Source organism: Ailuropoda melanoleuca, chromosome 18 (assembly GCF_002007445.2).
Source record: "Ailuropoda melanoleuca isolate Jingjing chromosome 18, ASM200744v2, whole genome shotgun sequence".
Lineage (NCBI taxonomy): Eukaryota > Metazoa > Chordata > Mammalia > Carnivora > Ursidae > Ailuropoda > Ailuropoda melanoleuca.
In genome coordinates this window covers 33688696-33759883 of record NC_048235.1, presented here as the reverse complement: position 1 = coordinate 33759883, position 71188 = coordinate 33688696, and the positions used below count along the sequence as shown (strand labels likewise).

The following is a 71188-nucleotide window of genomic DNA, read 5'->3' as shown; positions in this document are numbered from 1 at the left end:
AAATTTTTTTATTTTTTTTTATTTTTTTATTTATTTTTTATTTTTTATTTTTTTTAAAGATTTTTATTTTTTTTTTTATTATTTATTCAACAGAGATAGAGACAGCCAGCGAGAGAGGGAATACAAGCAGGGGGAGAGAGAGAGGAAGAAGCAGNTGTTGAGAATTCGTTCTTTCTGATAGCTGAGTAATATTCCATTGTATATATGGACCACAGCTTCTTAATCCAGTCATCTGTTGAAGGGCATCTCGGCTCCTTCCATGATTTGGCTATTGTGGACAATGCAGCTATGAATTGGGGTGCATATGGCCCTTCTCTTCACTACATCTGTATCTTTGGGGTAAACACCCAGCAGTGCAATGGCTGGATCATAGGGTAGCCCAATTTTCAACTTTTTAAGGGACCTCCACACTGTTTTCCAGAGTGGCTGTACCAACTTGCATTCCCACCAACAATGTAGGAGGGATCCCCTTTCTCCACATCCTCTCCAACAATTGTTGTTTCTTGCCTTGTCTATTTTTGCCATTCTAACTGGCGTAAGGTGGTATCTCAGTGTGGTTTTGATTTGAATTTCCCTCATGGCTAATGATTTTGAACATTTTTTCATGTGTCTGTTAGCCATTTGTATGTCTTCACTGGAAAAGTATCTGTTAATATCTTCTGCCCATTTTATGATTTGTTTGTTTCTCGTGTATTGAGTTTGAGAAGTTCTTTGTAGATCTTGGATACCAGTCCTTTATCTGTAGAGTCCTTTGCAAATATATTCTCCCATTCCGTGGGCTGTCTCTTAGTTTTTTTGACTGTTTCCTTGGCTGTGCAGAAGCTTTTTATCTCTTTCAGATTTTTAATAGATAATCATGTTATCTGTGAACAAAGGCCTTTTTATTTCTTCCTTCCCATGTCTATACCTTTTGTTTCCTTTTCTTATCTTATTGCATTAGCTAGAACTTCCATTACAATGTTGAAAAGGAGTGGTGACAAGAGGCATCCATACCTTTGTACCTGATCTGAGAGGGAAAGTTTAGAATTTCTCACCATTAAGGATTATTCTTTTGGAATTTAAAAAAAATGTGTGCATGTATCATCAATTAAAAAATAAATCTTTGACTTCTTTCAAAAATGAAAAGCCATTAAATGAGAAGCCAGAGGCAACATGATTTATGGGAATGGAAAGATCATTGTTTCAAACATCTCAAAATAGACTACTCTTTACAAGAGCAAGGGTCATGTTTTATTTTTGAATGCCCAATGCCTAGCTCAGCATCTGCTAACAGTAGGCACTCAATAAATGTGTCTTGAATGAAAAAAAAAATCTTGTTATCCATCGTCCAAATATTATCTCCTCCCTTAAGCATTTCCTGATTCTCCCAAGTGGATTTCTCCTTCCCTTGAAAATCCCATGACATTAATTTTCATCTTTTAGACATATATTATTGCCTGCCTTGTTTTTTAGTTACTTACAGACTTTTTCTAGGTTCTTCTTCTGGATTTCAAGCTTGAGAGCAGAGACCCTACCCTATTCATCTTTGTATTCCCAACTGTGCCAAACACTGGGTTCTTGATAAATATTTGATGAATTGATTCTAATTGAATCATTTGACCACACACTCCTGCAATTTTATTTTGCTGTTGCTCGCTGTTAGCAGTAGGCAAGCTCCTCCTATTCCTTCTCCCAACACATTTCCTTAGTGCAGCATCTATCAGAATACCTTCTTCGCACCTGCCCTGGAGGAGTAACAAGCTCGAGAAGAAGGCATTTTTCCATAGCACTTTTTTCCCTCCCTGGTATATGTCATTCTAAAAAGCTTGGCTCTGGGGGTGCCTGGCTGGCTCAGTCAGTGGAGCGTGTGACTCTTGATCTCAAGGTCCTGAGTTCGAGCCCCACATGGGGCATGGAGCCTATTCTAAAACAAAACAGAAAAAAATATAAATCTTCGTTCTGTGAAATACATGGTGGAGCTGGCTTCTTGGTAGCCCAGCAGCCCTTACTTAGCCATGCCTCCTTGGATAAAGGTTCTTGATTTCTGACACTTGGCGATCCGAGGAGAGAAGTATTGAGATCCTCTGAGGATGGATGCTGACAAAGACCTCCTGGTGCTGCTCCGGGGTCAGCTGGTGTCTGGCTTTGGAGTGATGAGGGCTGGGACCTGCTCTCATTTTGGCACATCTCTGTTGTAGGAAGACAGCTGTCTGAACTCAGGTCCCAAGCGCATGATGAAGGGCACAGTCTACCTGGTGGGGGCAGCAGACTGTATGTGACACTTTTACAAATCAGGTTCAGAGAAACTCACTGTAGCTGGTAGATGGAGGAATCTCTTTTGAAATGTCATCTTGAAAAGGCATGATTTTTACCCCATCACTGCTCTTATTTATACAGTGTAGACCTTACGTCCTGCTGGTTAGCACATCCTTTAATGACTCCTTGGGTGGGTGCTGTCTTTCCTGTCATTTGGAGTCATTTGCACATTCTCATTCCAGCATTTAAGACTCAATCCTGTTTCCTTTTCAAAACTTCAATCTTAAGCACAATGCAATACTTACATCCTCCCTGCTGCTGGGCTGGCAAGAGTGTTGGCTCCCAGCTGCTTAGAGAGCAGGGGGAGGGGGTGTAGTCTGTTTCTGAGACCCTTCCTTCTTTTCTTTCTCCTTGAAGGGGTTGGGGGGCTGGAAGGAGGGGTAGAGGAGGTGGAGATTTCCTTACCTTAGCAGCCCTGTGTCAATGTGGGGAGGTGTTCCAGGCCTGTGGCCTCCTTTGAGGTGAGGAATATTTTTCAGAAGGGCAGCAGAGTTTCCCTTTGGGCAGTCCAGTGGAACATACCCCACTTCTGGTTTCGATGTCCTATTATTCAGCTCTGTGGCTGCCCTGGAGCCCCTGGTTCCTGTCTCTCCGCTAACCACACGTTCCTTCATGCACAACCACAGGAATCCCTGGGTTTCCTTCATATCCTCCGGAAGCCATATAGCACTAGAATAGATAGATGGGAGTTACCCACCTTCCTTTTAGACACCCTAGGCTACAGTCCCTTCAAGTCCAGCTGACATTGCCCAGCCCAGTGAGCCTCCCACTCTCCCACTTTCAGAAATATCTGGTCCAAAAACAGTACATAACAGTACCTGTTATGGGTTGAATTGTGCCCCCCCCAACATATGTCAAACCCTAACCTCTGGTACCTCAGAATGCCATTATATTTGGAAATAGGGTCATTGCAGATGTAGTTAGTTAAGACAAAGTCATACTGCAGTAGCGTGGACCCCTAATCTAATCTGACTGATGTCCTTACAAGAAGATAAGCATGTGAAGGCACACAGACACAGGGAGAGTGCCATTTGGTGACAGAGGAAGAGACTGAGTGCTATAGCTACAAGCCAAGGAAGACTGAGGAATGCTGACAGACCACCAGAAGCTAGGGAGAGCCAAGGGACGATTCTCCCCTATAGGTTTCAGAGACAGCATGGACTGGTCAACACCTTGATTTTGGGCTTCTGATCTCCAGAACCGTGAGACAACAAATACCCACTGTTTTCAGCCGCTCTGTCTGTGGTTCTCTGTTACGGCAGCCCTTGGGAACTAGTAGAGTGTCTGCTCACAACTGTTTCCAAATATAAAGGAACACCAAGCACCTTCTTTTGGTCTCTGTAGGTGGAGGGGAACCAAAATGCCATTGCACCCTGCTGCTAGGCTCCCAGAATGTTCTCTGCAGAGTTTCTTATCACCCTGCAATCCAACGGGTTCTGTAGCTCAGCCATTATCTAGTAGGGGGGATGAGATGACAGTCTTCCCTCCTTTCAGACATCTCTAACCTTTATGAGTAGTTCTCTTGGAGTCCCTCTCACTCCTCTTTAGGGCACAGGCAGCCCCTACATGATTACTTTAGGATTCTGAAGTCCAGAGACCTGCTTCTTGTCCTTGGACTAGGTTGGTGGTAGGCGGGCTGGTTTTGGCTCCTCTCAGCCTGTCCTATGTGACCTGATTGGTAACCTTGAACATAGAATGTGAGGTCCTAACTGTAGTTTGCCTTTCCTGCCTTCATGTTAGGTCCTGGCTATAATCCTGGAAAACTGGAAGAGCCCCATTCAACATCTTGTTCCCTCATATAGTGCAGACACTTCACTTTACCAAAGGAGTCCGAGTGGGCTAGGACATGAGACTGACTGCTTCTGGTTTTCTAGGGTGAGAGAGCAGATGTCTTTCTAAGAAGAACGCATGTGAAGACAGAGACAAGTTCCCAAGATCTAGGGTACCTCAGAATGACACTCACCTAGGCGACCTCCAGGGATGGCTGGGTCTCAGACCATCTCTGAAGGGAAGCTGGAATACCTCAGTCAATATTTTTTAGTGACAAATCCCACTACCATGAATATCTAGGGCAGAACTGAAGTAGAAAGGGTCACAATCCAGAGTGAAGCCCAAGATGGATGTGGAAATGGGGAGAGCCAGGCTTCAAGCCTTGCCTTGGTTCTAGCAGATAAGGAAAGGAAATGTTGCCAGTGGAATCAGTTTTCCACCCTTGCCTTCCCCACATTTGTCTCTGAGGGGCTGCCTACTTTTCATAGAGTGGGGCTAATGGTTTGCTGAACCCCAGATCTCTCTCTTGTCCGGGTTACCCTGAAGACCCTGGAGACAGATGCTGATGCCCTGTGGGGGCCAGAGTAGGCCAAGTTGGCTACTCTGAGGCAATGGGATGTGGGGTGGCCTTGTCCATATATCTGCCCCCCATTCCATATCTGGAGGAACCATCTGGAAAGAAGTCAATTAAGCTAAGGTCTGGCTTTGCTTGGCTCTATGGTTTGCAAGGAACCACCTGGAGAGCCGCCTGGCTCATGCTGCCTCAGAACTAGAACCAGAGAGCTGTAGTGGAAGTGGCTCCCCACAGTGCTCCCTCAGGTGTGTGGTCTCCCTGTGGTGGTGCGCTCCCTTCTCTCCGTGGGTCTCATTTCTGACTAGCTTCCCAACCTTCCCTTTTTGTCTACATCGCACACAAAGAAAGCTGGTCGGATGGGCTGGATTCTTTACTTCAGGCTACCTTGAGCGTAGCCAGCCAGCCTGTGGGTGGGGTGCCCAACTTTGGTGCTGTTATAGGCCAGCCCTGGACAAAGAGCAGCTTAGCTTCGCTCCCTGAAAGAGGCAGGCAGACCAAGCTGACAGGCCAGGGCGGGCTTGGCAGTTCATAGCTGACACATTTAGCTTAAGTGTTTATTTCACAACCATCTATCTGTCCCTCCCTAACTTCTCTTTCCCGTCCTAAATCAGCCCTCTGGTTAGGCTAAGGCTGTAATTTCTCTTAGTGTTAAGTTCCTTGGGGGACAAGAGAGGCAACGGGAGAACAGTGGGTGCTGGTGGGAGAAGGGGCTGCTGAATGGGGTGAGAGAGGTCTACAGAAAGGGTGGTGAGGCCCCTGTGGTGACCAACCTAGCTCTTTTTGTCCTGCCTGGAAGGATGAGACCACAGGTTCTTTCAAGGTAACAAAGTCCCAGGAATTCCCCTTCCACCCACGCTTGTGAGATGAATAATTAAGGCGGTCTACCAGAAGTACTATGTGGAGGCCAACACTCCCATCTTCTCCTTGCCCCAGCTCCGGTGCCCCCAGCCCCTCATCCCACCCTTCTGAAAAGAGGCAGCAGGAGGAAAAAGACAGCAGTGGCAAGTGTGACACCAAGCCTATGCTTAGACCTGGAGACCCCAGGACGTGGCAGTGTAGACTGGGGAAGGGGGTTAAGGAGAGCTTGCTGGAAGAAGTCAGAGAATGGGCCCTTCTCATCTGGGACTCAGAGTGGGGGTAGGATTGGTACCAGAAATCCCTGGAGGGGGGTGCCTGGGTGGCTCAGTTGTTAAGCATCTGCCTTCACTCAGTTCATGATCCCAGGGTCCTGGGATCCAGCCCCGCATCGGGCTCCCTGCTCAGTGAGGAGCCTGCTTCTCACTCTCCCACTCCCACTGCTTGTGTTCCCTCTCTCGCTGTCTGTCTCTGTCAAATAAATAAATAAAATCTTAAAAAAAAAAAAAAAAGAAATCCCTGGAGGTTTAAAAAAATAACAGGTTTCCAGCTTGTCTTCCCCTGAACTTGTGATGGTTTTGGACAGGAGGATAGACAAATGTATTTTCTCTCTAGGGCATTCTGATTCTCTTCCCCACTTCCCATGGATCTTTTCGAGAACCACTGTGCTATACCTGTCATCTCTATACTTTTTTGATCAGGCATCCCATGGCTAAAAATTTTAAGTAGTATCCTTGATGTTTGGGTATTTATTTTAAAATCACACACATATACTTCTGTTATTAGATAGTCATCATAAAGACTTTCATTAACAGAAAGCAAGCTTAAAATTAAATACCAACAGAACTTGCAATATCCTCTTACTGACCCCTAACTCACCTGGTGCCCCTCTCCAGGTGTGTGTGCCCTTTTTGGAGACCTCTGCTCACGGTTCATATTTGTACCCTCCATGCCTTGCACAGGGCCTAGCATGCAGGAGGTGTTCAATAAACAATTTTGTGAAAAAGGTGAATAGCCAATGGATGAGTTAGGGCTAGATCTTAAAGAATATGAATATTTTGAAAATCTGTAAGTGAGGAGTGGGAGCAAGCTGAGAGCCTCCCTCATAGATTAACATTATGATTTATTGAGCTTTCTTAACAGAAACATTAAAATCAGACCTCACCGGAGGACATTATGTTTGAATAATGATTGATCGTTTATTTAATTAAATTAAATTAATTTATCCCTCATCTCCTAGCATGGTGGCCCCATATTCCCACATTCTAGGTGCTTGACCCTCTCCCGGCTGGGCCAATCCACCTTGTGAGACAGGTTCCATATGCAAGACAACCAAGGGCTCCCCCAGAGGAAGGCTACTTTGGGGGAAGGGATTCAGGGAAGAGTCTCCCAGGAGAAAGAAGCCCCAAATCCCGGCTATTAGTTAATTAGGCACCGAGTAAAACAGGCTTGAAGGGCGGAGTGGAAAGGGTTACTACAGGCTTTTAATGGTTGGGAATTGACTTATTAGCGGCAGCCGCACATTTGCATGCAAGACAGAAAGTTGGTAATAACCCAAAGCGGAGTTTTGTAGGCAGAGGGATGGAGAGTTCAGGACCAAGGGGATCGCCTCTCTGGGGGTTTCTATGAACTTTAACCTGCTCACCCACTCCCAGAGCCTCTGTTGGGGAACACGAAGATGTACTCTCTTTCCAAGACCATTCCCTAAGCCCGTCTTCAGGAGGGCCACACACTTTACCAACAGCATGGCAAGACCGCCCTTCTTCCTCCATTTTGTAGATAATAATCGCAACACGTATATGCTGCTTACTTACAGCTTCTGTGTTGGACTCGGTTATCAAAATGCTTTACACGTGCATTGACTCGCTTCCTCCTTGCCACTACATGGGAGGATGGTGCCAAGAGTTTTCTTCTGTTAAAGTTGAGGCAACTGAGGCACACCGTGGGGAAGTAACTTGCCCAAGCTCGTTAGGGCTAGGGAAGCTCGTTAGTGGCTGGTACATGGCAGCTTTAGGAGTCAAACCTCAGCAATCCGGCCTCAATGATTTGCCCTCAACCACGGTGCCATCAATGAGGGCGTAGAACTTCCCCCGACTTAAAATTACTTTGTTTTGGGCTCAGTTCACGACTTTCCTCCCTCTTGGAACCCTGATACCCTAGGCTCCTGCCTCCTAATTTTCTAAATTAATCTGGTCCCAGATTGCTCGTTCATACTAAAGTGTAAATGATGGAGAATCTGTTGAAGGACTACCCCACTCTGGAACACTCTTAAGCAGTATCCAAAATGTTGAACTGAAAGGACGAAGCTTTAAAGGTGGAATCCGAAGCAACTCGTGGAACGTTTGTTGCGGGTATTTGATTGCTTCAGGGTCACACTCTGCAGACTGGAAGGCAGGCACATGCTTTCTCTTTGGGGGCACCACTGCCCAGAGGCTGGAGCTTCATGGAGCCTCAGCCTCACCCCGTCCTGGCTGCGGGCTCGTGTTCACGTCTCCACGGGAGCCACTGGGGAGCCTTGCAGAGCAGAGCATCTGCCAGCCACCACCAACTCCATCGTTAGAAAATCTGGTATGAAGTTTATAGCCTATTTCACAGTTTTAAAAGTGTGTGTCTGATGTCAGTCTTCTCAAACTACCCACCCTCATGGAGCAGGTTGGCTTGGTCCTCGTGCCAACTGTGCAGCCGTCCTGGACGCATGGGACTTCGAATGGCAGTCCCTGCAACTGGGATCAAAGACAGGGGTGGGGGTATGCTGGCAACAGGAATGGCCTCTTGGAAGATGTGGGGAGAGAGCAGAGACCCCACTGAGTGGACGAGACAGGTCCAGGTCCTCATCAGGTATCATTACACATGTGGTCTGCAGAGAAGAGCCTTTTGAGGGAATCCCGGGGAGCCCGAGTTGCAGGCGGGGATCACAGAGACTTCTAAAGCTCCCCCTACAAGGGAAGCAGGCCCCGCCCTGGCTCTATGACTCGTGTGTGGCCTTTATGGGCCGTGACCAATGGCTCAAGGCCTGGGCTGGCAGCCGTCAGCCTTCATCCTAGGCAGGAATTCTAATTAAACTGGGACTCCTGGGTCTCACTTACAAAGAGCTCAGCACCAGGCTCTGCCTTTCAGGCACCACCCATTGGTCACACTCTTGAATGCCACCTGCAGGGACACCCAGCTCAGGGATGCCTGGCTTGCCTTCACAGTCGGCTGCAGAGGACCCGAGCCAGGCTAATCCTTGGGGCAGGACCTGAGCTTTGATTCTAACAGACCTTTAGAGAAAAACATCAGATGGCCTCTTGGGTCATCTGGTCCTTCTCTTGCCCCTCTCCTTGCTATTTGTACCACTCTTTCGTGTTTGTTATGGGCATCTCTTTTCTTCACAATGAATTGGATTGGTTGAGGTATTCAGGGATCCAGGGAAGTTCAGCATGGTAGAATCCCCCCATCTGGGCTTCTTCAAGGGACCCAAGGGTGGGGGTTCATGTAGAGAGACCCTGCTGAGTACCAGGCCCACCATGAATTAGCATCAAGTCCCCTGGCTCATGAGAGTTGGATGCCAGAGAAGCTGGACCCCGAGCTGCATCCCGAGGGATCAGTTGGGTTTGTGGAGGCAGAAAGGAAGCCCAGGGCACCAGGAAATAGCTGCCTTGCACATTTCAAATAAAGCGGGCGGTTTATCAGCACAGTAGAAATCCTCGATTCCCAAACTTATCTAGTACCGCGAATTCCTAACGGGAACAGCCGGAGCAACCCTGCTCCTTTCCATATTCAGCAATCCGATTGTCCTGTCCTGACATGTTTCTGCCTTTTAGTGATGTCCATTTTCGTCTGACTTCAGCAGCATAAAATGAGAATGTGTGCGTGCAGCTGACGACGGCCATGGTGGGGGGTGGGGAGGCAACATCCGCCCGGAGCTTTGACTGAAGTTTCGTCATCCAATGTATCACTGCCCTCAGTCTGCCTCACGGGGCCTTCTGTCCTCTTCATAATGCCCCCCACCCTCACTGAGCCCAGGCCTGGGTCCCCATGTCCATGCCTTCCCCCGAGTCCCGTTCACTGGTGAACAAAATGCTTCGTGAAAAGAGGGTGGAAGGTCAGGGGTGAAAGAAGAGATCCAAGGGGTGCCTGGTCCTGCCTTTGGGGAACAGAAGCTCCCCAGCCTCTGTGGGTCTGCACGAGCTAAGGCCTGGGCTCTTGGCTGCCTTTCCTGTTGGTCCAGAAGACACCCACACACCCAAACCGCGGGGATTGCGGCTTGCTGACCTTGGCAGGAAGGAGGGCTGACTCGGCCTTTTGCGTAACATAAATACTCAGCACAGCTGCCTATGACCTGCCCATTTCTTGTCAAATCCAAGAGGGAAAGACCTACTGGCCAAACCCTTTACCCCACTGCACCTCAAACCCCAAGAACTTGGGCCCGGCTCAAGTTAGTAAGCTGGAACTCCCCACCCCCTCCCCCCAAACTGGCTGCTGGTGGAGGGAAAACCTTGGGTAGGAAGGACAGTGAGGAAATGTGAGGAGCTGCCTGGGCTAATGGAAAAATAAAAGGTCTGCTGTTGATAAATGTGTTTGGGAAGCCTCCGCTGGGGAAGCTCTGGGCATTTCTGCCCTGGCTGATGGGGGGCTGGGGGTCTAGAGGGAGGAAAGAACAAAAGAATTTAACTTGGCAAAATAGATTGTCTCTCCCAGTGCTTTTCTTGCCCATCCTCAGCACCAAAGCTGGACCCCTCATCACCCTCCCAGCCTCATTCCTGGGGTTGACCTGGATTCAGTCCTTTGTTCACAGCACACTGTCACCCCCCTACCCTTACCGCCACTGGCAGTGCCTCCTTCCTCCCCTCTGCTTGTCTAGGTCCCATGAATCCTTCTAGACCTGACTGGAGTCCCACGACTTCCATGAAACCTTCTCCCACTCCCTGATTCCTCACTTCTTGGAACTCTTGACATCCTGGACTTAGTCCCACACACGCTGTTAGCACTTAATTTTTCTCTAATAGTTTCACGAAAATTAGCTCTGTCTTACCAGCTTATTGTCATCACTTAGAGAGCACAGCCTGGTTGCATCCTGGGATGGGCTCAGTAAGTACAGAATTGATGGGCGGGTTCTTGGAAAGATGGCAAGTTCTTCCAACATATGGCCGCTGTGGCCATTTTCCAGGGCCTACCAGACCACAGGGTAAATCGGAAGGAGGGTCTTTGGTCTTGAAGTTTGGAGATGAGTCTCCAGCAGGAAGAACCGAGCTTCTAGATGTATGGATGCTTTCTGGTTGGAGCCCAGCTCGATTCCAGGGTGGCATTGGCAGCCCTTATGGGAGGGCTTTTTGGGAGGTGAGGAGGCAAGATGTTACCTCAGTATTTTAGGGCCACAGTATTCTTATCTGGATAAATGGTTTGAGTTGGTTTTCTCCAATGTCCTACTGTTATGAACTAAATTGTGTCTGCCCAAAATTCAAGTTGAAGGCCCAACCCCCAATGTGACTGTCTTTGGAGATAGGGTTTTTTGGGAGGCACATGAAACACTGTGGCATAATGGGACATTACTGACCTGGAAAAGGGGAGCCTCCTCTCTGGGTCTCCATTGTCTCCTGTGAAAAATGCGGATAATAACACCTGCTCTGATAAAAGGCAGAGACTAACCAGACAATTGCTTGAGGGTCCTTCCTACTCAAAGATCCACTAATCTAAGTTATAAGGAGGGAGACTGTAGCCTATCACAGAGAAGAATGTTTCTAACCCTAAGTGCCGCTTGACAATGGAAAGGGTATCGTGTCAATGGTTGTGTTCTGTAGGAGTTGGGTAACATCCAGTGGGGATACACCAGAGGCCAGATGACTTCCAAGGCCTCTTCCAGCACTAAGGGTCCCTACAAGACTGTGACTCATGCCTCATTATACTCCTTGCCCTTTCTTCAGCTGCCAGCAGCCACTTATAGTCAAATGTGACCCCATATTATGTCTGAGTAGAAAACCAGAACATAGCACAGAGCCAAGTCCAACTGTAAGGTTCTCCAGATTCTCAAGTTAATAGCTGTTACCATTTGCCTCTTGAGTGAGGAGGTGGTTTGTGTCTCAGGTCCTGGGGCTTCCAGTCACATAAACTTAAAGAGGGTAAGATATCCTGGCAAAGACAACTTGTGAGATGGTGGCTTTGGGGTAAGGATATACGATGGATATGGAGCAAACAGATCCTGAATCAGAAGGTGCTTCTCAAGGGGGCGCCTGGGTGGCTCAGTCATTAAGCGTCTGCCTTCGGCTCAGGGTGTGATTCCAGCGTTATGGGATCGAGCCCCACATCAGGCTCCTCCACTATGAGCCTGTTTCTTCCTCTCCCACTCCTCCTCCTTGTGTTCCCTCTCTCGCTGGCTGTCTCTCTCTGTAAAATAAATAAATAAAATCTTTAAAAAAAAGAAAAAAGAAGAAGATGTTTTCTCGAGAGTGCCAAGGAGCCCCCTGCCCCTCTTGGGTTCTGTCTGAAGTGCCTACGCCTCTCTCGTCTCTCCATTAACTGCCCACCTGTTTTCCTCTAGAGTCTCATCTGTGCTCTATCTACTCTAGTGGGCATCTTTATGGATCCACAAAATCCTAGCATTTTCCATCTGGAAGGATCCTTTGAGAATATATAATTCAGTGTTTCCCCAAATGTCAGTCTTTCACACACCACTTTCACAGTTTTTGACAAATACATATGCCAACTGTTCTATTATTTACTCCTAGCTTTATTTAAATTGGGACTTTAAAAACCTTCATGTTTTTATATTACCAACATAAATGGAAAACCAGCCTTACTTGCATGCATTCAAGATAACCATAATTAACATTAAGCATTAAAATGAAAAAATGTTTCCCCTTGGGGCGCCTGGGTGGCTCAGTCAGTTGTGTCGGACTCTTGATTTCAGCTCAGGTCATGATCTCAGGGTCATGAGATTGAGCCCTGCATCAGGCTCCACGCTCAGCCAGGAGTCTGCGTGAGATTTGCTCTCTCCCTCTGCCCCTCCCTCTCCCTCCCTTCCTCTCTCTCTCTCAGATAAACAAATAAATCTTAAAACAACAACAACAACAACAACAACAACCAGGTTTCTTTAAAAAAAAAAAAAAAGAAAGTTTCCGGGGCGCCTGGGTGGCACAGCGGTTAAGCGTCTGCCTTCGGCTCAGGGAGTGATCCCGGCGTTATGGGATCGAGCCCCACATCAGGCTCCTCTGCTATGAGCCTGCTTCTTCCTCTCCCACTCCCCCTGCTTGTGTTCCCTCTCTCGCTGGCTGTCTCTCTGTTGAATAAATAAATAAAATATTTTTTTAAAAAAAAAAGAAAGTTTCCCCTTGTACCCATGTAAAATTATCCCAAGTACCTTCCCATGGTATACCCATATCACACTTTTACAAACACGGATCTACTGCAGCCCTCTCTCTGAACATTCATTGTGCACTTTCATATGGAAACTAAGGCCCAGAGAGGTTTAGTCACTTGTTCAAGTTCAGCAGATGATGAGTGGCCAGCACTTTTGACTCTCAGAGACTCTTCGTTCATTCTATCTCATGCTTCTTTAGATGAAGCTGATGGGGGTTAAAGATATTTATCATCTGTATTAGTTTCCCAGGGCAGTGGTAACAAAGTACCACAAACTGGGGGTCTTAAAACAATAAGAATTTTTTGGTCTCACAGTTATGGAGGCCAGAAGTCCAAAGTCAAGGTGCTGAGGGGGCTATGTTCCCTCCGAACCTTACAGGGGGAGGATTCTTCTCTGCCTCTTCCAGTTTCTGGTAGCCCTAGATGTTCTTTGGCTTATGGCATCATAATTCTAATCTCTATTTTTGTCTTTACCTGGTGCTCTCCCTGTGTATTTATTTCCATGTCTTTATATGTCCATCTTGTCATAAGACAAGGGCCCTTATAAGGGCCTGCTTTACTCCAATATGATCTCATCTTAACTAATTACATCTGCAATGACCCTATTCCATATAAGGTCCCATTCTGAGGTACTGGGGGATTAGAACTTCAACATACCTTTTTGGGAGAATACAATTTAACCCTTAACCTCATTCCAAAGGGACTTGAATTTCATTGGGGGCATTGAAAGACTCCCCAGAGGTACACCTGGGTGGCTCAGTTGGTTAAGTGGCTGCCTTCGGCTCAGGTCATGACCCCAGTGTCCTGGGATTGAGCCCTGCATCAGGCTCCCTGCTTAGCAGAGAGTCTGCTTCTCCCTCCCCCCTGCTATTGTCCTCTCAATTGCTCTCTCTCTCTTCCTCTCAAATAAATACGTCTTCAAAAAAAAGAAAGTAAAAAATAAGAAAGATCCCCAGATACACAAATAAAATTAAAATGATGGAATTACATACATTGATAAAATAATAACTTGCATCGGACATTGTGGTGTGCCAGTACCATCTCATTTGATCCTTACTTAGCTCTGTGAAGTAAACAAGTGTAGTGTATTCTTACAGCAATGGTCCCCACTGAATCATTCTTCCTGTATCTATGTCTTTGCATAGCCCCTTTGACAATGATTCTGGACTTGGGCTTATGACTTGCTTCAGTCAATGGAATATTGGTAAATATGATGCAAACATAGGCTTCAAAAGTGCTTATATATTGGGGTTTTGCCTACTCTTGTTGCTGGGAACACTTCTACTATTAAGTGAAGAAGCCAGGACCTGTCTATGGAGGATGGGACTTTGTATCACAAAGACAGATTGTCTCAGTTGAGTCCCTACAAAACCAGCCTGCAGCTGATCTGCCAGCTGACTGCAGCTACATGAGTGACCCCAGGAAGAACAGCAGGAGAAGCACGAACTGAACCCAACCCAATGGCTGACTCACAGAATCATGAGCAAAGAAAATGGTTGTTTTAAGCACCTAAGCTTTTGTGTGGTTTGTTACTCAATGATGCGTAATTGACACTGAAGATATTGCTTCTATTTTTTAGATGAAGAAATGGACTCTCCAAGGATTTGATTGACTTGCTCATCATGAAAAGACTGGAAAGAAAAAGAAAGCCCCATCCTTCTTTGATGCAAGAACCTAGAAGTTGAAGACAGTGCTATGGGCATTTCTGATCTTCGCTGATCAATAATGCATGACAAAGCTTGAGAAATTCTAGAAGAAAGAAATAAAATATTCTAGGGGCTGAAGTCTGACCAAATGTAAAGAGACTACAGAGATGAGGCTCTTTTTGTCTGGAAAGTCAAACATGTGTGAGACAGAAGAAATAAATGTAGGGAGGTAGACACAGACTAATCTGAAAATCTGAAAACTGGGGAGCAGGAGGACAGCCTCCAAAGCCTGAAAGTGGTAATTTTAGGCCAAATGAAGAACAGGGCTTCTTTTCACAGTGAGCATTCAGTTAATAGGACTCATTATTTTCAAGTGTGGTATAGGTTTAAAATGTAAATGGTCTTATTTATTTATTAATATATACAATCACATTTATTGATGACCTATTATATGGTAGGCACTGTGCTAGGAGATGGGGATTCAGAAGTGAATAATACACAGTCAGCTCACTCATATTCCAGCAAGAGACAGACACGTTGATTACTCAATCCACATATGCTGATTGAGCACTACGGGCCAGATCCTGTGCTGGCACTGCAGAGAGGTTGGTGTGCGAAACAGAAATCACTCCTGCTCTCCTTGAGCTCACAGTTTCTTAAAAAAGGCAGATATTAGAGAAATAATTAAATGTTAACACATGACTAACTAGTCACTAAGGAGCATGGTGTTTTAAGAGAGAAATACAGGGAGGTTTAGGAATATACAAAAAGGAGTCATTATGTAGTCTTGGGAGTCATAAAAGATCTCCCTGAGGAATTTAGGTGTAAGCTGACAACAGGAGGCTGAACAGCAGTGAAGTTGGCAAAGAGAGGGAGAGGGAAGAACATTGTGAGAGGGAACATCGTGTGACAAGGTGTGGAAGAGAGTTCTTTGAGGAACTGAAAGATGTCTAGTGTGGCTGTATTGGAGGAAAGAATAGGGGTAAGAATTGGTTAGAGTAGGTTCTTTTCTGCTGTGCTCTGCAGTCCCCAGAGAGTTGGACACTAAAAACTACATTGTCTGGGCTACATAACCCTCTGACTTCCAGTTGGGTCTGGGCAACAGACACATGAGTAGAAGATCAGAGAACATAGGGGAGAGAAGGCATGGCATTTCTTCTCCTACTCTCACCCTGCTTGGGGGCTGAGGTTCTGGCAATTGCTGTATCTTGTAACAACAGTTCTTGTTGGGTGGTCCCACTTCTATGGCCCCAATTTTATTAGTTTTGGTAACACCTGCCCATTAAAGCCTAGCAGTCACAATGACTTCCCACTTTTGCTAGTCCCAAGTGCCTTAATCTCCCTTTTTCTTCCTTTAGCTTCTGTAAACAGTCTCTTCATTAAACTGTCTTTACATTCCAGTTGAGGGTGCCTTCTGGTTTCTGCTCAGGAGCTCACTGAAGGTCACGCTAAGGACTTTGGACTTAGTTCTAGGGGCAATGATAAGGTGTTTATGAGATTTCAGCAAAAGAATGACATGATATTTGCTCTTTAAAATATCCTGGGGTTTCTGCTTCTGCTAATGACAGAGTAAGATCTTACCAGACTGTCTCTCCTACAAAATTCAACTAAAAATCTGGACAAGTAGCAAAAACTGCAACTATGTGAGGCAGTAGAGAATCAACAGAAGCAGACAGACCCTCCATGGAAGTACACTGTCAGAGGAGGGGAGTTTTTTTCCAAAGTAAGTTCTCATTTTTGTGGCTCCCCCCCACCCGGGGGACAATGTGGTGATGTGATGCCGGAGGTGGCAGGGTGCTTGTGGAAAAACTGGAATCTTTCTGGACTGGGAAACCAGGAAATGGAAGCCAGCTAAATTGTGGCTGCTGAAGAGAGTGGAGGAATCACAGAAGGGAAAGAGCCAAGGAGGATCCCAAATTCTGATTACCTCTATCTCTCAGTGACCCCTCGTACCATATGTTTACAGAACAGCCTGATAGTGATTCAGTTAAAGAAAAAATATATGAACAGACACAGGAACACAGGAACTGCTACCCAAGAAACAGAGTTAGTGGTTCTTATTAGAGGGGGAAAAAGACAGAATAAAGAATTTCCATAACATTCCATAAACATTTACAATAACCAGGATACAACCTAAATTTATCTGACATACAAAAAGCTATGAATTTGGAACACATTCTTGAGAGAAAAGAAAATGTGAAAATGACCCTGAGATGACCCAGATATTGGAACTAGCACATAAGGAGTTAAAAATGACAACTGTAACTATCCTCAATGAAGTAAAAGAAAAGATGCTCATGATGAATGAAAAGATAGGAAATCTCAGCAGAGAGACAAATGATTTTTTAAAAAACTTAAGTGGTTAGAAAAAGGAAAAAAAATCTAAGGGGAAACTTTAGTACTGAAAAATACAACATCAGAAATGAATGGACTTAATATCAGTGGAGATGACAGAGGAAATAGTAAGTGAACCTGGAAATGGAGCAATAGAAATTATCCAAGGTGAAGAACAGAGAGCAAAAAAATAAAAAATTAAAAAATGCATCAGAGTCAAACTGTGGAAAGTCAAAAATAAAGAGTAAATCTTGAAGGCAGCAAAAGAAAAATGTACATTACATAAAGGGAACAGCAATTCAATTTAGGTTTCATTTCCCATTAAAAACCATGGAAGTTGAAAGAATAGAATATCTTTAGAGTAGCGAAAGAAAAAAACTGTCAACCCAGAATTCACTCCAGTGAAAATATCCTACAAGAATCAAAGTTAGCTTTCCAAGCAACTGCAGCTGAGCAGCCATCATGGACACAAGCGGTGTGCAGCCCATCACGCTGGCCAGGGTTACCAAGGTGACGGGCAGGACTAGCTTGCAGGGACAGTGCACACAGGTGTTTTGGAGTTCATGGATGACATGAACTGCTCCATCATCTGCAACATTAAAAGCCCTGTGTGTAAGGTCACATGCTCACCCTATTAGAGTCAAAGCAAGAGGCTCAGAGGCTGAGCTGAACTGGTGGCTGGGTCCTGCATGTCTGGTTGACCACTTGGCCCACAGGGATGATCTGTGATTGTTGCTAAAGCACTTACATTATTAAAAAAAAAAGAATCAAGGTTAAATAAAGATATTTTCAGTTGAAAGAGAATTCACCATATGCAAACATGCACTACAAGAAATACAAAGGAAGGGGCACCTGGGTGGCTCAATAGGTTAAACTACTGACTCTTGGTTTCAGCTCAGGTTGTAATCTCAGGGTCATGATCTCAGGGTTGTGAGATGGAGCCCTGTGTCAGGCTTCACAATCAGCATGGAGTCTGCCTGCAATTCTCTCTCCCTCAGCCTCTCCCCCCTGCACACACACTCTCTCTCTAAAATAAATAAATAAATCTTACAAAAAAACCACAAAAACTGATGTGCCTGCATGCATCGGTTGAACAATGATTCTTGGTTTCTGCTCAAATCATGATGTCAGAGTCCTGGGAGTAAGCCCCGAGTCTGGGCTCTACACTCAGCAAGGAGTCAGTCTGCTTGTGGATTCTCTCTCCCTCCCTCTGCCCCTCTCCCAGCTCACATGCATGAGCACCCTCTCTCTCTCTCTCTCAAATAAATAAATCAATCTTAAAAAAAAAAAGAAATACTAAAGGAAATGTCTTTCTACATATCAACTACAACATAAAGGATAAGATAGGGTGAAGGAATATGGATCGACAAAGTAATGAGGTTTTTATTTTTTTAATATTTTATTTATTTATTTGAGAGAGAGAGAAAGAGAGAGCACATGAGCAGGGGGAGGGGCAAAGGGAGAGGGAGAAGGAGATAATCCCAAGCAGACTCCACACCAAGTCTGGAGCCCAACCCTATGACCCCAAGATCATGACCTGAGCTGAAACCATAAGTTGGTCGCCTGACTGAGCCACCTAGGTGCCCTTTGCAAGGTTTTTATAATTTGTGTGAAATACAACCATGTTTACTATGAGCATTTTGTAAAAAATTAGGGATGTGTATTGTAATTCCTAGGGCAACCACTAAAAATAATGCAAAGAAGAAAAGCTAAAAAACCAACAGGAAAATTAAACTTAAATCTTAAAAAAAGTTGAAATAATAAAAAAAGAGGAATGAAAGAACAGTAGCACAAAAGAAAACACAACAAAAACCAGAGGAAAAATATAAAAAACAAATCTAAATGGTAGCTCCAAATCCAACCATACCAATAATTACATTAAATACTAATTTATTAAAATACTCCATTTAAAAAGTAGAGATTGTCATATTGAAGAAAACAAGATCCAAGTATATGTTGTCTACAAGAGACAGACTTAATATAAAGACACATGTATGTTGAAAGTAAACAAATTAAAATACTACATTTAAAAGGCAGAGATTGTCATATTGAAGAAAACAAGACTCAACTATATGTTGTGTTGTAGACATACTTAAAAAGTTAAAAAGTGCGTCTCTTGTGGAGACATACTTAATATAAAGACATAGATATGTTGAAAGTAAATTGATGAAGAAAATACAATGTGAACACCAAGTATAGGAAAGCTGAAGTGGCTGTACTAATATCAGAAAAAGGAGAATTCAAGACAAAGAGTATTACTAGAGCCAAAGGGAGATACTTCATAATGATAAAAAGGGTCATTTTACCATGACTTTACTTGCAAATATGTATATGCCTAATAACAAAGCTTCAAAATATATGACACAAAATTGATGGAATTAAAGAAAGAAATAGACATTTTGGGGTGCCTGGGTGGTGCAGTAATTAAGCATCTGCCTTCGGCTCAGGGCGTGATTCCGGCATTCTGGGATCGAGCCCCACATCAGGCTCCTCCACTAGGAGCCTGCTTCTTCCTCTCCCACTCCCCCTGCTTGTGTTCCCTCTCTCGTTGGCTGTCTCTATCTCTGTCGAATAAATAAATAAAATCTTTAAAAAAATAAAAATAAATACACATTTCCACATTCATTGGTGATTTTGTCATCTCTCCCCAGCAATTGATAAAATGAGACTCAAAAAAATCAACAAAAAAACTGATTTTGAACAAATGTCAATGACTTTGGCTGAATTGTTATTTATAGAATATTACACTGAATGATGACAGAATACACATTTTTTTCTCAAGGACACATGGTGTGTTTACCAGGATAGATCATAACCTGGACCATAAAGCAAGTCTTAAATTTAAAAAAAATTTGACATCATAGCCTTTTGGTTTTTGGCTGGGAGGAGGTGAGGGCGCAACTGTCTTCGGTCCTCCCAAACCTGGGATCATCTAACACCAGCTGCCTCCACCATGCCACCTAAGTTCAACCCCAGCCAGATCAAAAATCATATACCTGAGTTGCACTGGTGCGGAAGTCAGTGCCATGTCTACCCTGGCCCCCAACATCAGCTCCCCGGGTCTATCTCCAAAAAAAGGCTGGTGATGACATTGGAAGGGTCTGAGGATTACAGTGAAACTGACCATTCAGAACAGAGAGCCCAGATTGAAGTGGTACCTTCCGCCCTCAAGGAATCACCAAGAGACAGAAGGAAGCAGAAAAACATTAAGCATAGTGGAAATGTCATTTTTGATGAGATTGTCAACATTTCTGACAGATGTGGCACCAATCTTTAGCCAGAGAACTCTCTGGAACCATTAAAGACATTCTGAGGACTGCCCAGTTTGTGGGCTGCAATGTTGATGGCCGCCGCCCTCATGACATCACAGATGACATCAATAGTGGTGCGGTGGAATGCCCAGCTAGTTAACAACTACAAAGGAAAATCTTTCAATAAAGGATCATTTACCAACCAAAAAAAAAAAAAAGATCGACATCATAGAGAGTATGTTCTCTGATTATGGTGGAATTAAATTAGAAATCAATAAGATAATTAGGAAAACTCCATATATTTGGCAATTGGGTACCACACTTCTAAATAATCCATCAGTTAAAGAAGAAGTCGTAGGGGAAATTAGAAGATATTTTGAATTAAATGATAATGAAAATATAACACATTGAAATTTGTAGGATGCTGCAAAAGCAGTGCTGATTGTAGGATCACAACAGGGAATACACAAAGATGAACCTAGAACATCTTGTGCTGGAGAGTAAGGAAATGCTCAAAAATCAAAAGGATAGCAGCATGATGAAGGGATACAGGAGCAACCTAAAAAACCTCCTATGACCAAAGCTGGGACAATTTGAGTTATAAAACAAATAATGCAGTATTGGATTATAGCCCAAAATATAAAATAAATATCCATGAATCTATATTGATATAAATCAGTGACTGAATAAACAAATGTGGGAGAAGAGACAAGTCTTTGGGACAGAAGAATTCCAGATAAATTATGTGAATGCTAGCTACCCCCAGGCCCTTGAGTATGAGCTGTAAACTATGGAAAGGGATTGAGGGAGAAGAGGATGGGAAGTAACTTTACAGCAGAAAAATCTGACAAACACAACTCCAGACAACTGATCAAGATTAACATTGTCATTGATAAGCCATGCCGATACATACCCTTTATATGATATGATGAGAACAGCACTTCACCTTCGTGGTCTTTCTCCTCAAAACCCATAACACCAGTCTAACCTGAGAGAGACAAACTGATAGATAATCTACAAGATACCTTACTGGTATTCCTCAAAACAGTCAAGTTCATCAACAACAGAGGACCTGAGAAACTGTCACAGTCAAGAGGGCACTAAAGAGACCTGATGACTAAATGTAATGAAATATCTGGATAGGATTCTAGATAATGAAAAGGACATTAGGGAAAAACTTATGAAATCCAAAAAAAGTATTGACTCAGTTAGTGTTGATACCTTAGTTGTGACATGTACCACAGCAATGTGAAGTGTCAACAATAGAGGAAACAAGGTGAAGGGTATATGGAAACTCTATATTATGTTTGCACTTTTTGTAAATCTAAAAATATTCAAAAATTAAAAATGTATTTAAAAAATTATGGGATGGACCTAGAGCAGTGCATAGAGGGAAATTTATAGGTTTAATGCTTATATCAGAAAAAAACCCCTAAAATCAATTACCTAAGTTTATCACTTTAGATGTTAGAAAATGAGAAATTACACCTAATGTAAATAGAAAGAAGGAAATAATAAAGACCAGAACTCAATGAAATAGAAAACAAACAAACAATGAAGAAAATAAAAATTAAAAAGCTGGTTCTTTGAAATGATCAATAAAATTTGTAGGGTTCTCATCAGATGGATCAAGACAAAAAGAGACAAGGCACAAATTAACAATATGAGGAATGAAAGAGGAAACATTACTATAGACCATACAGTCATGAAAAGAATAATAAAGGTATATTGTGGACAACTTTGAGCCGGTAGGTGTGACTACCTATATGAAATGGACACGTTCCTTGAAAGACCAAAATTGCCAAAAGTGATTTAGAAAGAAGTAGAAAACTTTAATAGACCTATATAAAATACAGAAATTGAATTCATAGTTAAACCTTCATCCACAAAGATAACTTCAGGTCCAGATGGCTTCACTGGTGAATTCTATTAAATATTTAAGGAAAAAAAATCATACTCACCTCACAAAAATTCTTTAAGAAAATAGAGGAGGGGGGAACATTTCCCAACTTATTTTATGAGGCTGGTATAACCGTGATTCTAAAACCAGATAAAGACATTACAAAAAAAGAACGATAGACCAATATCCCTCATGAATAGAGACATAAAAATCCTTCATAAAATATTAGCAAATAGAAACCAGTGACATATAAAAAAGGTAATACATCATGACCAAGTGGGATTTATTCCAGGAATGCAAGACTGGCTTAACATTTCAAAATCAATCAATGTAACTCAACAAATTTACAGAATAAAGGAGGAAAACTATATGATTGTTTCAATAGATGCAGAAAAGGTTTTGTTAAATTAGATACCCTTCCATAAAAAACAAAAAAACAAAACAAAACAAAACAAAAAACACTCAGCAAATTCGGAATAGGAGAGAACTTCCTCAACCTAATTAAAGGGATCTTCTAAAACTTACATTTTACTCTAAGGTGAAAGGTCCAGTGATTTCTCCCTTAGATTAGGAACAAGGCAAAGATACCTTCTCTCGCCACTTGTACTCAGCATTGTACTGGAGGTTGTAGCCAGTGTAAAATGTCAATGAAAAGAAATAAATGCATAATATATTGGACAGGAGGAAGTAAAACTGTCTTTATTCACAGATAACATAACTGCATATCAGGAAAATCCTGAAGATTCTACAAAAGAGCTGCTAGAGTTAATAAATAAACTTAGCAATATCTCAGGATATAAGGTCAATATACAGAAATTAATCTTTTTTTTTAAGAAGGCTCCACACCCAGCATGGAGTCCAGTGCAGCGGCCCAAATTCACGACCCTGAGCTCAAGACCTGAGCTGAAATCAAGAGTCAGATGATTAACCGACAGAGCCACCCAGGCACCCCGATCTTATTTTATATACTAGCAACGAACATTTAGAAAATAATTTTTTTAAATTTCCATTTGCAATAGCATAAACATACTTAGGAATAGATTTAATAAAAGATGTGTAAGATCTGTATGCTGAAAACTAGAAGACATTGTAAAGGAAGACTTAATTAAATAGGTTCCATGTTAATGGATTACTTGTTAATGCATTGGAATATTCAATATGATTAAGATGGCAATTCTCCCCAAACTGACCTATAGATTCAATGCAATCTTAATGAAAATCCTAGAAGGTATTTTTGAAGAAACTGACATGCTGATGCTAAAATTTATATGAAAAAGACAAAATGCATAGAATAGCCAAAATAATTTTGAAGAAGAAGGACAAAGTTGGATCACCTACATTATCCGATTTTAAAACTTGTCATAACTTACAGTGATTAAGATGTGTGGTATTGAAATAAATATAGACAGATCAATGGAACAGACCAGAGAGTGAGAAATAGACTCACACTTACATAGTCAATTGATTTGTTAAAAAAGAAAAAAAAGACTAAGGGCACCTGGGTGGCCCTTGGTTGGTTAAGTGTCCAGCTCTTGGTTTTGGCTCAGGTCATGACCTTGGGGTCCTGGGATCAAGCCCCATGGTGCGCTCCCTGAGCTCCGTGCAGGGTCTGCTTGGGATTCTCTCTCCCTCTGTGCCTCCCACTCGTGCTTTCTCTCTCTCTGATAAATAAATAAATCTTTTAAAAAACAAAATAAAATGGACTATTTTTTTCTCTTTTTATTAAATAGACTTTATTTTTTGGAGAGGTTTTAGGTTCATAGCAAAAATGAGTAGATGGTAAAAAAATGTTCCCATACACATCCTACTCTGACATATACACAGCCTAAACTACTATCAACATCCCGCTCCAGAGAGGTACATTTGTTATAACTCATGAACCGACATTGATCTCATCATTGTCACCCAAAGCCCATGGTTTACATTGGGTTTCGCTCTTGGTGTTGCACATTCTATTGGTTTTGACAAACGTGTGGCAGGTATCCAATAGTAAGTACCATGAAGAACAGTTAAGGACCGTCAACTGATTTTTGACAATGGTGGCAAGGCAAGACACTTGGAAAAAACAGTCTTTTCAACATATGTTGCTGGGACCACCAAATATCTGTATTTAAAAAACTAAACCTTATTCCTTACCCTAAACTGTGCGGAAATATCAACTCAAAATGAATCATAGAGCTAAACATGAAATGACAACTAGAAAAAAAATAAAAGAAACTCTTCATGGCATTAGGTTAAGTAAATATTTCATAAAGATCTAGAAAGCACACATCAGTTGCTAAAACTAGCTTCACTCAAATTAAAACCTTTTGGGGCACCTGGCTGGCTCAGTTGGTAGAGCACCTTGATCTTGGGGTCATGAGTTTGAGCCCCACATTGGGTGTAGAGATGACTTAAAAATAAAATCTTTAAAAAAATGAAATTAAAACCTTTTGCCTTTCAAAAGACACAGTAAGAAAACAAAAAGCAGGTCACTGACTGAAAAAAATACTTGCAAAGCATACTTATGAACAGGATTTGTATTCAGAATATACAGAATATATTTGTACTCAGAATATACAGAGAACTTTTAATAACTCAATAAGAAGACAAGGAACCAGTAAAAAATGGGCAATTTGAACACATCCTTTTCAAAAGAAGATATAAAAATGGCCAGCAGGGGCGCCTGGGTGGCACGGGCGGTTAAGCGTCTGCCTTCGGCTCAGGGTGTGGTCCCGGCGTTGTGGGATCGAGCCCCACATCAGGCTCCCTNATATAAAAATGGCCAGCAGGGGCGCCTGGGTGGCACGGGCGGTTAAGCGTCTGCCTTCGGCTCAGGGTGTGGTCCCGGCGTTGTGGGATCGAGCCCCACATCAGGCTCTTCCGCTATGAGCCTGCTTCTTCCTCTCCCACTCCCCCTGCTTGTGTTCCCTCTCTCGCTGGCTGTCTCTATCTCTGTCGCATAAATAAATAAAATCTTTAAAAAAAAATGGCCAGCAAACCTATGAAAAGATGCATCACTCGTTACGACGTAACTTCATAATAAGTCCCAACGAGATACTCCCGCACACCCACTAAAATAGCTCAGGTGAAAAACACCGATAAAACNGCCAGCAAACATATGAAAAGATGCATCACTCGTTACGACGTAAGTTCATAATAAGTCCCAACGAGATACTCCCGCACACCCACTAAAATAGCTCAGGTGAAAAACACCGATAAAACCAAGTATTGGTGAGAATGTAGCCAACCAGAACTCTTCCACATTGTTGGAGGGAATGCAAACCGTACAGGCACTTCCGAAATCAGTCTGGCAGTGTCTTACGAAATTAAACAGACACTCATCCTATGACCTGNGTTGATGAGAATGTAGCGACCAGAACTCTTCCACATTGTTGGAGGGAATGCAAACCGTACAGGCACTTCCGAAATCAGTCTGGCAGTGTCTTACGAAATTAAACAGACACTCATCCTATGACCTGGCAATCCCACTCCCATAGCATTGCCCAAGAGAAATGAACACAGTCGTCCACGCAAAGACTTGTACCTGAATGTGCATAGAGGCTCTATTCAAAATAATTACAAATGGGGGAGAAATCAAATGTCGATCTACTGGTGAGTGGGGAAGAAGATCGTGGAATACCCACGGGCTACTCACACCAAAATGGATGAAGCAGGAATCCATGCAACGTGGACGAATCTCAGAAACACGATGGTAAGTGAAAGCAGTCAACGCAGAAGACTACATGCTGCCTTGTTCCATCTATATGGAATTTTAGAAAAGGTGAAACTGTAGTGACAGAAAAAAGATCAGTGATTTCCTGGGGTGAGTGTCGGGGGGTGGGTATCAATGGTGGTGGTTGCGTGAGAGAAGTTTTTATGGCACTGGAAACATCTATGACTTGAGAGTGGTCATGTTTACGGAACTATGTCCGGTTACTCAATTTTCACCAAACTTTACACTTAAAATGGGTGAATTTCATTGCATACAATTATACTTGGTTACAGGGTGCTGAGTAGATTGAAAGGAGCAAGAGTGGGTGCTGGGGGGCCAGTTGGGAGGCTGAGGGGTCTCCTCATCCCCCATCTTTCCAATAGCACCCCTTTCCAATGGATTTGCAGCTGGACAGTCTGACAGAGCAGGCGTGGGGAACCTGGTTATTTTCCAGGTTCCCTCGTATCACTAGGATACGAGGGATCAAATCACCACCATGGCTCTGGCCACTATCTGCATCTCTGGCTGGTTCCCAAGGATGTTATTGGGTTAACTGAGATCTTGTCTACAAAGCAATCCCACTTCCATGGAGACCAATGTCCACTAAAACCCCAGGAGGTTACAGGGTTCATCGGCTGCAACTTGATTTCTCCCGGCCTCTGTTTTTTGGTCTGCAAAGGGAAGGGATTAACCAGGTGGCCTCCAAAGACCCCGTGAGCCCTAAGAGCTTGTGATTTGAAGTACAGTGCAGACTTGATTTGAGTTTTTATTTATAGTCTTCATAGGTATGCTCCTCAGCAGGAATGCCCTCTCCTTCTCAGCACCCGATTGCATCGCCCTCAGCCTGCAAGAGCCAGCGACGGTTTTCTTCAAACCCCATGAAGCCCCTTCTTACTAGTCTAAGTCCTGCTGGGCTGGTCTCCTTTTGCAGTTATGGCCTGTTCTGAATAATTTAGCACGAACGTGCACTGTAACACTGTAAAAGCCTTTTGGCTGTTATTTTATATATGATATTGGTCTTTTCTCCTCAATCAGTTTGCAAAAGCCTTGAGGGTCTTAATATTTCTCAGGTTTTCCCCTTGCCCAATACCCCTGCCAACACACACACACACTGAATGCTCACATATGGCTGCGAGCTTTGAGCATTAGTACATACTCAGTACAGTCTTGTCAGGTTACTGTTGCTCTCAATCTGCTTCTAGAACTTGCTTTTCTTCATTTCTGCTGAACTGTCNACTGAATGCTCACATATGGCTGCGAGCTTTGAGCATTAGTACATACTCAGTGCAGTCTTGTCAGGTTACTGTTGCTCTCAATCTGCTTCTAGAACTTGCTTTTCTTCATTTCTGCTGAACTGTCTGCCTTCTGGACTAACACCGGCTGATCTTGCATGGGGACCAAGCTTGCGACCTACAGCTAGTTCTCAGAAATCATTAGGAAGCAGAAATCCTATCTGGCTGCCCAAATGCCACCCACAGTCCTTACTGTTCCGAATTTCACTAGAAGTTGACAGTGTGTATACTCAGAAATCTTCCCACCAAACAGATGCCTTGGCTAAAGGTGGGGGAAGAAGAGATCTAGATGAGAAGAGTTTTTTCCATGTTCTCTCAGAGACGATCGCTGGCCCGATAGCGTGATTTCTTTTGGACGTAGACCAATTTCTATTTGGTCTTAAGCACATGGGCCCCAGACACATGTAGATCAAGGCTCATTTCCAGGGTTTTATAGAAATAAAACCAATTTACCATATGTTGAGATGTATGGTCTTGGAAGTCAGCTGGACTTAGGGTCATGTCCTGGGTCTGCCACCTACTAGCTGTGTGACTTTGGTCTAATGACAGAACGTCTCTGTGCCCCTGTTTCTGTATCTTTAAAGTCTGTGAGAAACATAGGGAAAATGACACATGTATGGCGCTTCACGCAGGGACTGGCATATATTTAATTACTCAACAAATGGTCCTTGTTATGCTCTTTGCCTCGTGCCCAAAATGCAGGGTGCAAAGCAAAACGGCTCCCCTTTTCCACTGGGGAGGCCCAGGCTGGGTGTGCCCTGGAGGGGAGGCTGGTGGGACGCACTCTCTGATTCCCATCGAGCTGCTCTCCAGGGCGCTGCCGGGAAGTGCTGCCGGCAGCTGGAGGCTGTGGTATTCTGGGCGGGTCTGCAGGCTTCAAAGGCTCAGCCTTTCCTTTTGAAGGGGAGTATTTGCAGCTCATTAGCTCTGTGGCAGAGACCACCAACCAAAGCAAATAAGGGTTCTGGTTTAGCCTGCACAAGATCCCCCAAAGACCTCTGCAGCTTTTTAGAGCAGAGACGTTTGCTCCCTGTAGACTGGCTCAGCGAAGAGAGGAGGGCCGGAGAACAGGCGGTATGAGCACATAATGGGCAAGGGCTCTCCGTGCTGCAGAGAAAGCTCCAGACCCTGCAGAATGATCCAGCTTCATTGGCCTAGCACAGTGTCATGCACATCTGGACACGTGGGGAAAAAAAACGTGATGGAAAAAAAACGTGGGGAAAAAAAACGTGATGATGATGTTGGTGTGATAACATCATTCCCCTGTATCTTGCTCAGGCAAGATACACTTCAGAGACGAAGACAAGTGCCCTGCGGCTCTGCTAACCACACACCAGGCCATGCTGCAGTCCTGAGCGGAGCCCTAGAGTGAAGGCATGGGGCTTCTTGTTTCCAGCTGGACCCACGGAGAACCCCACAATCACAGGGCTCCCAGGAGCTCCAGCCCAGGATTTTGTGTCCGGCAGGAATGTGTCTCGGTTAACCTAATTGCAAGGAGCACACTGACTTCTGTCTCTCCAGACCACTGGGGGGGGGTGGGGGTCAGGTAGATTTCACAAGCGCCCTCACTCACCGCTGGTGGCATCTCACAGCTCTTTCTTTACCCCAGAAGTGTGGACCAGAAGCCTCTTAACTTGGCTTCAGGGGATGGGGCTCTAGGCTGGCCTCAGAGGGAAAGAAGTCTACAGTCTACATCAGGAACAGGGAAAGAGCACTTCGCCCCCTTGAACACCTTTCCCCGGGTGGGTGCTGCCTGCAGTAATTTTAAAGCCTTTAATCCTGCAATTAGGGAAGATTGAAAGGCAAACATCTCTAGGTTGACCTAACACAGGGTCTTAAATTCATACATAAGTACACATGGTGGAGTTTAAAGCTATTTCCCCAGGGCATGTTTTACTAGGCAGGCAAGAGATGGCTAAGGCGGTCCGTTTTACCAACCTGGCGGGGTGGGCTGTGAAGGAACTCTCTGGATAGATCTGCCCAAAGCTTTTACTTGGGGTGGTGGATTAAAGGCCTGTGTGGACCAGAATGACCCTTCTTTATTGGAAGTCAGGGGAGGGTAGATGTGGATTGATTGGCAGAGTCTGGGTGATGCCGTGCGGTGGGTGCTTAATCCAGACCCTTGATGTATTCTTGTCCACAATCGGCTGACGTCTGGTGATCTTGGAAGGACAGACCTTTGGTCTTTTCTGTTCATTTAAGATGCCTGGATGTCCCCAAGGATGCCAACATTCTACCTCATTTAATCAGATTTATGGGGTACTGAGAAGGGCAGAGCGTTTGGGGGACGTAGAGAGTCACATTTATTCAGGTACTTGGGAGTGTCAAAGAAGTGGGGTTGGGATGGAATTTGAGCTGGGCGGGGGAATTGGGGAGTGAAGGATGAAGGAAGCAGAAAGAGGGAAAAGGAAGCCTGAGAATGCTTTTATTTAGGTCTTTATAGTTTAAATGGGACTAAGTGCAGGGGGAGAAGGAGAGAAAGGGGAGAGAGGCAGAGGCAACGTTATAGAGACTTTCAGACACTTGAAAATGGGCCTTTTATTCCCCCTCCTCTCTCTGCAGCCAGAAATAGATGTTTTTCAGGAACGCGCTTCCTTGTACAGCCATGCAGGATGATCCCACACGTCACTCCCACATCCTCCCCCTGCGCTGAGGAGAGACGATTTTCTGAAGCTTCTCTTTTTCCTGAGACTTTGCGGCTAGCCAGCAAATAGTTAAGGTTCTCTCACTCTTCCTCCCCACTCTTCTATTCCTTTCCTTTTCCGCCCCTCCCTGCCATCCTTCCGCCATGCCAGCTCCCCCTTTTCCTCCTCCACCCCCCTGCCCTTCCTCTTCTCCTCTCCCAGGCCAGCCTGGCCTCCTTCGTGAAAGGGCACACAGGATTATGCCAGGCAGCCCACAGCTCTGGCAGTGGTGCTGGAGACGACTCAGCCCAGTGGCCCAAACTAATGAATTCAAGACCTGGACTGGCCTACAGAAATTGCTAGGCCTCGGCCTTGCAGAAAAAAGCAGAAAACTGACCCCTTGTCGGGAAGATTTACACCCTGAGGCCCAGCAGGCCCTATTGCGTCAGGCAAACAATTACTCGGAAAACTACATTTTGTTGAAACAAAGGACACTCAAAGAAATCGTTTAATTCCTTGTTGCCGCCTCCCCCAACTGCAGCTTTGCTTTCCCAAGTCGCTGGCTCCTTCCTCATTGTGTCCCGCTGACCACAGAGAACCTGGGCTGGGCTGCTTTGAAATCAGATGAGCAAGCCAAAGAGCTGGGAAAGAAACTGAGGGCTGCTGGAGGGGAGCTGGGGGTACGGTGGGGTAACTGGGTGATGGGCATTAAGGAGGGCACGTGCTGCGATGAGCGCTGGGTGTTAGGCGCAACAAATGAGTTATTAGAACACTAGATCAGAAACTAATGATGTACTGTATGTTGGCTAATTGAATTTAAATTTCAAAAAGTAAAAAATAAATAAAATAAAAACAAAGTGCTGCGACTGGAGGACGAGACGCCTCTCTAGGAAGGGGAGCTTGGCAGGAGCAGAAAACCCAAGCCCAGGTCTTGACTCTGGTTTGCACCCTTCACCCCTCCAGCAAAAGCACTTTGGAATTCCCTCCTGCTGGGGTGGGGCGGCGCAGGCCGTGGACTCTGGGAGGGAGTTCCCAGCACGGCCGCCCTGCTGCCTGATGAGAGCCACCCAGCACTGCCTGGCTCCAAAATCCCAACTCGTTAGGGGCAGCCGCAAAACACAGTCCCCCCAAAGTGGCCACAAGTCTTGGAGAGCTCTCTGTGGGACTTGATTACTGTTTTCAAGTACTTAAAAGCTATCATTTGGAAGAGAGAGAGAGATTTATTTGGTGTGGAGCCAGAGGAAAAAATTAAGGTCAAAAGTGGGAGTTATAAGAAAACAGAGGTAGGGCTCAATAAAGGGCAGCACACTGTTGCTGTTGGTGTCACTGGGCGGGCTAACGTGTGGCCTGGAGATGCAGGGGGACCCCTTGATCTGGAGGTGTTCAAACAGAGGGGAATTTTGAGCCGGGTGTCTCCCCATGTGCTACTGGAAGAAAGGTCCTGTTTTTCAGGGCTACATACAGTGCCTGGCATGTACACAGCAGGTACTCAATGTTTGTCGAGTGGATTGATGATGGCAAACCACAGGGCAGAAAGTCGCGTTAAGTAGTACCTAAGGTCTTTTCCGACAGTGAGTCTCTGGGAGTCGCTGAATGTTTTCTCACTTTTCAGAGGCCAGAAATAGAACAAAGTTTGCAATCTGAGGGAGCTAGGTGCCCACACGGAGCTCACTGGTGCCTGTGGCAGGAGCAGGAGTGAGGCTGCTGGGGTTCCTTTCCTGTGGCTTCCAACGGTGGGCTGGTTTCTAGCAGGACCCAGGAACCACACGAAGGGGCTGGAGCTGCGAGCTCTTTCCTTCTTGGCTTTGAACAGAACTCCTCACTGTGCTCCGGGAAAAGCCTGGGGGCCTGTGAGCCTCTCAACCCCACCAAAGGGGAGTGACAGCATGGGTGGGGGGTGGGCAGATGGGCAGCCCTACTGCCTAGGTCCCGCAGAGCCGCCTTGTTTCTCTGTGTCTGATATCCTCGAGTCCCTACAATAGTTTTTGAAGAAAGGGTTACACGCTGAGAAGTTGGAAAATCATAGGCCTATAGGATTCATGCATTTATTGAGCACCTACTAGGTACCAGACATTGTTCTAGGTACTGGGGACACAACAGTGAAACACGTGGACAAAATTGCCTGCCATTGGAAGCTTGTATTCTAATGGAGGTGGACACACAGCAAAGTGGAGGGTGTCCGAAGGTGCCACGCGCTGTGGAGAAAATCAAGCAGGGAGAGGGAAGAGGGGCTGTGAGGAACTGCAATTTTGAATTGGGCGGTCAGACACAGCCGCACTGAAGAGGGGACATCCGAGTGAAGACTTGAGGGAGGTGAGGTGAGTGAGCTATGTGGGAAGTGCGTGCGGGCTGCAGACCAGCTGGGACAAAGGCCTGTCTCGTGTGTTGAAGAGCAGGGAGGCCAGTGTGGATGAAGAAGCAGGGTGTGGCGGGCAGCTTTCACGGTGGCTCCCAGGGATGGCTGCCTCCTGGGATCCATGCTTTTGTATAATCCACTGCCCTTGAGCGTGGGCTGGACCTAGTGATTTGCTTCCAACAAACATAATACAGCAAAACAGATGGACCATCATTTCCGGGAATAGGTTACCAAGACTCCGGCTTCTGCCTCTAGTGCCTCCTCCTATTGTCTCGTTTGCTTGCACCTGCCATGTGGCGAGCTGCCTTATGGAGAGGCCCCCATGACCCAGAAGAGAGGGAGGCCTGAGGCCAACAGCTAGTGAGGAGCTGAGGCCCTTGGCCTCATGGCCCACAATGAACGGAGTCCTGCCGACAACAAGGTTGAGGGAGCTTGGAAGTGGATTCTCCCCCAGGTGAGCCTTGAGAGGACCACTGTTCCAGGCACCACTTTGATGGCAGCCCCGTGAGAGACTCGGAGCCCTCGGACACATCTCCACCAGATCCCGCTTCCTGACTGGAAAACGGTGAGATAATTCGTGTTTCCTCTCCTGAGCCACTAAGTTTGGGGGTAATTTATCATGCAGTCATAGATAACTAATACTCAAGGGGAGGCTAGTAAGAGATGAGCTCACAGGGCTAATGGGAGCCAGATCATTTCGAGTTCGTTGGTCATTAAAGCCCTTTGGCATTTCCCTGAGGGAGGTGGGAAGCCATTGGAGGGTTTAAAGGATAGGAGGGATGTAATCTGACTTAAAAATCTTTAAAGAAGATCATTTTGGTTATTGCCTGGAGAATAGACTTAGAAGAGGGGCAAGTATGGGAGCAGGGATGCCTGTTAGCAGGTCATTGCCTGCTAATAATCCAGGTGAGAGATGGTGATGGCTTAGACCATGACAGTAGCAGTCGAGGTAATGGGAAGTGGTCAGAATCTAAATTTATTTTGAAGGAGAGCCAACAGGATGTGATATGTGAGGGGGTGCGTGAGTCAAGAAGACTCGAAGTTTTTTGATGGAAAAGTAGAAGGATGCCATTAAATGAGACGGAGAAGACTCAAAGAAGATGAAGTTTGGGGAAATAAGTTCTCAATGCCTATTGGATATCCAGATGGGGATAGAAGTACTTTGTTGGGTATTTAAGTCAAGAGTTCCGGGGAGAGGTCTGAGCTGGAGAGGCAAATGTGGAAGCCATCAGCAAATGTATTTGAAGTCATGAGACTGGATGAGATCACAGTGGTGTGAAGAGAAAAGTGAAGAGGTGCACCATGTGATCAGCAACCCCACGTCTGGGTATATACCCAAGAGGACTGAGAGCAGGGTCTGGAAGAGATGTTTGCACACCCACGTTCATAGTAGCATTATTTCCAATAGTCAGGAGGGGGAAACAACCCAGGTGTCCATCGATGAATGACTAGATGAATAAAAAGTGGTATACATATACAGTGGAACATCATTCTGCCGAAAAAGGGAAGGAGATCCTGTTACATGCTACGGCATGGATGAACCCACAGGACATTATGCGAAGTAAAACAAGCCAGTCACAAAAAGACAAATACTATACCATTTCACTTACACGAAGTACCTAAATTAGTCCAATCGCTAGAGACAGAAAGTAGAATGGTGGGCTGCCAGGGGCTAGGTAGAGAAGGGAATGGTGGGTTGTTGTTTAAGGGGTATAGAGTTTCAGATGTGCAAGATGAAACGAGTTCTAGAGATTGCTGATATGATAACGTGAGTGTGAATGTACTCAACTGTACACTTAAAAATGATTAAGATGGCGAATTTTATGCTATATATATTTTACCACAGTTAAAATATTTTCAGTGTTACAATAAACAAACACTAGCTTAACAAAAAAAGGGCGAGGGGCGCCTGGGTGGCTCAGTTGTTAAGCATCTGCCTTCAGCTCAGGGCATGATCCCGGCGTTCTGGGATCGAGCCCCACATCGGGCTCCTCCGTTGGGAGCCTGCATCTTCCTCTCCCACTCCCCCTGCTTGTGTTCCCTCTCTCACTGGCTGTCTCTATCTCTGTGTCAAATAAATAAAATCTTAAAAAAAAAAAAAGGCGAGATGTCCAAGTCAGAGCCCTGGGGTACTGCACCAGAGGGTCAGGGAGTTGGGGAGGAAGTAGAAAAGGCTGATGACAAGGAGCATCTGATGAGGTAGGAGGAAAACCAGGAAGGGGTGGTACCTGGAAGCCAAGTAAAGTAAGTACGTCAAGGTGAAGGGGGTCACTATGCCCAATGCCCTTGAGGGCCAAGAAAGATAAACATTGGATTGAACAATGGCAGCTGTTGGTGATGTTGGCAAGAATAGTCTCATTGGGACAATAGGGATGGAAGCCTGAATGAGTAGGCTGAGAGGAGGAGAACTGGGGACAATGAGCACACCTAACCTTCCAGGAACATTGTTCCGAAGGGGAGCAGAGCAGTGGGATCGAGCTTTCTCTGTTTTGCTTTAAGGCAGATGAAATAATAGTGTGTTGGTATGTTGACAGGAAGGACGCAGTGAAGGAAACACATTAATGAAGGAGAGGAAGGGGAAATTGCTGCAAGGATGTCATGGAGCAGGCAAGGGGGATGCGATCTAGTGCCCAAACCTCCTCCCTGAACGAGCCACCAACTTTCCCGTTTCTGGACCTTTCGCTTCCCCCACAGGGAGTGCTGTCCTTCCACTGTGGCACGCCTAACTCCTGCCCTCACCGCTGGAGGAGAGGGAGTTTCTCCCTCACCCCCCAGAGCTCTTGATCACGCCTTCCTGATTTCTGTCTCTACCTTGAACTGCTGCTCCGTCCTTTCTCGACGGAGAGCTCCCTGCGGGAAGACGCGCACCTGCTGCTTCGTCCACCGCTGTGGCTGCGGACCGCGCGCAGCACGGGGCTAAGGGCGCTGTCTCCACGAGACTGAAATGTGATTTTACAAAGGAGCCGTCGGAGGCTTGGAATAGCTTGTCTGAGTCACGGAGACAGAGGGTGATTCATCGGGGTATCCGCGAGACAGCGGCTGGGGCTCTTCCCGGAGGCTCAGGATGGCCCCTGCCCTCCTCCCTCATTTCCGCGGCCCACAAGCCATGCTAGGTGGCCCTCCTTCCCTCCACCGACAGCTAGATCTGGGGAAAGCCAGGCTGCCCCTGATGAACGGCTCCTCACCTGCAGCTCACCCCTCCTCTTGTCTGAAGCCTTTCTTTAGCGCAGGGAAGGACCAGAATGCCCCAGCCTGGCCTCCTGTGGAAACAGTGGGGCCCTGCCGTGGGCAAAGGGTGGGTGGCCCAAAGCAGCCAGGAGAAGCTGGGGCGGCTCTGGGAGGGACCCCGCCTGGCTCCACTCTGATAACTCCCCAGGATGAAGAAAACTGTCAGAGAAATGCTCGGTGTGGAAGAGGAGGACGAGCGGAAGGAAAGGGGTGGGGGGAACAGGAAGAGCAAGAGGAAAGAAAGGAGAGAAAGCAGAAAAGGGGAAGAGGGGAGAAAGCAGTGGAGGAAAACAAGGAAGGGTGGGGTGTGGCCTGGGATGGAGAAGGGGAAGAAGAAAGCAGAGGTGGGGAGAGGAACCACAAAACCTTGGGCCCTTTCACCGTGTGCTCCGGGTAGGACCCTCTCATTATCCCATTGCCTCATTCTTAAGAAAAGGGGCAGGGTGGTTTTCCTGAGAAGTAGAGAGGGGGCCCTCTCCATCCCTCTCCATCCCTCGAGGTTGGTCCTTTGTGCGCAAGGCAGCAAGCGGGGAGGAGCCAGGAAGGGTCAGAGCCTGGTGTCCGGCCTGTGGAGAGCAAGCTCTGTAATAGGGGGCTAGCCTTGGACAAATGCCCCTCTGCCTCACACAGTCCTGACTTACACGGCTTCATCCAGAATGTGCTCAGTGTCCTCTTAACAGGCATCATGTCTAGCAGTTAACTACAAAAACTGTAAAATGATGCTGTTTTGGAGAATGTGCAGTTATGGCACCATTGTTTCTCCCTGGCATCCCACTCAGAGTGATGTCCCTTTCAATAGGAGTACTTAGGTTAGATACATGGGCTTCTCCGGCTCTCTCCTGAAAGCAGCTTCTGGCTGCGGAAAGAGCCGCTAGGGCACCTGTTGGTGGGGAGTGGGAGAACGATACAGAGTGTAAGTCCAGAAGGAGCTGGAGTTGTGCCAGGAACACCCATCCCGAAGGCCTCCGGGCTCCCTGGACAGCTGGGGCTGCTCTGGAGGCCAGAACTCTGAGTACTCCAGGACTCAGGTGGCAGACTTCGGCCTTTGTTCTGGTCCAGGAATACTCTGGGGCCTCCTGAAATGGAGCAAGCCATCCAAACCCCTCCTTGGGACTCTGGCCTCTGATGTGTGGGGAGCTGAGGGGGCCAAGGTTTGTCTGAGTTAGGCTCCAGGCGAAAACATCCTGGCTCCACTCTACTCTGGGCCCATGGCCTAAGGCAATGAAAGGGATGGGGAGTGTCCTAGGGCAGAGCCCTGCCGTCTACGAAGAGGACTTGATTTCGGGCCTGGACCATTAAGGGAATGCCATGGTGAAAAAAGAGAGTTTGGCAGGTTTTTAAAGAGCTGAAATAATTGGCCATCCATGCCAACAGCTCATTAGTTCAATCCGGATGCTTCAGTGCAGACTGCCTCGCACCCTGGGCAAAGGGTGCCCTGATTTCTGCTGCCAGCGGGTAAGGGGTGCCTGCCGCTGGGCTTGCTTTGGCAGCTGGCTCCTGATCCAGCCTAGGAGATGGAGTAGACGGCCATTCATCAGCACGATGAGCACCTCAGCACTGAAATGCCTCCAGATTCCACACTCTTGGCTCCCAGCTATCTGGTGGAAAAGCAGAAGAAATAGAAAGGCTAAGAGCCCTGGCTGGAGGTTGAGATTCCATCCCCTAAGAGAAGAACAAGAACCTTAGAAAATGGCTTTATTCATAGCTGGAGGAGATCTCCACGGGGGGCCAGGAAGTCTTGCCATTTGCAAACTCTTGTCATCCCACCTTCCCACCTTAAAGAACTCTGTGTTTAGAGACAGAAGGCCCATTTTGCCTGTTCACCAGAGCTGTGACCTTAGGAAGGCCAGTGGGCCTTTCTGGACCTTGTTTCCTCACCTGTATATTGGGATTGTGATTTTATGAGAGCAGGTGAATAAAAGTGCTTTGTAAGTAAGGAATCAATAAATAAGGGATTCATAAATGTGGGTAGAGTTCAAAGTTAATGAATGTCATAGTGGGGGCCTCATCAAATCTGATTAATCAGGTCTGGCTACCAGGAATATTTTATGAGTCAGAAATGGAGAAGACGTCTCTGGGGCTAGTGGTTAGGTCTGTCCTGGAGAGTAGGACTGTCTCCTAGAAGGATTGGTAGGACCTCAGAGAGCTCACCCAGAGTTAGAGGATGTCTCAACACAGGAAGAGGAGACCACCCAGGGTTTGTTCGTTAACTCCTTCCATTCCAGGGGCCATCTCTTCTCCTGCATAACACTGATCAGAGCATCTGAGGTCTGCTCTGCATAGGTCAACTCTGAGCTCCAGCCTCCTGAGCCACTGGGGGCAGAAAAGAAAGAGCTCCCATAAGGGGGTGGGAGCAACCCTCACTGACATTCCAGCAAATTCCAAAGAGGGCCAAGTCAGTCTTAAGTCCAGATGCTCCTGAAAGCCTTGGGGCCAGTGCCCTGCTGACTCCTGAGGCAGTCAAACCCTATTAAAATGCATAGATGTGCTCAAAGTCTAGGGCTACCCCTTTCCTTCAAAGACAAATCATAAAATTAAATTATCTCATTTTTCATTTTTTAGTGGGTCACATGTAACTTCCATGAGAGGCAAATGCTGCCTAAGAAGGAAGTTTGGCACTAGGTAGTTACTTAATAAATATTTGTTTAAATAAATGCATGGTATGGCCTTCCATCTTGCTTTTTATTTGTATTATTTTTTTAATTTTTTAAAAGTAATCTCTACACCCAGCGTGGGGCTTGAACTCACAACCCGGAGATCAAGAGTCACATGCTCCACCACATGAGCCAGCCAGGTGCCCCTCATCTCGCTTTTTAATCTCTTCCCCCATGTCCTGTTCTTTTTATTTTATTCTGACCCATCCCTACTCCAGCTTAGGAATCCATATGGAAAAAAATGAATTATATACTGATAGATAATGGAGTTTTGCCTAGGCATAAACCATTCATACATTCTTTCATTTATTCACTCAATAAACCTGGAACTATATATCCACATTTAATGTTTTATAGATGTTTCTTTTAATTCTCACTTTTAAAGGAAATAAAGAGGGGGCGCCTGGGTGGCACAGCGGTTGAGCGTCTGCCTTCAGCTCAGGGCGTGATCCCCGGCTTTGTGGGATCGAGCCCCACATCGGGCTCCTCTGCTGTGAGCCTGCTTCTTCCTCTCCCACTCCCCCTGCTTGTGTTCCCTCTCTCTCTGGCTGTCTCTATCTCTGTCAAATAAATAAATAAAATCTTTAAAAAAATAAAGGAAATAAAGAGAAACAGAAAGTAAAAAGATTGGAGAGGAAAAAATGAAACTGTCATTGCTCACAGATTCCATATACTTGGGAAAACTGAAAGAACCCTCAGATAAACTTGGAATTAGTGAGAGAGTTCAGCAAGGTCACTAGACATAAGAGCAACATACAAAAATCAACTGTAAATCAGTAAGTGAAAATTTTAAATGATACCATTTATAATAACATAAAAACTAAAATATTTAGGAATAAAATCTAACAAAAGATATGCAAGAACTGTTCACTAAAAATTACAAAACATTACTGAGAGATATTAAAGAAAAGGTAATTAAACATACCATAGAATATACCATATTCAGGGATTGGAAAACTCTGTCCTATACAGAGTCAATTCTCCCAAAATTTATCAATAGATTCAAGACAATTCCTATAGAAATCCAGGCAAAGTTGTGTTGTTGGTGGAAACTGACAAGCTTATATCAAAATCTACATGGGAATGGATATGTTATGCATAGCAAAAACAATCTTGAAGAAAAGGAACAAGGTTGGATGAGTTGTTTTATTAGATATAAAGACTCATTACAGATCTGTCATAATAAATTATTAACAGATAGACATACAGACCAATAGAAGAGAAGAGAATTCAGAAATAGACCCAAATATATGCAGTCACCTGGTTTATGGTGAAGGTATCCCTGAAATGTGGCAAGAGAGTGATAATGATAATGATAATAAATGGTACTAGATTCATTACATGTCCAAATGGAAAAAATAAATTTGATTCTTACCACACATTATACACAAAAATCAATTCTGGACAGACCATAGACAAATGTGCAGAATAAAACAATAAAGCTTCTAGAAGACAGCATATATGAACATTTTTATGACCTTAGGGTATGGAAAGATTTTATAAACAGGACACAAGAAACATTTGTCAAAAAGGAAGAAACTTTGTTAAAATCAAGAATTTCCATTCATTAAAAAACACCATTAAAAGAGGGACAAGTTAATGTTTTTGTATTACATACAACTGACAGGGGATTTATCTTCAAAATATACAAAGAACTCTGACAATTCAATAAGAAAAAGAAAGAAAAGAAAAAAGAAAAAGAAAGACAACTGAAGGAAAAAGAGAATTTGACAAATGACCAATACGGCTACCTCACAAGAGAGGATCTCTAAGTAGCCAATAAGCATATGAAAAGGTGCTTACAGGTGAGGTTAAGGTGTGCAGCCCAGAGCCCCCCACTTTTTAAAAAAAATTTATTTATTTTACAGAGGGGTCGGGGGAGTAGCAGAGGGAGAGGGAGAGAGAAACTCAAGCTCAGCACGGAGCCGGGTGGGGGGCTCCATCCCACAACCGGAGATCAGGACCTAGCTGAAACCAAGAGTCAGACGCTCAACAGACCGCACCACCCATTGTCACAGCTCAGATCCACTTTTAGGACTACAGCACCCATTCCCTAGCTTCTGGGAGTGTTGTGTTCATCTTTGTCCCTCTCTAGGCATTGCCTTTGACAAAAGAGAACTTTTACCCAAAGTCATACTCCTTCCCAGGGACAGCCCACATCCAGTGATTGGTCAGTACTGGCTATAAACACCTGGCCCCTTGCCTCAAGGCGCGACAGCTTGGAAGGGTCCAGTCAGCTCCAGAGCTGTCCACAGGTCCAGCTGACACCTACTGCAACGAGATGTCAATCCTGCCGCCTTCACTCTCATCAAGGTGTTCTCTAATAAACTTCCTGCAAATGAATCTCCATCTTGGTCTTTCTCAAGGAACCTGCCCGGAGACAGTACTCAGCCTCATTAGTCATCAGGGAAATGTGAATTCAAGCCACCAGGTGGCTAAAATGGCTAAAATTAAGATATTGACAATATTGGTATTGGTGAGGGTGAGAAGCTGTGGGGGTGTAAATTGATACAAGTACTTTGGCAAACTGGCATTATTACTAGAGTTAAAAATACAGATACCCGGGGGCGCCTGGGTGGCTCAGTTGTTGAGCATCTTCCCTCGGCTCAGGGCGTGATCCCGGGGTTCTGGGATCGAGCCCCACATCAGGCTCCTCGGCTATGAGCCTGCTTCTTCCTCTCCCACTCCCCCTGCTTGTGTTCCCTCTCTCGCTGGCTGTCTCTATCTCTGTCGAATAAGTAAATAAAATCTTTAAAAAAAAAATACAGATATCCTATGGCCCATAAATTCCACCCGGGTATATACCCAAATGAAATGTGAGCATATGTTCACCAAAAAGACCTGTAGAAGAATATTTATAGCAGCAATATTTGTAATAGCCCCAAACTGGAAATAACACAAATGCTCACCAAAATAAAATGGACCAATGAACTGTGGTATATTTATGCAATGCAATTTAAAAACAACAAATTACTATGACCTCAGATGAACCTAAATAACAAAGAATAAAAACCAGACACTAAAGAGTATGTGCTGGATGATTCCATTTACTTCAGCTTCAAAGACTGGCTAAATTAATTTATGATCTTAGGGGTCAGCACAGTGTTAATTTTTAGGGGGTGTGATAATAACTGCGAGGGGGAAGTAGGGTGCTGGGCTCCTGGTAATTTTCATAATTGATTTGGGGACTCACTTTGTAAATATTCACTGGGTTTTAATGTATATGTGTTATGATTTGATAAAAAAAAATAGAGAGATTGAGTGATAAAGAGAAATTAGCTACCAAGCCACAGAAAGACGCAAAAGAAACTTAAACGTGTATTGCTAAATGAAACGAGCCAATCTGAAAAGGCTATGGACTATAGGATTCCAACTGTATGACATTCTGGAAAAGGCAAAACTAGACACAGTAAATGGATCAGTGTTTGCCAGGGGTTGGAGTGGGAGGAGGGATAAAGAGGGGGAGCACAGAAGATTTTTTTTTTTTAAGATTTTATTTATTTGACAGAGAGACAGCCAGCGAGAGAGGGAACACAGGCAGGGGGAGTGGGAGAGGAAGAAGCAGGCTCCTAGCGGAGGAGCCTGATGTGGGGCTCGATCCCAGGACTCTGGGATCACGCCCTGAGCTGAAGGCAGACGCTTAACAACTGAGACACCCAGGTGCCCCAGCACAGAAGATTTTGAGGGCAGTGAAACATTCGGTGTGACAGAGCAGTGGTGGATACATGTCATTATACATTTGTTAAAACCCAAGGATCTAGGATACCAAGAGTGAAGATATTCATCGTGGGGAAAATTGGGTGTTATAGATGAAAGTGTATCAGGGAACTCTGTACTGTCTGCTCAACTTTTCTGTAAACCCCAAACTGGTCAAAAAATAGTCTATTAAAAAAAAAAAGAGTGAAGAGCCCAGAGAAGTAAAATAATGCTCCAGTTTCCACTCATAGGAAATGGTGGATTTTGGAGCTAACCCAATCTGTCTCATTTCTATGCTCTGTATTCTTGCTGCCAGTCTCTATTCTCGGCGCTCACTCAGCTCTGCCTTCCCTAGGGAAGGTCCCTGTATTCTGAACCTTCTCTTTAATGTTGATTCTGCACCCAATTCCAGTGTGTGGGGTTCTTTTCCCCACACCAAGAAATTCTCAGACACCAGCTGGGGATCCTACTATTTAACTTAATTCTGACCCTGTATATCAGGGATAGCATCCCATCCCGCAGTCCTACAGGACTGCCCTACTCCTTCTGTATCCCCCCTCCAGATGCCAATGGCAAGTCCAGAACCCAGAAAAACATTTTACTTACTAGATTACCAGCTTATTATAAGAGGATATAGCTCGGGAATAGCCGGATGGCAAAGACAGAAGAGGAAGGATGGGGAAAGTGTTATTCAGCTTCCATGCTTTCCCTGGACTGGCCACTCTCCCCCCATATCCAGCAGTTCACCAGCTCAGAAACTCTCTGAACCCTGTTCTTTTGAGTTTTTTAGAGGCTTCATCACTAGGCGTGATTGATTAAATCATTGGCCATTGGTGTTTGAATTCGACCTCCAGGTGTATGTGGGTGGGGCTGAGACTGAAATTTCCAACCCTCTAATCACATGAGTGGCTCCTTTGGCTACCAGCGCCGTTCTTAGGTGACCGAGGGGCTTTCCAAAAATGACTTCCATAATATAACAAAAGACACCTTTTAGTTCTCATCACTTTGGCAATTAATTCCTGGGGTTTAAGAACTCTGTGCCAGGGACAGAGAAAAAGACCAAATATATAATTCCTATTGTAAGTCACGACATCATACATATTTATACTCAAAATGTTGAAAAGTTAGAAAGCAATGATGACAGAGTATTGATGCAAAGAAATAGCAGTTGAAGATTGTGCCTTTTAGGGGATGTTCATTTGAGCCCAAAGGAATGAGGCAGAAGGAATGGACATACCCTGAGACAGGGATGGGGCTCCCTCCATCCCCCCAGCCCTCCCACTGTCCTAGGCCATTACTGCTCACTGACCTACACCTTTTCAGACATTTACATGATCTCTACATACCAGCCTCCCTCCTTCCTTGCCATCATAGCAAAAACTTCTACCGTCTGAAGGGAGGAAAAGGAGGAGGCAGTCAGGGTAAGGGGTAGAAAGCTATTTTTTGGTCCCAGAATCACAAACCTTTGAGGTAGTAGTCATTTTGGGATTGGTCCCTGCTCTTAGGAAAGAGATTGCACTCGTTTCTGAATTTTGAAATGCACTCAAGTGATCATCAGCCAGGACGTAAACTATCTGACATGGTACCTGGCATACAAAGAACCCTCAATAAATATCAAATTTCCTTTTCTCACGAGGGTGTGGCACTGTTTGAGGCTCCGGTGGGGGAATACAAAGAAATACAAGGCACCGACCCAGCCTTTAAAGAGCTTAGTGATGTAACAACATTCAGCTATGAATTCAACCCACCAGAAAGAAGAAAAAGGCACCCAGATCCCTCTCCCCTGGGCTGCAGCCTCTCTGAAAGGTAGAAATCAGAGGCATCAGCATCGGCTTGCTAAGCCCTCTGCCCCTCTCTTCCCGCTCCCCAAGTTTAATCTGTTTAATTATTTCTTCATGTGTGCTCTAGAGAGCCTGTTATTTTTATGGGTCTGCGTCTATTAATTTTTCTTCCCCAACCTTTCCTCTTTCAGCACAACCAAAGCAGGCAGGCAGAGGGCTAGAGTCAGGCTCCAGTGAACAGAGATTACATAGATATATAGGGAGACAAGAGGAAGCGAGCACATGCGGTTACCTCTGAGGCTGCAGAGAAGCTGTTAAGTGCTGGAGATTTAAAGCTTCATTCGCCTCTGTGCTAACTTCAAGCTGTTCTAAGCCCAGTCTCCCAGACGGCAAAACTCAGACCAGCTGCGAGAGAAAGGATATTACTCCCTCTGGAGCCTCGGGTCTGATTTAGAGGGTGCTTAGAGGAGGCAGGCTGGAAGGAAGTAGAACAATCATAGTTTTATTTCTGGGGAAACTTTCTTTGCTGAAGAGAAGGCAAAGGACAGAAAGAAAGCACTCATCCGTCATTTGTCCCGGACACAATGGATGAGGTGAGAACTGGGGTCTCAACGAGGGCAGGCAACACTCCGGTTGTAACGAAGAGCTCCTCACCCACGAGAGGGATTAAACAGCAGCAAGACTGTCAGAAGATAGGGTAGCATATCTGTCTTTGTAAGATTCAGATAGTCACCTATCCAGGAGCAAGAGGCAGGACCCAATGACCTCAAAAAGTTTTGTTCATCTCAAGAACAAGGCAATTAGGTTTCCAAATAAGACAGGGTTGGTGGGCGGGGAGTAAGGATGCCAGGCCGCAGGGTTGGGGGGACTTACCTGCTTAGCCCCCGCACTGGAGCAAGCAGAACTTCGAGGATCCCATGGTAGAAAAAAGCCTGACTCCGAGAAAGGAAAGGAACGGCAGAGAAGGAGTAGGTGGGCAGGCGAGTAGCCGCTGAGGAGGAGTAAGGAGAAAGAGAACTCCGTCTGTTGGGAAACCCAGAGAATATCGGAGATCAAACTGAGGCATTTTTCACGCAAGTGCAACTGGGACTGACCTTGGGCTTGACAATGAATCCCAAGGGCACACTTCGGGACCCCGAGGGAGAACGGCTGACAGATTCCTCCCCTAATCAAGCGCAGAAGCTTTATGCAATGAGGGCTTCTCAGGGACAGCTCTGCGGCTGGCGAGCATTCACCTTGAGAGGCGACAGGTAGTGGGTGGTTTTTTTCTCTTCCAAAGGTGCGTGATTGGGTAAAAGAGAAATACGACTTTTTCCTCAAAGAAATGTCGGGCCTACAGATCAACTTGGAGCCTCCCTCCTGGAACAAAACTACTACAAGGAGGCAACTGGGCATGCACCCAGTAGTCTGTGGAGTTACAGGCATGCCTCGCGTCCTGGAGCCATACTGATGGCCCTTGTGCAGTGTGGGAATTTCCCGGAAGGGCCCCCTCTTGGTGACAAGGTTGAAGCTTGTTTTTAGGGTTCTCCCTTTGCAGAAAACCTTTCTCGCCCAACCCACCCTGTTCTCCTTTCTTCTGGGACTTCTCTATCAGTATTTTGCCTTCCTAACTAAGGGGTGGTTGAGTCAATGAAAAAAACATTTTTGAGCCCACTGTTTGTCCAGCAAGCACGAACAATCCATTCATATGACCCCTTATGCCTTGGCTGCCAGAAAAACAAAGGTCAAATTTGTTGCTAAAATATCAGAAGTCTGGAAACCATCAATTCCTTCTGATTCCTTCAGATGAAGTCCATTTAAACTGATGCTAAACTGTATCCTTCTTTAGAGGTAAGTTGAATCATATCAAAAGTAGGTTGAGTACAAGACGAAATCAATCGCATATTAATTTTCATGCTCTGGACGATGCTCTGCCAGTGGGCGGGGCCAAGAAAGAACACGCTCCCTGCGTCATCCCTTCAATACACACATGCAGAAAGACAAGATGCACAAAGATAATGTATCTCAAGGTGGTTTGACCCTATGTGGTCAGAGTTGGAATCAAACGAAAGATAGTTCAGACTTTGCCCTTCTACCAGTCCTTCTAGTCAGAGCTTATCCTTGGGCCTAGCCAGATTTTCCTGCAGCAAGTTAGGGTTTCTCTTCTCTTAGTCATCTGACAAAAGGGGGAAGCTGCAGTCCAAAGAGGAAAGGTGATCTGCCCAAAGTCACAGAGGGTCTTTCAAGGCTCCCAAGGAATCTAACAGCAGAATGAAGGGGAGCATGGGGTTTTTTTGGGGGGGGGTGTTTGAGAAGAGAAGGTCTTCCTGGAACTCCTCAAATTGCTTGATGATTTAAGGCCACCTGAGTGGTTAGGCTGCAGTGCCGAGTGCTTTGTTTCCCATGTCAATGGAGGTTTCTGGGGCTTCACCCTTAGGAGAGCACAGCAGAGCAATGTGAGAGGAAGTGTCCATGGAGAGGGAGTAAATTTGGAGGGAGGCATTTTATACAAGAGACAGAAGAATAGTTCAGGGAGGGAAGAAAGGGGCAAGATGCTTAAATATCCCAGGCCAGCAAATGGGAGCAGAGGGACATGAACTTTCCTCTTGATGCCTCTCTGGGTGTAGAGTGAACTCTTTCTGGAAAGCTTAGTTCCTCTCAGCTAAGACAATGATTGCATAACCTTTCATTTTCAGCCAACTAATGGGCTGCATTAATAGCCTTTTTTATTAGCTTTTTATGAGAGGATGATATAGTCTTGGATCTTTAGTAGTTAGTCAAATTGTCAAGTTGCCCATAAACTAAGACAAATTAGAAGTGACCATCCTCTCTCCTGAAGGAGTCAGACATGCCTCCTTGTGATGATTTTGTGTGTGTGTGTTCAGACAGGAAAGAGGGTGGCTGAAGATATGTGGAGGTGAGAAGATTATCCCCTAGAGCTTATGCACTTTTAATTCAACAGCCCCAGGGATGGAAGAATTATTTAATTCTGGACTCGGTAGCAAGAGGCCAAATGCAAAAGCCAGGAGTTATGATTTAATGAAACTTAATTAAGTATCATTTCCATTTGAGGAAGATTTTCTGATCATTAATCTGCGATCTTCCTATTGCAACAGATTCCTCTCTGGGAGAAGGGGAGAAAATGTCTTCTTCCTTTTGAAGGAGTGGAGCAAAAGGATTTCAGGAATTTAATGCCCAGAGTTCCCTTCTTTGAGGGTGTCTTAGAGCCCCATGAATTCAGGATAGAGTAGGGCTGGGATTTAGAGTTTAGAAGTGATATGCTGCTTTGGGCTGGTAGTTTCTAAATGAATTATGTAATGTAAGAGCTAACAGACCTTAGAGATCAATTAACCTAAGTGCTTCATTCTACAGATGAGAGTCAGAGAGGAAAATGTACCTGCCCACCCACAGAGCAGAGCTGCCGAGATCCACTGAAACCCTGGATTTGCTGATTCCCATTCCCTTCTTATCTTGGAACACGGCCTTTCTCAATATGGAAGTTAAGCATACTCCTTGGCTGGGTGGCCCTACCCAGGAGGCACAGTTTCTTTCTTCTTTGGTAGTCCCCTCCTTCCATTCATCCCCTTTGTTTCTAGATCCTACTTATTCTCCTACTATTATCCATGCCAGATAGCAAGGCTTGAGCAGGGTATTTTTCATCCTTGGCAATGCACAAAGAAGGTCAAAACCCAAGAGACTCCATCTATGTCTGGGATGCCTAGTCTTTCCCAACACTTGCTGCAATGGCTTATGTTGAGTTAGAAAATGCTGGATACTCGCAAGGGCTAAATCTTGCTCCTACTTGTGCTTGCCTCCCTTTATTACTCTGCTCTTCCTCCATGTTACTGATTCATCCATGTTGTTTTGGCATTGGGCAGGTGAAACACTGAGTGATGGAATTCATTACCTTCTAACTCCAGAACAGATCCAACAGTGGTAGAAAAAAGCTGTTCAATAGGACTCTATCTCTTCTCAGGAAAGTGGCCCCAGCTCTGTCCATTACCAGGAAGAGGACATTAGCCACAACCCACCCTTTTTACAGAGAGAAATTAGAGGCATAAAGAAGGTAAGTGACTACCCAAGCTCACTAGGCAAGTCAAGGGGCAAACTTGGAAATAGGATTCACATCTCCAGACTTGTACTCTTTGTTCTCTCTTTCCAGTGCACTTCCCTTTTAAAAACCAATTATCAATGCACAATAGCAGGCAGAATTCCACATTAATGGAGTCTCCACTTGATAGATTTCTTCAGGTATTATTATCTCTCATTTACTAGATTTTTGCAGCTGTCTTTCCAAAAAGTTCAAGACACGTTATATACAGACGTTTACTCTTGTCGTGAAATGGTAATTGAAGGCAAGGAAATTAAGTGGAAAGAAGAGGTGATAAGAAACCACTGATTCATGCTTTTATTGGACAGGTGTTTATGGAGGGCTGGCTGCTGAAGGAGATATAAGAAAAGTGCAAACCAGTATTTCCTCTCCATAGGCTTATCCTTAATTAAAACACATAGAAGGGAACATCACTAGAGCCTTGAGTGGTCAAGAAGAGTTTCGCTGATGAAAATAAACTTGAGGTAGCCATTGGGTTAAGAAGTTTGGAGCTGGTAGGAAGGGAATGGGGAAAGAAAGAAGGTTCCAGGCAAAAGGCAAGGTTGGGGTCGCAATAAGCATAACTTCTGTCAGCCCTGAGGGCAAGTAGTACTTTCCTTGGGAAAGGAATGGAGATGAAATTGAATAGGTAGGGTAGGGCTAGAGCATTGAATGCCCTGAGAAAGGGGGTTGTGAGCAGAAGTGGAAGGACTAAGCAATACTTAACTTAAAACTTTCAGCAAACTGAGATCAGAAGAAAAAAGGAAGAGCCATCTTAGCCCAGCCTACCCAGGATGAACAAAAGATTCAGGCACGCAGCAAGGAACGTGACCCGGAGCCTTGCAATAGCGACAACCCTGGCGCCTGGGGTGGTGGGTGAAGGACCGTGGGGCTCTCAGCGCCTGCGGGCATCGCAGAGGGAGAGAGGGAGGGCGCCATAGCGCGCTTGCCATCTTCCTGCATGTGTTTGAAATCTGGACTGACAAGACGAGCTGGATAATTTTGCTCCGTTACGTATTGAATTCTCCTTTCTGTGGTACAGGATCCCCTTGAAGCGTGACAGCTGCAATGACTTCCAGATGTTCTCCTCCTCTCTTCTAGCAGACTGGGGTGGATGTGGTAAACTCCATGATGGAAACCAAAAACCCAGCCAGATGTACCATGTCCATGTCGGCAACACACACATCTGGCTTCAATACCGGCAGCGATAACCAGAACAAATGGCTCTTATACCCGCTGTATTCGGCTTGTCAGCATTCCCCGTTAAAAGGCGCTGGGGGCGGGGATGGACGGGCTTTGGGGAGTGACGTGGCAAGCCTAGGCCAGGAAGGGGGTGCAGGCCCCAGCGCCTACGTCCACGGCCTCCGAGCAGCCAGGGTAAATATTTGCTTTGCTGGCCTTGGCCGAGGAGGCTCGGCGGCCTGCAGAAGGCGGCGGCCATGGCGGCCTAGCTTTTCCTTCCCTCGCGGGAGGGTGTCTGGGCAGGCAGCCTCCAGGAGGGCGGACCTCTTCAGAGCGCACTCCTGCAAGAGGCTGTCCTGCCTGGCGTGGCTCGCTCGGTGGCCCCGACCGGGCATCCGGGGCCTCCTCGACCTCCCTAGCCTCCCCAGCCTCCCCAGACTCTTCCCAGGCCTCCCAGGCTTCGCAGACCTCCTGGGCGGCCTGGAGCTGGGCTCCTTCCTCTTGCAGTTGCTGTGCCCCTGGGTGGGAGGCCAGAGTGCTGACCTGCAGGGAGGTGAAAGGGCGCCCAATTGGGCCTGAGGCCAAGGCCAGGCCTGGCTCTCCTCTCCCCCGGCCCTAGAAGGAAGCTGGGAGGGCGTGTCTCTGCCACTGGGAGGGCCCAGGGCCCACACCCTGAGCGTCGCAGGCTGGTGATGTGGGAAACAAGGGCAGAAGAAAAATTATCAAATTTCCTACTACTTATATCCCATTCCTTGAAATAGGCAGAGTGACATTCCTCTAGGGACTAAGCTGCCTCCACATTAATACTTTGCTAAAGGCAAGAGGCAATCTTGGTCCCCTCTTCAGTAGTGGACTACTAAACTAAGTCTACTTTAACATATAAAAATTCCTTTGGAAACTTCCTTTATCTCTACTCCCCCAAGATACATGTTGGCAATCATCCCCCAAGTATATTGACTCACTGATATACATCTGAAGGGTCTCATGGAGATGGTTTTATTAGAGTAATAAATGACCTTTTCTTAACAACAGCTAGCCCCTCAAGGTCCTAGAAACCTTGCTTCCAAAATTCCTTCAAGACTTACCCTATCCCTAACCCCCTTCCAACTTGAGAGTATATAATGGGCCACTTCTCATGACTCTGGTGCAGCTCTTTCTCCTACGGGTCCTCTCCCCTTGCTTTAATAAAACCACCTTTTGGCACCAAAGACTTCTCAAGAATTCTTTCTTGGCAATGGGCTTCCGACCGAGGACATCTTTCCTCCGTAAGCAGGGATGGGAGTGGAGCCCAGGGCTGCTCTGGGAGGGAAACTGTGACCTGAGATCTGGGCAACGACATGGGCCCTCCTGCCACAGCCTCCCAGCCTCCGTCCCCTTCTCCTCATGAGTCGGTTTATTGGACTCACCACAGTAAGGATGCATTAGTAAATCTCTATTATTATTTCTATGATCACATTTTCTAAATGAGAAAAATTGGGCAAATGGATGTCTCTGAAAATAGGAGACAGTTTGGAATCTGGACTTCCTGGGAAGGATGGTACCTGTGTCCCCAAGCAGTCAGGGGATGAGCTAGCTCTGGAATGCTTGTGAGCGGCTTCTCTCTACCCATGCTTTTGGGTTTCGGTCCTGGTTCTGATGCCAACCAGAAAGGTGCTTGAGATATATCCTGGTTTTCTTCTCTACAAATTGTTTTGTTTTGTTTTTCTCATAAAGTTTCCGTGACTCTTACTTGAGACAGTGTTTACAAACAAAAGTGAATATGTGTCCCACTATTAACTAGTTGTATAATTACATGTTATTCGCTTCATTTCCCCGAACCTCAATTTTATCTCCTAAAAAAACTAGGTTGGGGAAATGGAAAATGAAAAGGAGCTCTGAAAGGTAAGATGTACCATACATAAGCAGGATTTGTTATGTATTAATTTTTCTCAACAGAAAAAAACCGAGGCTCAGAGAAATTAAGTGACTTGCCCTAGGGCCACAAAGTACATAAACAAGTGAGGTTCGATCACTGATTTTTGTTTGGCTTCGGTTGACACATAGTTAGGTTTTAATCAGTCATCTCAGTATTGGCTTTGCAGTTCGTCGTTCCTTCTACCTTCAGTTTTAAGGCCAGAACTGTTTATTTCAGCTGACGAAGGAGACTCGAGTTAGCCCAGCTCAAAACAGCTCTGCGTAAAGCCACTGGAGTGCTAACGCAGTAGCTTCCCTGGATTCAACCCACAGAACTTCCGTGGACAGACGTCCAGAAGTGCTGTCTCTGCCCAGTCTCATTCAAACTCTTCCCCTCTCATTCTCTCTGGCTCTCTTACTATTGGCTTGTCATTTCTCCAAGAATACCATCCTTTTCTTTCCACTTCTTGTGGAAATTTCTCTTTCTCTTTTTTTTCTATAATTTTCCCAGTTACTTCCCTTGCAAAATAACCCACTCGGGTTCTCTTGACCTTCTGTTTTGGTCTCACTACATTCTCTAAGTTTACTTAGCCAGGCACATTCTTTCTGTCATCTCTCTTTTTAAAAAAATTTATTTTGGTCAAAGTGATGTTTACTTTATTTTATTTTAAAGATTTATTTATTTATTTTAGAGAGGCAGCAAGAGAGAGAGTGGGGGGGGGAGGGAGGAGCAGAAGGAGAGAATCTTCAAGCAGACCCTACCCCTGAGTGGGGGAGTCCAATGCTGGGCTCGATCCCACCACCCATGAGATCACAACCTGAGCTGAAACCAAGAGTTGGACACTTAACCAACTAAGCTACCCAGGAGCCCCCATCAAAGTGATGTTTAAGGGGCACCTGGGTGGCTCAGTCAGTTGAGCTTCTGCCTTCAGCTCAGGTCATGATCCCGGGGTCCTGGGATCGAGCCCCTCATCAGGCTCCCTGCTCAGGAGAGTGTCTGCTTCTCCCTCTGCCCCTCCCCCTGCTCATGCTTTCTCTCTTACTCTCTCTCTTTCAAATAAATAAGTAAATAAAATCTTAAAAAACAAAACAAAACAAAAAACCAAAGTGATGTTTAAAAGATTTAAAAAGTTGGGGCGCCTGGGTGGCACAGCGGTTAAGCGTCTGCCTTCAGCTCAGGGCGTGATCCCGGCGTTATGGGATCGAGCCCCACATCAGGCTCCTCCACTATGAGCCTGCTTCTTCCTCTCCCACTCCCCCTGCTTGTGTTCCCTCTCTCGCTGGCTGTCTCTATCTCTGTCGAATAAATAAATAAAATCTTAAAAAAAAAAAAAATATTTTAAAAGATTTAAAAAGTCAAACATTACTACTGGGTCTATAACAACAATAACAAGAAAAACAATGATTCCTTGACCACTCCCAGTTACTCCCTGACCAGAAGCAATCACTTTAAATGCTTATCTGTTTTGTCTTGGTATTTATGTCCTTATTTATTAATAACATGCTTATGCTGTGTTTCTCTGTTTATTGATTTTAGGTATTGTCTTTGACTTCCTACCACAGCAAGTGAGACTATGTAGCACAGTAGTAACTGAGAACATGGACTCTGGACAGAAATTACCCGAGTTTAAATCCCAAATCCAATTCTTAGTAATTGTGTCATCTTATGCAAGTTGCTTAGCTGCTATGTGCCTCAATTTCCTCATGTGTGAGATGGATAATAGAATCTACTTCAGAGAATGATTAAAGATTAAAAGTTGAATATATAATGAGCTTAAAATAATTTCTGACATGCAGTATAATATACACAGCTATAGAAATGTTCATTATCATTAAACTCGTCTGCATACACTTTCTCTCTGCTCATTCTCCCAATACAGTTACCTAAATCAATAGTAAGTATTTACATTATGACTATGTAAATATTATTCCCAGCTAAGCCACATAGAATCCTATAATTATGTTTCCTTCCTCATTCAGCCTTTTGTTTTCCCTGGAATTAATACTTTTTTTTTTTTGTATTCTGTTTAGTTTTCTATATACCTATTATTAATTTATCTGCAAAATCTCTTGCCAATATATTCAAATACAGGTATTCTCCTGGTTTTGTAATTTTCCTTGGCAACTCTCCTGGAACTTCTGCAGCATTCCTGTTTCCATCTGGACTGGTTGCTCTGTGGCCTAACTCACAGTTCTAGTCTGTGAGTGGAACATTCTGGGATGTCCTTTCGACATCATCTTGAAATCTATCTTTGTTGCTCCTCAGTATTGGAGTTCATGTTGCCTGGATTATATGTATGGTAGAAACTGCTTGTTACCTTCTCAAACTCATTCTTTCCTTCTTCCACTGTAATAGAATTGTAGTTAATATGTGGCTGCCCAGCTGAAGACCACATTTCCCAACTCACCTTGGAAGCTAAGGGTTACCGCATGACCAGGTTTTGCCAAGTAAATGTAAGTGGAAACAATGTATGCCACTTCCTGGCCTTCCCATAAAACCTCTACACGTTTTCCCTTGGGTGACCTGGAACATGGAAGTAACTGCTGTCAAACTTTGATGATGCAGAAAAGGATAATGCCCTCAAATAGTTTTCAAACGTTATCAGAATTACCTGGAAGGCCTGTTAAAACAGATTTCCAGGCTTTACCCCTAGAGTTTCTGGTCCATTAGATCTGATGTTGAGACTGAGAATTGGCATTTCTAATGAGTTCTAGAGTGATGCTAGTCAGGAGATTACACTTCAAGAACCATTGCTCTGAGGGGTGGCAGAGAAACAAGACAGAAGGAATCTGGTTCCCTGAATTACAAGTCCTACCGACCTGGAATGTTTACCTTAGACCCTTATGTGAGGGGAAAAAATAAGCTTATAAGCTTACGTCTTCATTAACCACTAAATTATTTTCCGATCTTCAGATTACAGTGGTCAGCTTTTTTTTTTTTTTTTTTTTTTTTTTTTTTTGTGACACAGAGAGAAAGAGCAGGGAGGGGCAAAGGGAGAGGGAGAGAGAGAATCCCATGCCCAGCACAGAGCCCGACACAGGGCTCAATATCACGACCCTGAGATCATGACCTGAGCCGAAATCAAGAGTCAGACACTTCACTGACTGAGCCACCCAGGCGCCCCAGCAGTCAGCTTTTTCATTGCCATTTCTTCTCTTTTTCTTTACTCTCCTACTTTTAGCAAAGTACATCCACCAGTAGCTTCCTAAGCAAAGAAGATACATTTCTTGAGACTTCAAAAGTCTGAAACTGTGTTTTAAAAAGTACACTTTATTTATAGTTTGGCTGGGTGTAGAATTATGGTTTAAAATCATTCCCTCATAATTTCTCCATTGTTTTCAATTGTTCTTCTGAGTCTCAGTCTTTTTACGTGACTTGTTTTTCTTTCTAGATTTCTTTTTAGAAACTTTTTAGAAACTTTTCTTTTTAGAAACTTTTACGTTTTTTAAATTCCTGATAATATGATATTTCAGAATGATGTATGCTGGGTATGCCTTTCCTTATTCACTGTACTATGTGTTACTTTCCTTTAGGTCAGATCCAGTAATAATCCTTGAGCCATTTCCTCCCATATGTTTTCTTGGTTCTCTCTTTCTAGAACCTCTGTCTCAAAATTTCCTCTCCTTTACATTTTCTATAACTTTTTGTTGTTGTTCCACTTTCTGGGAGATATCTTCAACTCTATCTTTCAAAAGAAAAGTTGATATTTTTTCTCATATTTAATGACTGAGAGCATTTTCCTGCTTTCTAATTTTTTTTTATAACCTCTTATTCTTAGTTCAGGGATGTAATATTATCTCTTTTCCAGAAATTTTCTTCTGCTCCCTGCCCTGTTTTTTTCTGAGTTCCTCATTTTGGATGGTTTGTTTTGTTTTAGTGTATTTCATGTTAGTGGCTTTTGTGAAATGTCTAGTGATCGTTTTCTGGATGGGGTGGGGGCAAGAGGGGGTCCTTGTCAGTTGTTGAACTCCACCATAGTTTATTCAGAGAACTGACCTCCTTGGGTCCTTTCCTAGTCTTCTCTCTTGGATCTATGAATTGCTTGTAGAAGAATTCTCCAATCCCCTGGAGGGGACTGGGGAGAGGGGTAGAGTGTGTCAGCCTGGCTGCCAGCATTCTGGGAATGGAAACGGGAAAGGGGACTGAGAGTCTTACCATTCAGTTGCTATGTCAACTTTCACTGAAATGCCTCATCATACCCCCCCCCCCCCCGTCCCACCCAATGTCTGATGTGCCTGATCCAGACCTATCTGGTTCAGCCTCTCTAGAGGGTAAAGCTATCTTCTTTCAGGGTCAAGGCAGGATCTGGAGGGTCTAGCTGCTTCTTTTAAAGCCAGTCATAGATTTAAGTCATGGTGGGGATTTTTGTTTCCTATGATCCACTAAGTCAGTTATCACTCATTTGGTCTGCTTTTCAGTTCTCAAAATTTTTACCACATCTTTTGGCTGTTGTCATCTCCTCTTCCATTCTCTTTTTCCTTGTGGGTTTATGCTTTTCTTTTAGTTCTTTATTGTCACTTCAGTGGGTTTCAGAAGAAAGCATAAATAATAAACATCTGTCCATCTTTTACTTGAAGCTTCTATTCTTCTAAGTAAAAATGAAAACATCAGACTATCTTAATCACTCAAATTACATTAGTAATTGTATTAATGTGGTAGAATTGTATTTTTTCCCTTGCCCTATTTTCTGTAATGTGTTTATATTCTTTTTAGAATGTTTTAATTGCATTTCTTTTGATTCAGTGGTTCTAGTTCTGGGAATTCATCCTAAGGCAACCACCAAAAATGTGTATAAGAAAGCTCTACAGGGTGGTTCCTTACTGGGTATTTATAATATCAAATATTGGGGATACCTGGGTGGCTCAGTAAGTTAAGTGTCTGCCTTTGGCTCAGGTCTTGATCCCAGGGTCCTTGGATTGAGTCCCACATTAGGCTGCCTGCTCAGCGGGGAGTCTGCTTCTCCCTATGCCCCTCTCCCCCTGCTCATGATCTCTCTCTCTCTCTCAAATAAATAAATATAATCTTTAAAAAAATAAAATAAACAAAAATAATATGGCAATTATATATATATATAATAATGCCTGTATTAATAGCATCATTGAGCACTTACTACTTGGTAATATTCTGAGCCCCTCATGTGGATTGCCTGTTTATTCTCACAACAATTATATAAGGTTAATGCTATTATTATTTTCATTTTACAGATGAAGAAACTGAGGCCTCGGTAGTTAATGTAATTGACCAGAGTCACAGAGAGCCATGATTCACACTCAGGCCAGGCCAGCTGACCCCAGAGTCTGTCTGCTTAATCATAATCATTATATGCCAAAATATTAAAAGGTCAGCAGCATTTCAAATGACTTTTATTTTCTTTGTGTGTTGGGGAATGAGGAAGAGGGTGAAGAGTTAAGAAGGGATTTGAAAAGGTTGACCTTTGTTGCAATGTTTTATTTGCAATTCATCAGCGGAAAACTGCTCCTTTCCCTGTTTGTTACATTCTGTTTTGGAGGTCTGGGATTTAAAAAGTCTGTCTCCAATATATGTTCAGGGACATTGATGCTTGTCACTTATCATTAGATGATAAATTGCTTCAGGACACAAGCCACCTACTTTAAGTCAGATGCCATTAGAAATGAAACCCTGAAGTACAAATCGAAACCACAGAGAAATATCTCACACCTGTTAGAATGGTCATCATTAAGAAGACAAGAGATAAGTGATAAGGATGTGGGGAAAAGAGAACCCTTGTTCACTGGTGGTGGGAATGTAAATTGGTGCAGCCACTGTGGAAAATAGTACAGAGGTTCCTCAAAAAATTAAAAATAGGACTACCTTATGATCCAGTAATCCCACTTCAGGGTATAAACCCAAAGGAAAGGAAATCGTTATCTTGAAGAAATTTCTGTACCCCCAGGTTCACTGCAGCATTATGCAGAATAGCCAACCTATGTGGGAAGCAACCTAAGAATCGATAAGGAATGGATAAAGAATGTGTGATACGGTGAATATGTGATAATGGAATATTATTCAGTCATAAAAAATAGGAGAGCCTGCTATTTGTGACATCACGGACGGACCTTGAGGGCATGATGCCAAATGGAATAAATCGATAGAGAAAGATACACACTGTGTAATCTCACTTATATGCAGAGTCTAAAAAAGCCAAACTCACAGAAGCAGAGAGTAGAATGGTGGTTGTCAGGGGCTGAAGGCTGAGGGAAGTGAGGAGATGTAGGTCAAAGGGCACAAACTTTCAGTGATAAGATGAATACATTCTGGGGATCTAGGGTCCCGCGCAGTGACCCTGTTTCATCGTATTGTGCTGTTTATTGAAAGTTGCTCTGACAGGAGAGCTTCTCATGTTCTCACCATAACGACAACACCAAAATGGCAATGATGGGATGTGAAGGCTGTGCGTTACCTTATTGTGGTAAACATTTCTCAATGTGTTGTTTCAAATCGTCACGCTGTACACCTTCAACTTACACGAGGTGATATGTAATTATATCTCAATAAAACTGGAAAAAGAGAAAGAAGAAACCAAATGCTGTAACAAGAAATCTGAGCAGTAAAAAGACAAGCAAGTGCCATTTATTTTGAGCAACATTCTGTTGCCTTAAGTTGCAGAATAGTAGAATTTGCCCCCCCCCCCATTATTGTTTTTGCTTGTGTTTTTCCATCATACCCAGTGCGGAGTGGTTTACAGGCTCTCAATAAAGGCTGTTGGTCTGCTGACAAGTTGTCCTAGGCGGGAAGCAGAGAAAGCCTTCACTTCCCCTCCCAGAGGGCACCTAGAGCCCAGGACTCACGGAGCTGGGTTTACTGCCTTTGTTGTGCTATCGTCCAGGACAGGTGTGCTTGGGCTATTTGTGAGATGCTTGCACCTCTCGTCCTCTCCGCAAGTGCTGTGGGTCCCAGCTGAAGCTGATGGACGGTTCTTCCTGCTGTATGGAGCCCCCACCCCCACCCCCACCACGCCCATTCTCACCCCTGCTGCTTGAGCTACAACATTAAGATGCAGCAGGTGTTCAATATTGTTTTGCTATAAAACTAAATGGGCTTAAAGTGTTCGGAGATAATGCATTTCCATATCAGAGTGTTTATGAAGAAGTAAAGATATTCTGGTTTGGCCCCAGTCCCAATGTACGCTCTTCTCCAGACTGCAGACATTAAAAACTGTGTCTTTTTCCTTTCTTTTTTTTTTTTTTTCTTCTTTTTAAATGTCCCTTCTGCAATGTTTGCCTCTGATTAATCTCCTTGTGCTCTCTGAGCCCCTGAAAGTGGTTTAGTTTTGCTAGGACACTTTAACAGTATCGTGATTTATGGAGCAATTCATTGGAGCCAGGGGGCAATGTAATATAACAAAGCATTTTTCACAGGCTTTCTCCCAGAGTCACCACAAATGCAAAACCACTGAGAGGAGAAGCTGAGGTGCAGACAACACAGGAACTAAGGTGAATTCACTGAAAGAACAAAAGGCACTGGCTTCCAAAGGCCATTTTGGATAATGAAACATTTAGTAGGGACCCATTAACCCCAGGTAAACCCAAGGCAAGTGAAAAGCAGGTGGTGGGGAGTTCTCCTCGCTGTGATTCCAATCTGAGACGTCGGTGCTGCCACTTAGCCATGCCAACCGCGGAGTGCATTCAGTTGGCACCACTGCATATATCTCACTAGCACAGGGCAGAATACAGCTTCCTTTCCAAATCACCGACTGTCGTATGATCTAGTGGTAAGGAGCAGACTAGAATCAGATCCATAGTACTCACTGGTGTGTGCTGAGGACACCGTGGGAGGCAAGTGGCCCTTCTGCTCAGCCTCCCATTTTAGGGCCATGTCACAAATCATGGAGAGATTTAAAAGGAAGTTCTGTTTGTTAGTGACCATTTCCTCTGGAAGCGTTAGTGCCTGCCTGGCACACCGCACGCAACCAGCCCAGGCTGTGCAGAAATGAGGCTTCCAACAGCTCATGAGTTATTGGAGAGATCAGTGTAAGAGAGGCGTGATCATTAGCCCCAGCTAGAGGCAGCCGGCAGCCCCTGAGCCTCGGACGAAGAGCCAGGCTTCCTCCTCCAGCTGGGATGAGCAGCTGCCTATGGAGTTCTGCTCAGGACTTGGCTGATGACTCATCTGACCAAGTGTTTGCCTTGCTGCCTCCTCGACTTCCCAGACTATAAAAAGGAGGCTTGGAGAAGGGCGTCCGAATCAATCAGTTCAGTGAATAACTCTTGATTAAACAGCTCCCATGTGTCCTGCATCGGGCTTGCTGCTATGGCTGCTTACAAATAAAAAGAAGACCTATGTTCCTTTCTCATAAGGCGCCTACGATCGAGTTGAGGAAACCATCTAAGTACACGTGAAATAATTGGGACAATGATGAACTGTGCTGAGCTGTACAGTGTTAAGTCTAGATGCAAGTCTGAGTCTAGGAGGCCAGAGGACTGCCATCGTCCGTTAAGTGTTTATGAGTGGGAATGGGATGGAAATGCTGGAGGTCAAACTGCAGGCAACAACAGTCGCATGCTTTCCTACACCATAAGAAGGTGGCAAAAACCAAATGAAGAGGAAGCGTCCTGGGAGGAGCTGTCTTTCCTTCTGGCTGATTAACTAGGTGCACTATGGGATGGAGTGGTCACCAGAACTTTCAGTGTGGTAGCCATCCTCCGAGGCCACCCTGGTGACCCCTGGCTTCTGACATTCACTCTTGGGCTGTTCTGTCCATTGTATCAGGGTTGGTCTGTGTGGCCAATAGACTATGGGACATAATGATATGCTACTTCTGAGACTAGACTTTAAAAAACACTGTGGCTTCCTTTTGCACTTTTGATCTCTCCCCGTCTCTGTCATGTGCACTGGGCAAAGCCAGCTTCCATGTCAGGGGCAGCCCTACGGAGAGGTCCACACGGCAAGGAACTGACACTTTGTTTTTATCCTACAGATTTATTCCTGCATGCAGGTAATGACAAGTTCATAAAGTTATACACTGTAGCATTGCTTTAATAGCAAAAGATTGAAAACAGTCCAGACATCTATCAATAAGGGATTAAGTAAATTATAGCGTAGCCTTATAATGGAATATGATACAGACATGAAAATGAAGATACTCTTTATGCACATGCATTGAAAAATCTCCAAGACATTTTGTTAAGTGACGAAAATTAAGGTACAGCAAATTGAGTAACAACAGAGGAGAGAAAGAATACTTACACTAGATACATGTGATTTGCTTGTGTGTGTGTCATATATACATATCCAGGAGGATATGTAAGAAATTGATAATATGCAGTACCTTGGTGCAGAGAAACTGGGTATCTGGGGGATAGGGTGGCAGAGAGAATTTTTCTTTTTTTACTTTGTACCCCTTTTGTTCTTTTAGGAAACGTACTACCAATCCAAACTAGTAAATAAAAACATTTTTAATAAGAGGAGTACTCCGACATGGAAATGACACTTTCTACAAAGAGCCATATGAATGAGCTTAGAAGCAGGTCCTCCAGCCTCCTTTGAGTCTTCAGATGACTGTAGCTCCTGCCAGTGGTTTGACTGCAACCTCAGGAGAGACATTGAGCCAGAACCATACAGCTAAGCTGTTCTGGCATTCCTGACCCACAGGAACTATGTGGGGAAAAAAACCCATTTATTTGTTGTTTTAAGCTGCTCTCATTGAGAGCTATCACCTTCAGGGCCAACCCCAACTCTGTACTTGTCTTCAGCAAGGTGGTGCTTTGTTCAGGCTCAGTAGAACCAGGACATCTGATTGTAACGCTCTTCTTCCTGGGACCAAATTTGTTGTAGCTCTTTCAAATTCCAGGCTGTCAAAACTCCTCCCAATAATTGAATCAGCCTTTGCCACTGCTCTGGGTTTCCAGGAGCAGCCAAAGCGTCCCCTGGCTGTGGGTACACCAAACAGTGCCACTGAGTAAGTACCATACAAGCCCCAGTCTTCAGCCTGCTGATCAGATGTGACTTGCAGTCTTCCATGTGGCTTGTGAAAGCCACAGCTGGAAAAAAATCTGCAAAGTAACAGCATCCGCCCCGCCACCCCCCAGTCTCCACGGTAGTGGCCATGAGAGCATGAGATGCTCATCCAGACACATTTCAGTGGCTTTTGCAGTTCAGAGAATAGTCTGAATCAGGAATCACGAAGCTGCCCACAGACGTTATGGTGAAATCCTATTGTAGGCAAAGCACTTAATGAACCCACTGTTTTCTCTTGGCCACAACGGAGAGCTGATGATGTCTCTGGGTGGCTGGACTATGTCAGGGCTTGTCAAACTGTTGGGAGGACAGCAAAAACCAAGCTGGGAAAGCCTACGAGACCATGGGGGGGAGGGAGAAGAGCAATGGTTCAGTATCATAGACACTTTGCTTTATGGCATTACTGTCCTTCAGCATCCTCTGTCTTGGCCAGTGACAGGTGTACCCACTCAATTTTCTAAAGCCACGAGAGAGAATTGTTTTGGAGCACCCACACATCTCCATCCCCTTGTCCAGCCATCCTGTCTCACAGAGGACCTCCTATTTGTCCAGCTTTTCTCCTATCCTCCATTCCCAGTGCACCTGCCTTCGTCTGGGCCTTTGTCATTTCTTGTCTGGATTATCATAGTAGTCTTATCCCTGGTGATCAGAGTTCTCTCTCCGAGATAACTTTCCAAGAGTTATCAATCCAAAGACCCGCTAGGGTAACACCTCTGCTCAACAACATTCAACATCTGTCACCTACAGGATGTAATCTGAACTCCAGAGCACGTGAAGGGGGCAGAGTTCTAGTTCCATTACTGAAAAATCGAAATAGCTCGAAATAGGCTTTCCACACATAGTCTAAAGAGCTTGGCTTGCATTCTATTTCCACCCTTTACCAAGGTTTCTAAGGCTCAGTTACCTCTTTTGCAGAATGAGATAATAAGGTTTGCCTTCGCAGAGTCTGGCACACAGTAGGCCTGCCACGAATAATTGCTGAACGAGAGCGCATATTCTCTATAAACATGTAATTATCTCTTGTGTGCGGTAGTGGTGTTGGAGAGAGTGAATTTATGTATTAAATTGCCCTCTTTCGGGGCGCCTGGGTGGTACAGTGGTTGAGCGTTTGCCTTCGGCTCAGGGCGTGATCCCGGCATTTCTGGGATCGAGCCCCACATCAGGCTCCTCTGCTATGAGCCTGCTTCTTCCTCTCCCACTCCGCCTGCTTGTGTTCCCTCTCTCGCTGGCCGTCTCTATCTCTGTCAAATAAATAAATAAAATCTTTAAAATAAAAAAAAATTGCCCTCTTTCTTTTTTTTTTAAGATTTTATTTATTTATTTGAGAGTGAGCAAGAGAGAGACCACAAGCAGGTGGGAGGGCAGAGGGAGAGGGAGAAGCAGACTCCCCGCTGAGCAGGGAGCCTGATGTGGGGCTCGATCCCAGGACCCTGATCATGATCTGAGCGAAAGGCAGACGCCTAACCAACTGAGCCACCCAGATGCCCCAAATTGCCCTCTTTCTTAACGGTAACCATCTTCCTGTCAGTGTGTGTGCACATGTGTGTGTCACCACCAGTTACCGAACAACTTATAGACTCTGACCTCTATCTTTCCATTCATATTCAAGCATGGCACTCATTCTCCCAACTTGTCCTTGATTGATTTGCTTTCTCTTCATATGGTAGTATTTTCTTCCTGCTCCTTGTGACCTTTTTTTGGTCTGTTTGGGTTTTTTTCCCCAGATGTTTACTGAAATCCTTGTGAAAAGGAAGACTATCCTCCTGGGTATTGGTCAGGCCTCTTACCCTTCTCTTCTTCTTACAACATTAGTAAACACACTCTTTGTGCCCTCGTGATTTGATAGAAATATCCTGGATCCATCCCTACAGGCCATTGTTTAGATACTTCTGCCTCAGCAAGGAAGTTTTCCACATTTTTTATTAGTCACGAGTCAAGCAAAAGCCATTTGCAAAACCTCGGGTGAATAGAACCTCTCCTCTGACTCTAGAAACCCCAACACCAAGAGCAGAGAAAATTATGTGAAGACAGCCCCACCTAAGATAAATTTTATGTCTGCAAAATTATAGAAAGCATAAGAAAATAAATTAAACCAACATATGTAAGTTCGTTCCTGGCACAGAGGAAGTATTAAGGACTCCGCCTCCCACTTTACTCCTTTCATATTTATGTCAGACAATGTTTTCAGGTCGCAAACAATAAGATCAACTGCAGCTAACTCAAGGAAATGGGAATGAATTAAAGAGATTTGGCCCAGGCACGATGCTGGAATGAATGCTCTCTAAACCTCTTTTTTTTCCCTCCTGATTTTCTCCATTCTATCTTCAAAGTTCCAGGAGAAAGAATTTTGGTATTTCTAGCATGGTCTAGCTTATGACAAGTGCCCAGTCTTGGGTGTTTATTAGGAGTGACGATTGGTTGCTGGTTGGTCAGAAGGTCAACATACACGTACTACAATGACATGGAACAGCCTTCCCAGCCTGACCTCAATCTGCCCTCTTGCCCACATGTGCTCTGGTCTTTCTCACCCACTCCTTTGTACCCCATGGCCTTTTGTTACTTTATTCCTTCTGCTTGGTATCTCCTTGCCCTTCCCTCACTTTAGAGGTCCTAGTCATCCTTCAAAACACAAATGTCAGGGCACCTGGGTGGCTCAGTCGGTTAAATGTCTGCCTTCAGCTCAGGTCATGATCCCAGGATCCTGGAATAAAGTCCCACATCAGGCTCCTTGCTCAGCGGGGAGCCTGCTTCTCCCTCTGCCTGCCGCTCCCACTGCTTGTGCTCTTTCTCTCTCTCTCTCTCTCTCTCTCTGACAAATAAATAAATAAAATCTTTTTAAAAACCCCCACAAATGTCAAAAAACAAAACCAAACCACAAATGTCATCCCAAGATGACAAAAAGACAAGAAATAACAAATGTTGGTGAGGACATGGAGAAAAGGGAACCCTTGTGCCCTGTTGGTGGGAATGTAAATTGGTGCAACCAATGGATGGAAAACAGGATGGTGTTTCCTCAGAAAATTAAAAATAGAACTACCATATGATCCAGCAATTCCACTTCTGGGTATTTATCCAAAGAAAACAAAATTACCATCTCAAAAAGATATCTGTGCCTCATGTTCATTGCTGCTTAATTTACAAGAGGCAAGACATGGAAGATAACTAAGTGGTCCATCAACAGATGACTGGATAAAGAACATGCAGTGTATATACACAATGGAATATTGTTCAGCCATGAAAAGAAGGAAATCTTGCTGTCCGCAACGACATGGATGGACCTTGAAGGCATTATGCTAACCGAAATAAATCAGACAGAAAAAGACAAATTCTATATGATCTCACTTATATGTAGAATCTGAAAAAACAAAACTGAACTCACAGATATGGAGAAGGTTGCCAAAGGAAGGGAGAGGGGAGCAGGAAAAATGGGTGAAAATTGTCAAAGGCACAGATTCCCAGTTATCAGGTAAACAAGTCCTGGGGATGTAATGGGCAGCATGGTGACTATACTAAAACATTTTTTAAAATTGTTTTTAATTTTTAAAAAGGGTCACCCAAGTTTTATAAGCTGCTACCTCACAAAACTAGGATGTGTACACACACACACACACACACACACACACGTAATATATATGTAATATATATATATATAATATACATAAAATAAGGTATTCTTTGATAATTTCTTTCAAGGAAAATAAAAATTTAAATAAAGACTATTACCTTTTAAAAACCTCCAATGCTATCACTTCCTAACTACTTCTAGAACAGCAGCTCTCAAGTTGGACAATGGTTCTCAAAAATTTATCGTGAATTATCTAAGAAACTCCTTAAAAATACCTCTTCCTGGGGTGCTTGGGGAGCTTCCTGGGGAACAAAATGACTTTTGTTTTCAGTTCAGGTGGTGATCACAGGGTTGTGAGATTGAGCCCCACGTCAGGCTCCACACTCAGTGTGGAGTCTGCTTAAGATTCTCTCTCCCTCTCCCTCGGCCCCTCCCACCTCTCTCTCTCTCTCTCTAAAATAAATAAATCTTCAAAAAAATACATCTTCCTGGACCCCCCTCCTGAGACTCTGATTTGGAAGGTCCTAGTACGAGACCTGGGAATCTGACTATTACCTAATAAAGACTATTACCTTTTAAAAACCTCCAATGCTATCACTTCCTAACTACTTCTAGAACAGCAGCTCTCAAGTTGGACAATGGTTCTCAAAATTTATCGTGAATTATCTAAGAAACTCCTTAAAAATACCTCTTCCTGGGGTGCTTGGGGAGCTTCCTGGGGAACAAAATGACTTTTGTTTTCAGTTCAGGTGGTGATCACAGGGTTGTGAGATTGAGCCCCACGTCAGGCTCCACACTCAGTGTGGAGTCTGCTTAAGATTCTCTCTCCCTCTCCCTCGGCCCCTCCCACCTCTCTCTCTCTCTCTCTAAAATAAATAAATCTTCAAAAAAATACATCTTCCTGGACCCCCCTCCTGAGACTCTGATTTGGAAGGTCCTAGTACGAGACCTGGGAATCTGCATTTATAAAAAGTCTGCTTTGATTCAGATGGTCTTTGCATAGTCAAGATGGTCTTTCCACTGTGTACCCAGGGCTTGTTGGACATATGCCTAGAGCCCTCACCTCTGGCTCCTTACCTGGAGAGGATCCGACCTCAGGTACCTGGAGTCCTCGGCACCCGGCACGGTACCTGGCACATAACTTGGCGTATTCCACTTCCTGAATGAATCCCTGTCTCTCAGGCCGTGATTGCAATTGCTAATGATCAAAAGAGACTCATAGAGCATAATACCCTAGGAAAGACTGCTCTAGAAATGAGAGGCACTGGGCTAGTGCGTGGGAACAGTCACAGACAGGGCAGCCCCACTCCTCGCATGGGTGGGCTTCCCCGGCGCTAGAGACTATTTCAGACCTTGCAGGGTGGGGGTAAGTAGTGTTTGTGGGAGATCTGGAAAGAGAAGGAGGTGAAGTTTATCAGTAGCAATAAACACAGCCCTGAAATACCAAACCACCGAAAAACGGAGGCAGAAGATGACCATTTAAGGGGTTCCTGGGTGGTTCAGAGGCTTAAGCATCTGCCTTTGGCTCAGGTCATGATCCCAGAGTCCTGGATCGAGTCCCCTATCGGGGAGCCTGCTTTTCCCTCTCCCTCTTCCGCTCCTCCTGCTTGTGCTTTCTCTCTCTGTGTCAAATAAATAAATAAAAATAAATATTAAAAAAAAAGAAGAAGATGGCCATTTAAGGTCAGGAGGTAGAAAGGTCCCCTGGCTTTTCTGAAGCCTTCAAAAGAGCCACTCAGGAAAAACCCGCCTGCCAGAGAGGCAGGGAGACAAGCCCAGGCAGTGCTGCCAGGCTGGGGTCTGCCAGCACCTGGGGCGGGCCTCTCCACCGAGCACAGGGCTTTTTTTTTTGTGAGGAAACAAGAACAGAGAATAATCCTGGCTGGCAGGGCGCTGCCTGAGGAAGTCGGGAGGCTTGCCTGTTAGCCGCCCTCACTTCCCCTGTGCCGGTGTGTTTGTTGGCCTCGTGCTCCTGTTAATTAAAGGAAGTGTGTGTGCCTTCGGCGCTGGTACCCTGGCCCCAAACATCATTCTTTCCAGGGGTCTCCACCACAGTGCCGCCACCGGTAGAATCAATTAGGCTCCCTCCCAAAAGTCAGGCTGCTTTTCCAAGCCCGGAGGTGAAACAACATCGCCACCCCCCTTCCCCGTTGCCGCTTGGGGGCTCACATGGCAGCCCCACGTTTCTCCCTATGGCCATGGCCTGGCCGCGCCAGAGCCTGCCTTGGGGGGACATCTGCCCAGATGAACAGAGAAGGGACTCTTGGGGGCAATCCAGCAGCCTGCAGATAGGGGGGCGACAGGGAAACTGCTTGTGTGACGGGCTGGAGTCTTACAGCCCATTCCCACCACCCTGCTGTACTGTTCTAACTTTATTTGAGCCTGGCCTTATAAACAATATTTTATGAAGCCAGAGTAAAGGTGCCCCAAGCAGAGGTGAGCAGGCTTCCCTAGGAGTCAGTAAAAGTTACACCTGAGGTATAACAGTCTTCATTAAAATGCCACCAGAGAGCTTCCAACTGTCCAGCCGGCTCTCCAAGCCTCCCACTGAAGAGCCACGATGGGGAAGAGAGGCGCGCACGCTGGTGGAGGGGCCCAGAGCAGACGGGCTGCGTCAGACGGGCCCTGGCTGTGCCAGAGGGGACCCGAACGACCAACAGGCACTCAGACCTGTTTCAGTTCTTCAGCATCGTCCTGGGGGAGCCTGGTCTGGCCGTGGGCTGCCTGGCGGACTCAGAGGCTGGCCGCTGGGGAGTTCAGAGCCCTCCATCAGCCTGTGGCAAGTCCTGGGGCCCCGTCTTCTTTCTTTCCTCCTTTCTCACGGCCCCCGCCCTCCAAATCTCAAAATGTGCTGATGTTCCTAGAGTCATTACAGAATATGTTCATGGATACACACACACACACACACTTAAATCTTAATCACTGCCTTACAATGAGATATGGATGGTCATCATCAATTTACAGACGAGGGAATTAAAGCAGAGAAAGACAGTGGAAAGAGAATTCCGTCTCTCTGTTTTGGACTCCAAGCCCAGCGTTCTTTCTGCTGAACCACATTGTTTCGCTGGGCTTCCTGCTCTAATTAACTCATTTACATCAAGTGTTTTGGACTCGGTGTGCTTTGATTTCCAAGAGTATATGCATTTTACAAGTGTGTTCCAAATTCCTCTCTTTTCTTCCTCCAGCAATCCTAACACAGACATGGTGGCTAATAAGAGTTAGGAATGGAATAGCAGATGTCACCGAGGGACATTATCGAGGGAAGGTCACCCCTAAAATTTTGCCACATAAACAGTTCCTTTGAGTAATTCCAAATTCCAACCTTAAAGGGGGGGATGGAATAATGTAGAAAAGCAGCCCTCAGGTAGTTTTCAACTCTGATGATGCTTTTTAAGTGGCAAGATTTGACTCTTTCCTTTGATTGGTCTTTGCAACCCCTGCTCAAAGTTAGCTAAATGAAATGAGTAAGAATGTGCAAGTATGAGAGAAGATGTGCTTTAAACACCTATGTGATGACTAGTTGTCAAGGAAATGTAGAAACGGGGGCGGGGGGAGTCACAGACTGGAAATTCTCTCCAGTGGCATGATTCTGCATCTTGGAACCAGCCTGTGGGCAAATACGTGACGAGGTTCTCCACCCCGGGCTGGCTGAGATTCCTGGAAGTGAGGTATACCACAGAACTGCTCAAGCCACGGAGTCAGCTGGGACCATGTGCTCTTAGCCAGCAGAACTTGAGAACGTTTGAAGGAAAATACCCTGCTGCCCATCCTGGCTGCATCCCTTCCTCTCCTGGAGCCTGTGGGATGAGGCTCTGCGTAGCAGAAGGTTCTGAACCACCAACAGGCCACTGTGAGCTTTGCCGCTGTATAACGAGGTTGGGTGCAGTACTTCTTGCAACCTAAGGAAACACGGTTTGGAAACTGGAGTCCTGTTTGCCCACCCTGCTTCAAATGCAGCCATTGTGCCTGAGAACCAAAGTCAGGGCCTGTTCATGCTGGCATCGAGGACAATGGTCTCGTTGACAGAGCTAAGCCCGACGCCCCCCTGGCCTGGATACGTTCCCTTTGACCGCCAAGGAAGAGGAGGAAGAAAAGCACAGAGACAGGCAGGTTCCTAGCGTCCGACCAAAATCCTGGACTTTGGGTAGAGAGAGAGATGGAAACAGAATCAGTTAAAAAAGAGCATCTTGTGACAAGTTGTTCTAAATTCACACAAAAAAACCCTCCCAGTATCGCGTCTCTTAGAAGAGTTTGTTGTGCATAATTCAGAGCCACATGGATTAAATTTCCCTCAAAATATACATTGAAAATTAAAGGGGAAAGTGCTCAAGACAAGACACGTTTGGATTTCTGTCAAACTCAGAGCCCTTGGAAAGCAGCAGGGAAGGCAGGATGTGGCTTTTTAGGACCTCGCCTGTCATCTACCGCTCCCATTTATGTCTGTGCCATGCTCAGGCCCATTCTCTCCCCTCCTTCTGGGAGGAACTTTCGATGTCCAATACCAGCTGCTGCATTGTTTTCAGAGCCAGACTGAGACTGCCGTCAGAGTTTCAGAAGTCTCCAGACACTGAGCCCTGCCATTTTCAAGAGCCCTGGCTTCATGTCTCCCCCACTTTACCCAACACCGTAGAAAGTCCAAGGAGAAGGAGCATCGGTGACCATTAGCTCCAACTCTGTGCTGCAAAAGAGGAAACTGAGGCCCAGAAAGTGATTCAGTTCCTTCAAAACCCCTGAGATGGCCCCTGTGTCCCCTCACCAAAATTCTTTTTTTTTTTTAAGATTTATTTATTTATTTGAGAGAGAGAAAGAGAACATGTGCACGCACACACATGAGTGGGGGGAAGGGCAGAGGGAGCGAGTCTTAAGCAGACTCCACTGGGGGCTCGATCTCACAACCCTGAGATCATGACCTGAGCCAAAACTAAGAGTCCCATGCTTCACCGACTGAGCCAGCCAAGTGCCCCTCTCCTCACCAAAATTCTAGTTAGCTTTCCATTCACATCTCTCCTCTATAATTCTTTTTTTTTTTCCTTCTCCATAATTCTGTAATCTTTACCTCAGCTCCTCTGCCATTCACCATGGTCGCCCACCACAGAAACTCCTGGGCTGCCTTTCCTCTCCTGCAGACCCATCCCCCAACTCTTCTCCCCGCCCCCACCTGACCCAACAAGGCCCACCCCTTTTCTCACTGCAGCTTCTTGGATACCATGTCTTCCTTCTGGAATCAGTTTCCTCCTCCTCCCCCCTCCCCCTCCCTCTTCTCTTTCTTCTTCCTCTTCTTTTTTTTTTTTTTACCTTGAAAAGTACCTTTATTTCACCTTCAGAAGTAAATGACAATTTATCTGGGTATTGAATTTTAGGTTGACAGTGATTTTCCCTCAGCATCTTGAAGACATTTTCCTTTTTTTTCTGGCCTCTTTTTCTATTATTGAGAAGGATCCTTGCTGTACGTCTAATTATTGTCCCCATGTAGGCCATATGTCTCTCCTTTCTGGTTGCTTTAAGATTTTAATCTCTGATGTTCTGGAGTTTAGTGTACACATCTAGGTATGGACTTATTTTGATTTTCCACATGATTCTTTTAACAGTTGTTTGACTCTTCCACCAACATGGGATAATTCCCATTGTTAACAACAAAAGCCACATGTCTTATATGTTTCTTCTGTGCTGTGCTCTCCACGTCATCTCATTTAATTCTCACAACAGGGTCCTGTAACCAGCCGTTGTACAACCAGGGAAACTGGGTCAGAAAGAGGTTAAATTTTTGTCCATGCTGAGACAGTAATTGGCAAGGCCATGTTTGAGCCCTGATAGCAGAGTTTGAGTATTGTTTCCTCTTCCTGTTCTCTTCTTCTGGTACTCTTATGAGACATAGTTTGGCTCTTTTCTTTTTCTTGTTTTCTTTTAACTTGTTTTTTATATATCGAATCTCTTTGTCTCTCTCTGGAACATTTTGTGCTATTTCCTCAGATCCCTTCTCCATCTCACTAATTCCCTCTCCTGTGTGTCTATCTGCTATTTATTGCACCCCTTGCCTTTTTAGTTCCAATAACTGTATTTTTCATTTCTAGACATTTCCACCAGCTCATTTGAGATCTTTCTATTCTTTTTAAAATAGTGTCTTGTACTGTTTGTAGGCCTATCCTTTGATGTTAAGATCATTTAAAAATTCTAGTTTTGTAGTCTCTGTCCAATAGCTTATCTATTATCTAAAGTTTTGAGGAGTTTAACCCCTACTGTTTATTTTGACTGCTGACTCTTGTATGTGGTAGATTATTTCTCTCTGATTTATAATTTTTTTGTTGTAGGCAAGGCTTTATTTTTTTCCTGTGGGAATTCTCTGTGGCCTGCAGTGTTGAAGTTTAATTCCAGTGGTTTTATATTTGCTTCTGCCAGGTATCCGAGGGCTATCACTGTCTAAGGACCAGTTTATGTTAATTTCTTGGCTTGGGGTTTCCTTCTGATGCAGGTAGTAGATATTTGGGCTGTAAACTTGTGCCAGGCACGTGACTAGGGTTTTGATTTTTCATAGGAGACTGTTTTTTCCCATTTAGAGTTAGAGCAGAGATGAGCTTCCTTGATGTCCTTCTGAGTTGATGGCTTTCCTGAGAGCATCTGAGCTTCATGTAGGGGACTCTCTAACCCTCACTTCACCCAAGCTTGAGGCAGCATCCTGTCCTGCATGAGTGTGAAAAGCCAAGCCCTTAGCCTTTGCTGGATCAAATCATCAGCCCTTGACCACAGCAGCATAAGTTCCAGGGTCTGCTGTTTGAACTATTTCTTTTCACTTCAGTACCTGGAGATTTCTTTTTCTACCTGTCGAGCTCATTCATGCTTTATCCACTTATTTTCATTTCATTTTTTAAAAATTGTGGTAAAATACACATAACATAACATAAAATGTACCATGTTAACCATTTTTAAGTGTACTACAGTTCAATGGCATTAAGTACATTCACATCACACAACTGTCACCACCATCCATCTACGGAACACTTTTCATCTTGCAAAATTGAAACTCTGTGCGCATTAGACAAGACAGCTCTTTATTCCTCCTCCACCAGTCCCTGGCAATAACCATCGTACTATCTGTCTCCATGAATTTGCCTCACATCAGTGAAATCATACAATATTTATCCTCTTGTGACTGGCGTATTTTGTTTAGCATATCTTCAAGGTTTATCCATCTTGTAGCATGTGTTAGAATTTCCTTCA

The 71188-nt window shown here is 44.9% G+C and overlaps 1 pseudogene; it reads left to right on the top strand.

Annotated features, from left to right (window-relative positions):
- Positions 1 to 15905: 15905 nt before the first annotated feature.
- Positions 15906 to 17623, top strand: LOC117797118 (annotated as a pseudogene).
- The last annotated feature ends 53565 nt before the right edge of the window (positions 17624 to 71188 follow it).